The sequence below is a fragment of the Prunus mume genome, linkage group LG6, assembly GCF_029339155.1.
Source record: "Prunus mume cultivar Tortuosa linkage group LG6, ASM2933915v1, whole genome shotgun sequence".
In the NCBI taxonomy this organism is placed as follows: Eukaryota; Viridiplantae; Streptophyta; class Magnoliopsida; order Rosales; family Rosaceae; genus Prunus; species Prunus mume.
Window position 1 is genome coordinate 4,890,473 of NC_142703.1, and position 68,753 is coordinate 4,959,225.

The following is a 68,753-nucleotide window of genomic DNA, read 5'->3' on the forward strand; positions in this document are numbered from 1 at the left end:
AAGAAATTGAAAGAGAGAAAAATTTATAGAAAGCGGTTGAAGGAGCGAGAAGAATTATACCAAGCGGAGAGAAGGCAGTTGAGCAAAGTCATGACGTACGGAATGCCTGAGAACTGCTCTGTGCTTCTCTTCTGTATGATCCTCTTGAATGTGATGCTATTATAAAACCAAAATCACTCCATAAATTCCAGAGAAATTCAAGAAACACAGTAAAAATTCAAGCTTTTTGAACTATGCAGATTGTACGGAAAACCCATCTAAAGAAATGATCTTTAGACCCAAAAAGCAACTCCATTTGAGAGAGAGAGAGAGAGAGAGAGAGAGAGAGATACATGGGAGCCAAGAAGAGGAACAGAGCAGTGGCATTTCCTGTAGAAAAGAAGAGGAAACCATAAACAGAGCAACTAGACAAACATACCTCAAAAAGAATTTATATGAAAGAAACCCAGTTGAGAAAACTCACCAACGACTCCAAAGAAGACCTTGAGAATATGCATTGTTTTCCGATCTCTTTCACACCAAATCTTGAAAGGAAAGAAAGAAAAGAAGAGGAAGCACTTGGAGAACCAAAAACTGGACTGAAAAAGAAAAGAGAGAGAAGATTATCGAAAGAAGAGCAAGTTGTTTCTTCAGAAAATGGCAAATGGGGTTTTGAGAGAGAGGGACGAGAAGCGCTTGGGTTTTTATAGGAAAAAAAACAGAGAGACAGAAAATTGAAGTGTAACTAAATGGTATCTCCGTTGCAGTAAATACTGAAATGTACGAATTCTTAATTTTTTATTTGGCGAAGAGGCTCTTGTCTACATCTTTGAGCACTTCCAGCGGCAAGGGGAAGCCCGGGCAGGAAAGGGCCTAGGCCTGCGTGACGGTTCTAGCATGCAGGGGCAAGCCTGGGTAAGGCGTGGGGCCCACCAACACAGGATGGGGCCAATTAAAACAATAAAAATTTCAAAAGAAAAAAATTAGAATTTTTTATTTATAAATACCTAACCATATTTTTTTCTTCTCACCAAAACTCTAAATCCTATATAAAAAAATAATCGTTTATATATAAAAAATAAAAATAATTTAAAGTGAATAGTAATTACCATATGCCATGATAATAAGTGAAAACACACTTTGCCTTTTGTAAGGACTGACACTATTTATGTGAATAATAATAACTCTTGCCTCCCATTGCTCTTTGTCATGACAAATGGATAGAAGTGCTCTTACATTCGCATTAAGCTGACAATTTGAAACATATCCATATACATATTATTTAAATATCAATAATATTAGAAAATATCGATTGTTGATAATTTCTCTCATACTTTAACAATATTTGATTAAAATATCTGTATAATATCACTATAATATCAATAATATCGAGATAATAAAAACAGTGAAAAATTTAAATAGTTATTTACACTATCGTGAGGTTTCTTAGGCAGACGAGGGTTGGAGAGAAGATGACGACGTGCAGTTGAAACCCTGACGCTAGCGTGTGTCTGTCCTTGCTATAGAGAGAGTCCTTGGCATCAATATTATTGTTATTTGCTTTTTCTTATAAAATAGTGTGAAGTTGAAAGCAGTACCATGACATGCACTGCGGGCATATAAATGCTTAAAGTTTTTTTCGATTGGTTGCATTTTGGTTGTTTGCATGTTGACTAATAACCTCATAATTCTTGCGTAAAATACTTTGGATGAGTAATTCTTGTACACCTTTTTCCACTTCTTTGTCTCTTTATTTTGCCTTTTAAGGGGAGGAGGCTCCTTCTCTTCTCCTCCTCTCCTCCCTTTTCCTCCCAAGGGAGGAGACATGTACGACGTAGATTTATTCTTCAATAACCTATACGAGGTAGAACCAAAGTAAAAGGACTAAATTGCAACTTGACAATAAGACAAAAAAGGCTAAATATGAGGTTTTGATTTATTCACTTGCTTGCAACAAAATGCTCCACGGAATCGGCTGAATATTAGCGAGTCCTATATCAAATCAAATGTCCTTCCACAAAATTGTGACCTAAAGTCTTAAAGGAAGTCAAAGACAACATCAACTTTTAAGCAAAAGAATAGTTTTTAGCGACCACCAATACAAAATTTGTATTTGCATGCTCCATCATACAATATACTTGACAGATTGTGATGTGTAAAATGACCAATCAATATATTTCATAAGATTATATAACACATGCTTTCAATGCCAAATAATTGAACGTAGGATATTCACATTTACTAACCTCACTGCATGCGTTTCCGCTCTTATGAGAGGTTTTTTTTTTTTTTAAAATTTAAATTTATTTTGGAATTAAAAAATAATAATGGGTAGTTGTGTTCCATAAAAATATGACATATTATCTAATTTTGTTTTAATATGAAAAAATGTGAATTTATCATATTATCCTCATTTAATTAATAATTTCAATTCTTAATGTTTGAATTAACCAATGACATTTTTTGATATTTTGAATATTTCACTATTCTCTACCTTTTGCTTTATATATACTAGCCTCTCTGCACATGCGGAAGCGGGTCCGATAAGATTTTTTTTTTTCATTTTAAATTTATTTTAGAATTAAAAAAGATAATGGGTAATTGTGTTCCATAAAAATAGAATCCTTTATCTTATTTTTCTTTTAATTTTAATTTTTTCAAATTTGAAAAAATGTGAATTTATCATTTTATTCTTATTTAATTAATAATTTCAATTCTTAATGTTTGTATTAACTAAGGATATTTTCTAGTATTTTGAATGTTTCACCATTGTCTGCCTTTTGTTTTATATATATATATATATATATATATATAAACTCCACATCTAAAATAAGTTATTAAATGACCGCAAATCTCTTGGATCTCTGTAATTTAAGATATTAGAACTATGGGTTTTACTTTGGTTGTTTTTGGATGGACGGTGCCACTTCAAGGCAGGTTTGTTGTTTAGTCCATCCTATAGTTCCAAGAGTACGGTGCCCAATGTATGCCATCTCTAATGTATGCCATCTCTAACTGAACCCTGTTAGTTACTGTCACACGTCATGTCCCGCTGATCAGGACTTTTTGTTTTTGTTTTTTCTATCTTCTTTATAATAATAAAAAGATTATATTTATGGTATTTATCATTCCACCCGAAGTTCTAAGTTCGCTTTTTTCCTTTTTGATATCGTTTGTGTAAAAAAATATATATTACTAAACCATTTTTTAGTCCCCTTTTCGTTGATATTTTCTCTTGAGGAGAATGTATGATTAGCGGAGAATGTATTGATTAGCCATCATCCTTGAAGCAAAGATGTTAAGCTGAAACAGCTATATCCAGCTACATATATCTGGAGAATTAGACAAAAAAAAGGGCTTGTATATTACAACCATTTCATCTTGTGAATATGCACTCTCTTTATAATTTTAGCGGCTTATTAGAGAAAGGGTCGATAAGGCCAACAGATTTGGCTTTTAAATAGTACAGCAAGTTGTCCCATAGCACTTTGTCTTATGTGGGTTAGGGTTACGATCGTTTTCTTATTGACTGTCATCTATCACAACACAAAGTATCTTATCGACTGTCATCTATCACGAAGTATCGGAAGTCATCAATTTGGTGAAGTTTTCTTGGAAAATCATGAGTCGACAAAAAACCTGTGTTGTCTGAAATAATAATGTCATGATGGCTTAGTGGAATATAAATCAGCAGAACTGAATTTTGCTCTATGAGTTAGCAACTTGTGTAGGAGAGAGAGAGTAATGAGCTAGCAAGATATTTCTTACAATATATTCCAAAGTATATATATATATATATATATATATATGTATATATCAAAACTTGGTTGATTTTATTTAATGTGAAAATAAATAGTAAAAAAGTGATCAATTCAATGACTGAGAAGATTCTAAGATAGAAGATGATATCAAACACATTTGTAAGTAATTAATTAACTATTGTCCATGACGTGATTGATATTTTTGACTATTAGAATGAGGAAACATTCACTCATATGCGTGGATTAGTTATTCACATAATATCGTATTTAGGACCACACAATAATTACTCAACAACGAGAAAAAAAAGGGATAAAATCTTGTGTAGACATAATTATAGGTAGACAAATGATAGAACGGTGGCAAATGAGCAAGGGAATTCGAAAGAAGAATCCAAGCTTTGGCTAGGATAAGGATGTTAGGAATTGCTAATCCATCATGAACGAGGGAATTCGAAAGATGGAAGTTGCAAGCAATGTATATAACCAACTCACAATTTCAGCTTTTAACAAACGACAATTATAGGTGAGATTAGGCATGCAAGTTGCTACTTGGGTTTAGGCATGCAAGTTGCAACTTGAGATTAACAAGTGGTCTTGACCAAAAAAAAAAAAAAAGAGATTAACAAATGGCACGCAAGTTGCAACATGGGATTATGCATTAATTGGAATTAACTTTAGAATTAAGCAGTTTAGGTGAGATTACCAATTGAATTCACTAGACTTTTTCTATTCCTAAATAGTCTTTTTAAATCCCAATTGAATACATTCATATGGATTAGTTCTCCACTTGTAGTTCGAGTTAGAGATCGTCATTTGTGGCCCAAAGAAAAGTTATTTACAAAACCAATTACCTTCATTATATTTGTCAAATTTAATTCCCTAATTATGTGCTTAGGGTTTCTTTGTTGATTTTCGTTGGGTTCTCGCTTTGCTTAAATGACAGCGCAAAAGTGAGGAGCTCAAGAATTTTATCCTTTTCCATCTTGGGAGCCAGTAGGAAGACGATCAACAAGTATATGGCTTCAATTGCTGCTCCGATAGTGTTGATGGTCGACACCAAAATGTTCTTTGGAGACACAAGTGGCAGGTCGTACCTGTTGGATTGTTGCAAATACGAACTTGTTAATTCACTAAACTATGTATGTCATGAAAATTTATTGATGCATACACAAATACGGTAATTAATGTTCTCTTATCAAACTTATGCTTAGAATGTGACGTGCGAAAATGAACTTAATCAATGTCTCGTATTCATTTCATATGAATAAGTCACCTTCTGTATTATTTGGAAGAAGAGATGAAGCCAATGAATAAGAGATTCAACTTTGTATTGCTTAGAGACCAAAGTATTTAATAAAAGTACGATGCACTGATCAAAGCCCAAGAAACAAAAAGACATACCAAGCCGCTGAAAGGAGCAAAGTCATGAGGTAAGGAATGCCCGAGAGGTACTGCTCTGTGAACTTATTCTTCTTCATGATCCTCTTCAATGTAGTCCTATTAGTATTAAACCAAAATCCTTAATTCAAATTAAAACATGATTTTGCATAAATGATTTTAAGCTTTGACAATATCTGAGCGTACGTAGTGCATACATTGGCACCAAGAAGAGGAAGAAAGCGATCGCATTTCCTGCATCAAAGTAAAGAGGCATAAATCCATAAACAAAATCCGAGGAACAATCTAAGGTGGAAGAGAAGAAAAAAAAGGAACTGAAAACACCCCACCAAAGACTAGTCGGAACAAGAACTTGAAGATATTCATGAAGTCTTTAACACCAAACATTCTGAAAGACAGCATGCAGTTAAGAAAGGAGAGAAGAGATCAAGCCCTGAGCCTGAGAAGGAAAATCCATTGTGAAAGAGATTGCGAAGCCATTTATATGCTTAAATTAATAAGAGAATAAATAAAGAAAAATAACAAGAGCAAGCCAGCCAGCTTTTCCGGAGAGATTCCCCCATGCAAAACTAGTGCCTGCCTACCTACCGCTGACTAGCATAACTCCTACGCAACTCAACTCTTTACCGTTGAGGGATTGCCCAAATTGTGACACATTTCTGGTTGCAACAAAAGTGTGACTTGACCTAGTGTGAATCGTGTGAACTAGCTATAACATTCTTACCTAGCTTGTGGCATTTTAATTCCGAATTAACATGTCGTATCGTGTTTCATCCGGTTTATAAAAGTTTCTTAAATTTTTTTTTTTTTCCGCTCAAACAAATGATAACAAAATACCAGAAGCTATAAATTTTAGTATCTTACAAAACCATAAAAGCTTGACATTTAATATAATTAGATATAGGATTAAATTAATTAGATTTTCTGGTGCCAAGAGATTGAATATTGAATGATTGCTTTCAAGAACATTCCAGTTCTAGTAGTGTTTGGACAATATTCATAGTGGGATTTCTGTTTGGTGAAGAGCAAATCAAGGAAGCATATCCTCGACTCATCCAGGGTGTGTGGGGGTCCCTTCCCTACAAGCACCCAAATATATGGCCAAAAAATTAGATTTGTGCTTGGACTTGAAACATTGAATGATGGCTCTCTACTTATAAGAAGGTGCTGAGCAACTTACCTACATACTTAGGGACCAGTAGCTAGGTTTAAATTTCAAACTTGGAATGTTTGTTGAATGGCGGCGGCTCATGTTAGTGGTATTTATCTCTACTTCGTTGTATAAAGTTTAAGGTTCAAATTTCATGTGGACTAAATTTTGATACATGTGTGTATAGGGAGGGTTGCCTCTCTCTTGTGTATTGAGTTTGGCATGTCAGGCTGTTGTCAACTTGGTTTCAGGTGGATATATGTGTACATCATTCATTTCGCAAGCTAGATCACGCTATAACTCCTCCCACCCCCGAAACACAGATGAGATTGAATTCCAATTTTTTTTCGTTTTTAAAATTTGTAAAGTTGTACAGAACTTTCAGTTTTATTTTTATTTTTTATAACATGATTTTATTTTTCTGTAAACCCTAAACCCTAAACCCTTAATTATCATTTATGGTTCAAATTCCAGTAATGATATCAGAGGCAGACAAGGTCCAGGTCATTGAAGTTCTTGAAGGCTGCATTGCCCTAAAGGGGAAGGAAGCTTGCAAAAACTTTTACTGGTTTGAGAGTGCGCCACAGTGTGTTGTCGACGTATCTTAGCTATTACAGGATAGGAATGAATAAACTCCATGGCCGATACAATTCCAATTATTTTATCTGAACAACCACCTAGTAGGAAAATCAGAGTTAAATATGGACGAAACTACACGTTATTAATGAGGTGTTTCTTTATTTATGGCAAGTTCATATGAAATTTTAGCCGTTGTTGTGAGTGCCCTATGAGCTAGGTTAAGTGCTGCATGAAGGTTTCAAACATGGTAGTCAAATGCGATTTTTTTTTTCTTGTTTTCAGAAATTTATGTTCATAAATGCTAGCAACATGCTGGCAGTTAATTTTTCATAGTTGTATAAGTTTACTTTTTTGTTTATAAATGGAAGGCAATGATGAAATACTTGGAAGTTACCTGATGCTTATGTACATCTATAATATGGATATATAAATCAGAAACTCAATTTAGGGAAAGTGGTACGTGTTTTATACACTGAAATGAAAGATTCAATATGTTTGGCCATAAAAAAAAGGACTCAAAATGTCATTTAATTTTTGCAATTGCATTCTAATTACATTTAGATTAAATTGTGTATAATTAGTTGGGGATTTCTTTTTATTTTATACAATTGACTTATTCTTGTACAATTAGGTTTTATTACCTATCTTTATGTACACATATGTAACCCTATATATACCTCCTTAGAGCACTTTCATCCGTTATGCCATGACAACGGGCAAGTAAGGGTAGACACTATTCATGTCAATAGTGACTGCCTTAGCAATTTTTTTTTTTTATGCATTCTCACTCATTGCCATGGGAACCTAAGGACAACCACTATTCACATGAGATATGAGGAGAGGAATTTGTATGGATTTTGGTGTGGGAAGTGAAGAACATGGTTAGGTATTTATAGAAAAAAAAAATCTGAATTTTTTGGTATTTAAATTGGTCGCTGACATCACATTGACATCAACTTGCCCAGTTTCATGGCCCACTTCTTGCCATAACAATTTTTCTTAGGACCAAGGTTGTTTTTATTAGAGCCTAAGCCCCCTTTTGCCATGACAAAAGGAGATGGGGTGGAAGTGCTATGTGACCTTGAATTTGTGTTACAACCTTAGCCCTATCACTTAATGAAAATTAAATCTTTGTACAGCTGACTTATCCAAATTTCATATCATCAATCTTCTTATTTTTAGATATTTATACGCATTAATTTATAATCCCGCAAACTTAAAAAGGGAAAAAACAGAAGAAGAAGAAATTGAAGTACAAGAGCCATGCGACAAGATTGCCAACTTTTACCAGCAAAAACTTTTGCCTTGGCCGCATAATTTCATTATCACCGAAAGTGGTTTGTGCCTTATTACTAGTGGTGGCACAAGTGTCATGTAAATTTAAGTCCATGAAATGAAACAGCCTCACACTGTTATAATCACCCTTACCAAAACAAGTATTTTTTAGTGTTCTAGATTTTGGAGGGTTCCCACTATTAGACCTTTCCAATTGATTTGATCACTTTTCTCAACCGAACGTCCGTACGTTATTACTTTGCGAACACTATTATAAATAGGGAGTAATATATAAATAGATGGTAAAAAATATATGATGAGAAAATATATATATTTATAGGGTTTAGGGAAGGAAGATTGGGATATGGAAGGTGTTTTGCATGAAACAAACAAACAACCGAATTTATGCATCCAATTTGCAAGTCGCAATTTGATGGGTGAGAGTGACAAGCTGAGAACTTTTCCAATTCACATCACCAAAACAACAGATTATTACGTAACTGAATTTTACTATATAGAGAACTTGGTCACTACTGAACTAGGCTACCATATCATCACGTCACATACGTATTGGTATTACTCTCTCTCTCTCTCTCTCTCTCTCTCTCTCTCTCATGCCAATATTTTAACCCACACGACCCAATAACATATTATAGCCCATAAAGTTTGATCGGAAATTAGACTCTATCCAAATTCTTCGACTTTTCAATTCAATGTACCACTCCATGTATGGCTCAATGTCACTTTTCTACACAACAGTTGTTAGGCTTAACCAAAGAGAGTTATTAGTGGCACTCCAAACAAAATCATTACTCGCTCCTTTAGTATTTCTTAGAGTGCTAGTAAATTACATTTGTTGACGACTAAAGTACTACGTCAGAACATACGTCATATAAGGCTTCAAAAAAAAAAAAAATTATAAACCCGAAGCTCTTTAAGGATTGAAGTATGTCAAAAGGTACTTAACTTAAAAACCTCAGAGTAATATTAACCTTTAAAATCACAAACCATCCAAAAAACAAAAAGTGTAAATGAAATGGAGAAAAATGATTTGGGAGTCCTTATCATGTTAACATCAGGATTGATGGTCTTTACACAAGTTGTAGTTGGAGCTCTATCTCTTTCTACTTCATTTCCCTCTTCTAATAATTTTCTTCCATCGACTTCACTTGATGAACTTTCTGTTATATGTAATTTCCTCAAAAAACACAATATAGATGTCATTTGCTTCGCAGAGATTGTATCAAAATGTTCACAGAACGAATCATCAGATGAGGAGTTCATGAAATGTATCAAGTTTCATCTGAAAAAAGATTGTATAGAAAAGTCCAAAAGACTCTAGCTTTAGTGTGATTTTGGTAAGTGAGATGTTTCTTTCTTTTTAAGTTCATCTAAGCAAACAGTTGAGGCTTACAAACTAGGTTAACTATAAGAAAGTATAAAGATGGTAGTCAAAATAATTATTTATTATTTATTTTTTGTTCATTGCAAAAATGATGTTGATAAATGTTTTTTTCTTTCAACGAGCAGCCAATGTCCGTCAATTTGTCATCATTGTAATTTTTTTTTCTTTTTGGGTTCAAATGGCAGGAAAATGAGATATGTGGACCTTGACGATGCTCATGTATGGGTCTTTTTGGGGCCGATTCTATTGGAAACACTTTTGTTCATAAGCGCTTTTGTTAGAAACGCTTATTACAAGAATGTCGAAATGTTTGTTATAAATCTAAGTGCTTCCTGAAAAATAATTAATTGTAAGTGCTTCATATATAAGCATATGTGTGGTGCTTCTATGTAGAAAATATATTTGGCTTGAATAATATTTCATTAATAACATAGAGATATATATACACGAGTTTTCCTTGTACACTAAGGAATCCTACAATCTAGGAATTCCATCTAGGGAAGGATTGGGTATATGAATCAATTACAAATTCTTTCCTATCTAAAATACATTTACTTTCTAACACTCCCCCTCAAGTTGGAGAGTGGATGTCAAGAACGCCCAACTTGCGCAACATAGCTGAAAACTTCTCCTTGCCCAAAGGTTTCGTAAATGTGTCAGCTAGTTGCTGTGAAGAATTCACATGCCATGTAGAAACAGTACCATCAATTATTTTGTCACGAATAAAATGACAATCCATCTCAATATGTCGTGTTCTCTCATGAAAAACTGGATTTGCAGCTATATGTAATGCCGCCTGATTATCACAATACATACGAGATGCTTCTGAAGATGGCAAGTGCAAATCTTGCAACAGAAAACGTAACCAAGTAACCTCACAACAGGTGCTTGCCATGGCCCTATATTCGGCTTCTGCAGAGGACAGTGAAACCGTCCTTTGTCTCTTAGTTCGCCAGGAAATCAATGAATCACCCAAGAATACACAATATCCAGTAGTTGAACGACGGGTTATGGGGCAACCAGCCCAATCCGAATCACAATAAGCAATTAAATCTAACTTGTTATCAGACTGAAAAAGCAAACCTTGACCTGGAGTGGACTTGAGATATCGAACAACTCGAAGAGCAGCATCCATGTGAGGTAATCGTGGCTGGTGCATGAAGCGACTTAGGACATGTACCGAATAGGTGATGTCTGGTCGGGTAATAGTTAGATAGAGCAGTCGTCCCACCAATCGTCTGTATTTTTCGGGATCTTTGAGTAATTCGCCTTTGTCAGAAAGCTTGGCTTCCTCCATTGGAAAGTCAACTGGTCGAGCACCTAAGAACCCATAATCTTTGAGTATCTCAAGTGCATATTTTCTTTGTGAAACATAAATGCCTTTCTTGGATCGGGAGACTTCAATACCCAAAAAATATTTCAAATCACCTAAGTCTTTGATACGGAAACGGGTGTGTAGAAAACTCTTGAGAGAATTAATGGCATCAATATCATTTCCTGTAATCAGAATATCATCAACATAAATTAATAATGCTGTAAAAGACTTGCCAACTTTGCGGGTGAAGAGAGAATAATCGGCCTTTGATTGGATAAAACCAGCAGCAAGGATGGCTTCAGTAAACTTGGCAAACCACTGTCGAGAAGCTTGTTTAAGTCCATAGAGAGATTTGTGGAGGCGACACACAAGGTTCTCCCCTTGTCGCCGAAGACCAGGAGGAGGGGACATATAGATCTCCTCATGTAAATCACCATGAAGAAAGGCATTATGAACATCGAGTTGTTGGATAACCCAGTGCTGACTGGCGGCGACAACCAAAAGACAACGAACAGTGATCATCTTGGCAGTGGGAGAAAAGGTTTCATGATAATCCAGGCCCTCAGTTTGAGTAAAACCTTTGGCAACAAGGCGAGCTTTGTAGCGCTCAACAGAACCATCAGCACGGTGTTTGATCTTGTACACCCACTTGCAGGCAATGGGGAATTTGCCAGGAGGCAAAGGAGTAAGGGTCCAAGTGTGATTGTCAGCAAGAGCAGCAAGTTCGGAGTCCATAGCCTCACGCCAGCGAGGATCGCTGTTGGCCTCTGCAAAGAGGAAGGTTCTGCTGCGGTGATGGAGTTAACAAAAGAAAGATGTCGGCGAGTACCGATGGTAAGAAATAAAATTACAGAGGGGAAAACGAGTACGGGGAAGGACCGGTCGACGAAGACGAGGATTGATGTGGGGCAAAATCACTGCGAGCAAGCGAAGTCCTTGAGGCGTGTGGAGGGTTGCTTGGGACGGGAGGAGATACGGGTGGGCCGAGGCGTGTCGGGGCGGGCTGGGTGGCCGGGACGGCGGAGGGAGTGGGATCCGTGGGAAGAGGGAGGTCTGAGTGCAGGGGTAGGGTGGTGGCGGAAGGAGTGGGGTCCGTGGGTGGAGGGAGGAGGTCTGGGCACTGGGGCAGGGCGGTGGTGGACGGAGAAGGAGGAGAAGGGCGGAGGTGAAAGGGAATGGGTCCGGGTCAGTAAATGGCAATAAAGGAAGGGAGGGTCCGGTGGTATGTGGTGGTGTGGATGGGTCGGGGCTGGAGAAAGGGAACGTATCTTCCATGAAGAGAACGTCGCGGCTAGTGAAAGTTTTATGGGTTTCAAGGTCATAAAGTTTGTAAGCTTTCTGGCCAATGGGATAGCCAATGAAAACAGATTTGTGGGCTCGAGGAGCGAATTTGGAGCTTGGGTGAATAGAGGTGGCATAGGCAAGGCAACCAAAAACTCTCATATGGTTGTAAGAGGGTGCTTTGTGGTAGAGAATGTCAAAAGGGGTTTTGTTGTGGAGGAGAGATGTAGGGAAGCGATTGATAAGGTAAGCGGCAGTAAGAACACACTCCCCCCAAAATTTTATGGGCAAATTAGATAGAAAACGAAGGGCTCGTGCAGTTTCAAGGAGATGGCGGTGTTTGCGTTCAACAACTCCATTTTGTTGGGGTGTGTAAACGCAAGAGTGTTGATAAATTATCCCATGGTCAGAAAAGAAATTGCGCATGGAGAAGAATTCTCCCCCATTGTCAACACGGATTTGTTGAACTTTGAGATGAAATTGTGTGTCAACATAGGCAAAAAAGGTTTTGAGGAGGGCTTGTGTTTCATGTTTATGTTTCATAAGAAAAACCCAAGTAAAACGAGAAAAATCATCAACTATGGATAAAAAATAATAAGCCCCAGTAAGAGAGGGATGTTTATTAGGACCTCAAATGTCACAATGTAAAAGAGAGAAAGGTCTAGAAGTTGAAATAGAACTAAGGCCAAAAGGTTGGCGAGTTTGTTTTGCCAACGGACAAATATCACAAACATGACGCGAATCAAAAGAGCAATTTAAAGAGGTACTAGCTAAGAATTGCAAACGGGCTGGGGAAAGATGTCCTAGCCGGCGGTGCCAAAGGTTGGTGGAGGTGGTGAGAAGGTGACAGGAAGATGGACGGTCATTGGAGGTGGTGGAGGCGAGCGCCACTAGGTAGTAAAGATCTCCTCGTCGCTTACCCACACCAATCGTCGTCTTCGAAACCAAGTCCTGCAAAAGAACCCAAGAAGGAAAAAAAGTTACGGAACAGCGTAACCCATCTGTAATTTTACCAACGGATAAAAGATTAATATTAAAACTAGGCACACATAAAACATCTTTCAATTGTGTATGAGAATTTAATGAAATTGTTCCTGTCAAAGTGATCGGAGCCTTGTCTCCACTAGGCAGGAAACAGGAGATGAATGAGTGGTGGGGGTGCTATTTGTCAAGAAATGAGAAGAACATGTGATGTGATCTGTCGCGCCGCTGTCAATGATCCATGGACCATGAGAGGAAGCGATGGGTGACAAACCTTGAGAAAAGGAACTAGCAGAAGCAGCATGTGCTTGCGGGTTGGAAGAAGAGGAACTGCATGTATCAGCCATCACAGACATGATTTGTTGATATTGGCTGTCGGATAAGTGGGGCATGGCGGACTGAATATCTTGGAGAGTTGGAGCATGGGCGGTGACTTGGTGGGCAGCAGATGAGGCATGAGAACGGTGGCTGTTGCCGCTGGTGCTGTTGGTGTTGTGCCGATGCTGCTGCCATTGTTGGTGTGGTTGCGGCGTGGAACGGGCTTCGGCCATAGCGGGGGTGACCGGGTGGGTATCCATGAAGTTGGTAACAGGTATCTCGGGTATGGTGATCATAGTTGCAATAGGTGCAGTGGAGTGGAGGTCGATCTCCTCCTGGACGAGAGCGAGAATCATGACGAACGGCCATGGCTGCAGTCTGCGAATCTGGAGTACGTGTGGAGCCAAGTTCCCGCTGTTTCTCTTCCTGTGAGATGAATGAATATGCTTGTCGAGCCGACGGGAGAGGTTTCATCAACAAAATCTGGCCACGGATGGCACTGTAGGATTCGGGTAATCCCATGAGAAACTGCATAAGTCTATTGGTTTCGTTCTGTGCGCCGCATGTGCAAGATGTGGCCTCACTGAAGGATGCCAACTCGTCCCAAAACCCCTTCAATTTGGTGTAATATGCAGCAATAGAAAGCTGTCCTTGAGTGAGAGAAGCAATCTCACGGTTGATTTGAAAGAGACGAGGGACATTGTTTTGAGAAAAACGCTCGCGAAGGTCATCCCAAATGTTGTGAGCGGTGGATAAATAAATGACGCTGTCAGCCACATCTGGTTCCAGAGAAGTTAAGAGCCACGACACCACCATGTCGTTGCATCGCTGCCATGCCGCAGAATCGAGAGGGTGCTTGTCCGCCTTAGGTTTCTTGATGGATCCATCTATGAACCCAATTTTATTTTTAGCACTAAGAGAAATCTTCATCGAGCGAGACCAAGTGTTGTAGTTGTCGCCATTGAGTTTCTTTGAAACAAGGACCAAACCAGGGTGGTCTGAGTGGTTGAGAAAAAGAGGGTCATCGGCTTCATTGCTGCCCTTTGCGGAGGAGCCGTCGTCACCCATGTGTGGGAGACGAGAGAAGAAAAAAAGCTAGGTTTTTGAAACCTGCTCTGATACCATGTAGAAAATATATTTGGCTTGAATAATATTTCATTAATAACATAGAGATATATATACACGAGTTTTCCTTGTACACTAAGGAATCCTACAATCTAGGAATTCCATCTAGGGAAGGATTGGGTATATGAATCAATTACAAATTCTTTCCTATCTAAAATACATTTACTTTCTAACATTCTATGACCATACGCATTTTCAAATTATTCTGCATAACTCTGTAAGAAACACTTTTAGTTGCCAAAAAACACTTTTATCTCTTCTAGAAGCACTTGTCATATATATGTTTTTGGTTTAAAAATTAGAATTTATTGTTTTTATGCTTTTTAACAAGGAAAATGGTATTAAGCTTGGGTCATTTTCTCAATGACTACATAGGGGGTGCCGGCACATCTGCTTGAATTTTCTGCTATCTAAGCAACTATTTATTATAAGGGAGTTTCACTAAAACACCCAAAATGGAGGTTGAAATTATAAAAAAACCCAACACCCAAAACACTTTATAAACACACCAAAAACCCATCATTACACACACTTAAAACCCATTTATAAACACACCCAAAAAGTTGACTTTGGGGTTGATTTTGGGTGTGTTTCTATGTTTAAATAGTGCTTGGATTTTTTTATAAATACATGTCTAGGATTGGGTTTATTTATAAATTTGTATTATTGTAATTATTATTTTAATAATATACTAAACTCACACTACATTAGTGGGTCCTTTGCTAAGCTCCTTACTCAAGTTTTATTAGTGCGATCAGAAAATGCTCCATCTTCCTCACTTTCTGCTTCACTTGTTCTTGACCATTTTGTTTCATTCACTTCACTCAAGGAAGATTGTATGTAACGGCCCAAAACGCTTAAGCATTGGTGTAATTGCAAAATTCTATAGTAAGGGTGCAATCTAATATAAAAAAATTATTCTCACCCCACTCTGTTTTACTATTGACCCAAATTCAAAACACATAACTTACATGCATTTACATATAATAAATATCTATATAATTCTTAGAAACTATAGATTTTAAGGGGATCTTAAACTGTATTAAAAATTAATGTATGGAACCTGGCACCATGTTTCGATATTTTGGGGATCTGAAAATTACATGAGTAATTCTTCATGGACATGAACAAGGTGCGATAGATCGCCCTTTTGATTTCAACCATCACAATGGAAAGCTAGCATTAATATCAGACCCAGTAATGCTATCTCAAAGTACTTACAGCATCAGTAACTTCAAAATTTACCTCACTATGAACATGGCATGGTATCAAAATATTATCAATTCCTTGTTCTCGAGCTTTTTCGTTGAAGCTAAAGCCCAGACGTGGAAGCTTTCTAAAGGCGTTCCATGTTCTGCTATACCACCATAACAACATCCGGATCGGGGAGACTAGTTAGTGTAACAAGAAATGAATTCGAATAGAGGAGTAAGTAATGGTATCCAATCCTGCTGATGCTTGCTACATTACTGATTCCAGCATGTGCCTCTAAGAACCAATGGCATCAAACTGGAGACTCAAATAGCTTCACTGAAGTCTTCAACTCATACCACAAATCAGCTCACATGCTGCTTTGATCTATAAATAGTCAGAAGAAAAAAAAAATCAACTAAACCAAAAATGCAAGGATAACTAAACCAAGAGAGCTTGAGAACGTCCAGTTCTTGCGAACATATACAATAAGTGCCAATAATTTACTGATAATTTATTATTCCTCTTTACTGACTAATCGCTATGCTATCTAAAGTACTTCCTGACTAATCACCAGGAAATTGCATCATTGAATAGGAACTATACAATGTAAACCAGAAGAATATTCCTTTTGTTGGACATGATGAAACAGAAATGCTAACAGAAAACACCGATCAACTTCACTTCAAAAATTGTTAAACATAGGCAACCCAATATTGGAAACGTAATTTCCACATTACTATCATCAAGCTAGATGAAAGAATTTTAGACACAAAGGATCTAGAAACTTAAATGTTGTCAAGCCAAGGTTCTCTATTATCAACATTTTCAAGAAACACTCTGTAACGTTTATTTGCATCGTCTAAATAAAACACCAACCTCTGTACTAAAATAATAATTGAAATAATAGAATAAGAAGGCCATCTATCTAGACGGAAAACAGAGTTTCACCATCAGGAACAAAAGCGATTCCCCATATCAGTCTTGTATGACAACATTGTAACTTAAATGTTCTCAGTTGCAACGAGTTTTTCATTGTCATTTGTCCATTTTAAAACTATTGTGGTTCCACTATTCTCCCAAGCTATGGAGCCTGGACCATGGTATATGTCCCGTTGATAAGAGAACAAACTTCCTCTCAACTTCATTATCAATTAAAGAAAAGAGCCCAGCATGTACCTGTAACACCAGGAATCCCTTCATTCCCACAGACATTCTTTCCGTAGTCAATACCCAGAGTTTTTTTGTAAAAGAAAAACTTTACCTTTCAACCTTTCTTCACTAAACCCATGTTTGCCTAGTGCTTTCTCTTGCTACTTCTCACGAAGCAGATGTCTTCCAAAATGTGCTTTTCTGATTTTATCTTGGAATTTGAAGTACCCAAGACACAAAGTACCTCATCACCCTCAGCAGGTTGGACATAAATTCTTGGGACATCATATAAAAGGACTACTCATTTATCATTTCTTTTTTCTTCCCAAACACCACAATAATGGTGACCATAATGCAAAAGACCACTCATATATTCATAGTCCATTGCATACTGCTGCTAAGTGGTCATTTAAACCATTCAAAACAATGTAAAGTTCTTTTCTTTGCTTATGCCTTGTGTCATTGGCTAGGAACTCATGGATCTTGTTCCCCATTTGGATTGAGCTACAACCAGGAACCTTTTCTATTCCCTGCTGTCTCATGACTTGCCTATAGGTCAACACATCTTTCCATTGTCCCATTGATGCACTCAAATTCGAAATAAGAGTTAAATAGCTGGGATTTGCAGGCTCCTGCTCCATAATCCGTCTGGTTAGAGATTCCAACAGATCTCCATTTCCATGAATCTTACAGGAACCTAGTAGACTGGCCCAGATGACAGCATTTGGCTCCAAATGCATGTTTTCTAAGAACATGACTGCTTCTTCCAACTTCCCAGCCCGACCTAGAAGGTCAACCATGCAACCATAGTGCTCTATTCGGGGTTTGATGCCAAACTCTTGTTCCATCTGATCAAAAACTCTTTTACCCTCTTCCACAAACCCTCCATGAGTGCAAGCTGACAGAACAGCAATAAAAATGACATCATCTGGTTTAGTTCCCTCTGAACACATTGTATCAAAGAGAGCTATGGCTTCTCTGCACAACCCATTAACAGCTAGACCTGACACTATCGTTGTCCATGTAATTATACACCTTTTAGTCATCTTTTTAAAAACTGCTTTTGCATTTTCTACATGTCCACACTTTGCAAACATGTCTATTAGCGCATTGCCTAGGGGAACAGACAAGTCAAACTTGTTTCTCTCAATATAGGACTCAATCCATTTTCCATGTTCTAGAGACCCCAAGTGAGTGCATGCGGATAGTAAGCTAATCAAAGTACTCTGATCAGGCCTGCACTTGCCGTCTATTAACATCTTGCGAAACACACAAAGAGCTTGATCAAACATGTGGTTATGAACATAACCGGAAATCATGGCATTCCATGATACAACATTTTTAAAAGGCATCTGATTGAATATGTTCCATGCAGATTCAAGATCTCCAATCATGCAGTATCCCGAGACCATGGCCGTCCAAGAAACTACTGTTTTCTTGGGCATCTGCTCAAATAAACACTGCGCAGACTTGACATCACCCAACCGTATATATGCAGTTATTAATGAATTCCACGTAACTTCATTTCTTTCTGGCATCCTCTCAAAAACTGAATGAGCTAATTCCATGTTTCCAGCCTTGGAAAGACCAGAAACAACACAATTCCATGTCACAGTGCTCCTATCTGGCATTGAATAAAACAACCTCATCGCAGGTTCTATCTCACCGTGGGCCATGTAAGCAGCAATCATCGAATTCCAGGAAACCACATCTCTTTCGGGCATTTCACCAAACACCTGGAAAGCCAAATCCAAACGACCTCTGCATTTAGCATAGAAATCCAAAAGGGTATTCTGAACAAAGACACTAGAACCAAAACCCATTTTGACAACGTCACCGTGAACCATTGTCCCATCTTCAAGGGCCTCGAAAGATTCACAGCACCTAAGAAGAAAAGTGAAAGTGAAACTGTTGGGCCCAATCCTAAGCGCCTTCATTCGATCGTACACGCGCAATGCATCTATACGAGCCTTTCCTACAGAGCATTTTATCAATGTGTTGTAAGCGACAACATTGGGGCAACAAGAATTTCGAAAAACAGAATAAGCATAATGAAGAAAACCCAGTTCTGAGGAGAGAGTGAGGAGCTTGGGAAGCAAAAAGCTGTTATCTTGCAGCCCATGGACGAAAATCTGAAGGTGGGTCTGCTTCAGCTCTTTGAGAGACCTGCACTCTTGCAAGATTTTAAGCAACTTGTGATGCATTGCGATTGTTCTTCATTCGAAAGACAGTTATTCTCGTTACACGAACGGGAAAGTATATTAAGGCATTTTATTTGGTTTGGTAAATGTCACACTTTTTTTTTTATATTTATTATTATTTCATTTTTGTTTTTTGGTCCTCAGTGTGTAACATTATTATCACTTCTCCCAAATACTTTGTAGGGTTTGAAGATTAAGTAATCTAATGTTACTTCAAAATATTGTGTGTTTTTAAAAGGTTAAATGAGTCTTGGCTAAGAAGATAATGACATTACAATAACAATATGAAGTTCAAGAAAGTAATATAATTAAACTCACAGGTTTTCATTGAAAACAATCTGGTATTGCAGTAGTACATATTTCCTCTCATTCTTGCAAGAGCAGAGAACACACATTATATCTTGCAAGGACAGTTTTTTTCTTTATTAATATTGTTTACAAGTGCCAAGCATAAAAAATCATACATTAATCGCCTAAATTTTACAACTAGAGAGGAAATATCATCTGTGTGGTCATAGCCCGGCATCACCTTCCATATGGGATAATTGGAAGTTGGGCCAAGGAGAAGTCAATTGGGCATTAAATATTATATAGATAATATATAATATTGAATTATCAAAAAAATGGGTCTTTGGGCGCTTGGGCACTTTAGATTTAAATTGTAGAAGATGGATTACTCATCTTGAGCTGGAATTGGTGGAATTGGTAGAGGGAGGAATTGTCGTCGTTGTGGTGAGGTAAACATGTCGTTTAGGAGAGGGAGAAGAAAGAAGAGAATAAGGGGTGGGAGAGTAAAAGAGACTTAATGTGTGTGTGTGTGTGTGTGTATATATATATATATATACGCATATACTATACTTAAAAATAAAAATAAAAATAAAAATAAAGTATTAGTATACTATTTAAATGTTCGAATATATTTAAAACGCATAATTGCTTCACTATACTTAAAAATAAAAAATAAAAGAGTATAGCCATGCCGCTGAACTATTCTTAAAAATAAAACAATAGTATACTTAAATTTAAAAATAAAAAAATTAGTATAGCCAAGCGGCTATACTATTTGAATGTTTCAATATATTGAAAACGCATAGCGTCTCTACACTTCAAAAAAATAGTATCGCCGCGCGGCTATACTCTATTTAAAAATAAAACAATAGTATAACCGCGGCTGTACGTAAAAATAAAAAATAAAAAATAGTATAGCCGCCCGGCTATACTATTCGAATATTCGAAAATATTTGAAATTGAAACGCATAGCCGCACTGCTTTACTTAAAGATAAAAGTTAAAAAGCAGTATAGCCGCTTGGTTATACGTAAAAATAAAGATAAAATTAGTATAACCGCTCGGCTCTAATGGTTTTTTTTTATACATGTTTTTTTCTAACTTCAAAGATAACCCGATTCTTGCATCATTTGGCCTTTCTTGAGATGAAGTTGGTTCTATATTAAGGAAAATAAGATTGTTTCATAAAAATAATAGACTAGTTTAAAGGATTATTGTGGCTTTACTCATTAAGTAATACTAAGAGTAATTTATAAAACGTAATAATCTTTCAATTAGATTCTAGAAGTCGACATATAATAATCTTTCGATTCGATTCTAGAAGTCGACAAGAAAATTTGAATGCTGGAAGAAAAAAATGTCCAATTGAACTATATATGTAATTTGTTGAGGCTTAAACTAGCAGTTAGGTCTCGTTTGATGACTAGTATTGAATTGGATTGGATAACTCCTTATATTTAAATCTAGCAAAACTAAATTGACATATAAATCTAATAAACGCATCCTCACCTATAGAACATAAGCGTCCTCTAATTGGCAAGAACAATACAATTATATAAAATAAATGGTGCCTCCATTCCAATTGGCTCTGAGCGAGAAAGCATGCTGGTACAGAATCAGAACTTATTATCTAGTGCCAAAGGCAAATTGTACTAAACCAATACCAATCTGAAGAATAATATTTGAAATTGCTTACCAACACCAATATGGCATAACCAAAGCATGTTGAAGCAAAAATTCTCTTTGCTTTTAATTCCTGTAGAAGGAAAAAAATCGAAGCATGATCAAAATACGTGCGGTCCTCCTCACTGGCAATGAGCCATCGTGCTTGTTCTCCATCTTTCTCCATTTTCCTTCGTTCCTCTTAGGCCTAAATTCATCAGCATCAAAAACCAAATAAAAACAATGAAAATTGGAGAAAAGCAGAGGTTTAGAGCCACCAACGTCTTCTTTTATGGTGTATTTATTAATCAGGAATTTGAATTCTTATAAGGAATTGAATTCTACCTATGCAGAATTTCTATGTTTACTTTACATCAAGAAATTAAAAAGTAAGTGAGGCCCACATAAAATTAGGAATTGAATTCATGATTTTGGAGGAATTCAATTATATGGTAGGATGTGGTATTCTAATTCCTGAAGAACTAACTTATTAGGAATTCATCTTTTTTACTCATTATATCCTTACACAATTTAAATTTTTTCAAAATTGTCATTTACTTTAACCCAACAACGAGGACATTTTAGTAATTAGCACCACTCTTACCCCAATTCCATATGGTTTAATAAACAACTTCAATATGAATCAGGAATCTAACTCCCCTCAATCATATGGTTTAGTAAACAACTTAAATAGGAATTCAGAATCTAATTCTTCTCAATTTAATTCCTCATAATCTAATTACGGATTAATAAACATGTCATTATAGTCCATCTATCATTTCCAAAGAGGCCTTATCTTAGAACCCTTTCACCCCATTCACCTTCCTGGCTTGGGTTTCATGTCACAGTCATGCCCAAAAGAGGTGTTCTCACCTACCAACTGCTCCACATAACCAAGTGATATACAACATATACATATATGTTTATAATAGTAGTAGAAATATAGCAATAGTAGTCTTTGTCATTAGTATAAGACAATCTATAAGTTATGGCAAGTTTAAATCTTAATTATATATAAAGAGCCAACAATACACAAAATGTCTGAGCATTTCCTTGAATGCAGTAATGTATTTGGATGAAACTATTTTTTATTCTTACGAAAATGCAGTCATTGCAGCAAACATAAACAAATTGGCTGAAAAAGAAAATCAACTAACTTCCGACAACAGACTCAGTAAAGAAATAACTTGAGAACCAAACAACAAACTCAGTAAAGAAATAACGTAATAAAAAATACATAACACTTCAAAAATTCATGATGAAAAAATAACAAAACCCATCATTTCATAAAATGAACGACCAAAGAAAGAAAAATGAGACTTGTCGCAACATCTCTCTGTTTTCTCTTCAAAGTATTCTCTGCAAACGAGTGAAGAACAAAAAACGCCACCATGTCATTTGAATTCGTAGAACAAAACCTAATACATTTTATCAAACACCTACCCTGCGAGTTAACCGTGCGAGCAAACACCTTCCTTTTTCTCGGAGTTGCAGAGACTGTTGTTCTTGATAACCAATGAAAACAAGGAAATTATAATAGAGAACCCAAGAAAGATGGAGGGTATTCAATCCACATCTTTGACCTCATCAATTTGCAGCAACGTTGCCTGATTACAAGTTGGTGGAACCCAACACCCAATTGAGATGGACCAAAGTCGTTTGCCAGGGAGAAAAGGGAACTTGCAAACCAATACCCAATTCAATAACCCAAAGTTATAGCCAATCACAAATGGCTCAGACTCCATGAACAACTTCGACTCAAAGTTGGGTTTTTGGGGGTTAAACTTTTCTGGGTATCATGAAAGTTTGAGGATTTGGTGACAAAAAATCAATTTTTTCAATTATTTTTCTGGGGTGTTTTGTTTTGGGTTTTAGCTTGGTTTCATGGCCTTATCCATGTCTGGTGTCTCAAATCAAAAGCACGTCAAACAAAGACATGAGTTCTTCTGCAACACAAATTCAAATATAAGTCCTGCAAATTGGTCTTACCTTATACGAAATCACCTCTCTCAAGGATCACCTAGACAAGCGCTTCTGGTTTACACCCGAGTTCGGCATCAAGGAATCTACATTGTAGGCCTACTCCCTTTGATTCTCAAGGCTTGTGCTTCTCTTTCCTCCATAAATCATGGGAAGGCATTGCACGCAGAGTCTTTGAAGTCTGGTATGAATTGTGATGTGTTGGTTGGTACCTCGTTAGTTGACATGTATGCGAAATGCGGGGATGTTTTTGAGTCCCGGAAAGTGTTTGATTATATGCCTGAGAGAAATGTGGTGGCTTGGAATGCAATAATTGGAGGGTACTTGAGAAATGGGGATACAGCGTCTGCAGTTTTCTTGTTTGAGAAGATGGCAATGCGGACATCTGTGACTTGGATTGAGATGATCGCTGGGTTTGCGCGAAGTGGGGACACTGTGGCTGCTAGGCGGTTCTTTGATCAGGTTCCACCTGAGTTGAAGAATGTGGTTACGTGGACTGTGATGGTTGAGGGGTATTGTAGCAATGGGAAGATGGAGGCAGCAAGGGAGGTTTTTGAGGCAATGCCACAGCGCAATTTCTTTGTGTGGTCATCAATGATTTCCGGGTATTGCAAGAAAGGTGATGTTAGGGAGGCCAAGTTCATCTTTGATAGAATCCCAGTCCGGAACTTGGTGAACTGGAATTCTTTGATATCCGGGTATGCACAAAATGGGTTTTCTGAGGAGGCTTTGAAAGCATTTGGGAAGATGCAAGCTGAAGGCTTTGAGCCCGATGAAGTTACTGTTGTGAGCGTTTTATCTGCATGTGCTCAGTCTGGGCTTTTAGATGTTGGCAAGAATATACACGATATGTTAGGTCATAAAAGGATAAAGCTTAGTCAGATTGTTCTGAATGCACTTGTAGACATGTATGCAAAATGTGGCGATTTGGTCAATGCAAGGTTGATCTTTGAGGGGATGACTGAGAGGAACAGTGTCTGTTGGAATGCTATGATTTCAGGTCTGGCCATTCATGGACGGTGCAAGGAGGCTCTTGAACTATTTCACAGAATGGAAGATTCAAATGAAAGGCCTGATGACATAACCTTTATTTCTGTTCTGTCGGCTTGTGCGCATGGAGGTTTAGTGGATGAAGGCATAGAAATTTTCTCCAAGATGGAGAAATATGGTTTGGCAGCAGGGATTAAACATTATGGATGCCTGGTTGACCTTTTGGGACGGGCAGGAAGATTAAGAGAGGCTTATGCTTTAATCAAGAGAATGCCAATCAAACCCAATGGCATGGTTTGGGGGGCTATGCTGGGGGCTTGCCGGATTTATATGGATATGGAGATGACTGAACAGGTAGTAAAGGATATTAGCACCCTAGATTCAAATATTGGGTCGGGTGATAATTTACACTATGTGCTTCTGTCAAATATTTATGCTGCTTCCGATAGATGGGAGACGGCTGAAAGGACAAGGATTGCCATGGCAAATGAAGGCTTTCAAAAGACACCTGCTCACAGTGCATTTGTGGCCAGCGGCACATAGCATGTCTTTCGTGTGCCTCTTCTTGGTAAATCATTGCTTTGTGGCAGATCATGACCACTAAGCAATTACCAAAATTGATTCAAATCATAAGCGCAACTCAAACATACAAATTGTGCGGTGGCTTAAGACGAGAGGATTTTGCATGGTTGTAGCTCCCGTCCCATTAGTTCATGTCAGAGTAGAGTTGACTGAGTTAATTTTGGTGATAAAACAAGATGCTTAGTTTCAATGAAATTAGGCACCAGTTGCTCAAACAACCTGATATAATGTACAAAGAATTGATTGGCATCAGAATGTCAGGCTCAACCATTGTTAAAAACAAAAGTGGAGTCGTCAAATCTTGGATTATTTAGGCATTGAATAAAACAGGAGTGGCAGCAGCTTCTGGATACTTCTGAACATGAAATCACTGCAAGGGTTCTTAAAAAGCCTTTAGCAAAATGGATTTTGCACATTCAACACAATTGTGCTGGTTTTCAGTTACAAAGAACTCATTTACGCTGCAGAGACTTTCATTCTTTTCCCCTTGTTGTGTATATTACAAGTATGGAAATCAAAATGAAGAACTTTATCTTTATGCTACCTCAGGTGACAAAAAATCTCAGTTAGACGACACGAAAGGAGTCGGCTATTTTTTTCAAATCCTTGTAATGCCTCTTCCACTGAAGACCTACAAATACAAACCAAGTATACAGTTAATTTTGTCTTCAGTTATGGCTATTGAATATATATTTTTTTTTCATAGTTAAAAGCATGCTGAAAGAGTCTACGTATCCTTACCACTTCCGGTCACATTAAACAAGTACAGGCGATTCCCAGCTGCAGTTGCTGTGATCAGAACATGAGGCGGCTCCAACTCATACTGGTAATATGTTCTTCCAGAGTCTTGTACAACATTTATGCTCATAACCTTCCCTTCAACATTCTCCCCAATAACTTCCGGTCCAAATGCATTGATCACTGTCTCTGGACGTCCAATTTTTTCAATTGTGGCATCTCCATCAAGATCTGGGCATAACAAGCAGAGTTTAAAAATCAATATCTAGAGACTGACTTCGGGACATGCATCCAAGGGCACTTGCCCAATAGCAGAAAGAAAAGAGAAAAACTAGATTGTATCAAAACTCACTATCTGCAAATCTCAGGACAGGGGCAACAATGACAGAGAGGCGCCCCTCCTTGGAGCTACCGAATCTCAAATCGATCTCTGTACCTCCTAGATCTGCTATTGATACAGGAACCTGTTGCATGGTAAAGCAGACAGATAAGTAAACTTGAGGCAGTTTTCAGACAGAAGGTAAAGCATGTGCAAACTTAAGCTCATGTTTAAATCTTTCATTTTGTTTAGCAATACAAGTATCATGTACCAATTTAAGCTCCCAAGTTTGATGGATTAGATTGCTACCTCTTCCCAATCTTGAGGAACTGAAAAGAGATAAGGGATGATAGGGCTCCAACCAACGCCATGACCTCCAGACTTTTCATCCGGTCTGCGGTATGTCCTCCATCCTGTCTAAGCATATACTTCTCAGTGAATGAGACCATATACTTGAAAACAAAAACAGAGAAAAGCAACTGTAATTTGCAGGACCATTCTTTTTTCTGCTTTGTAAACTGTTCAGTTTTAGAAAGGGCAGTCTATGCATGATTTTTAACTCATTGTGGGCTCTGCATATTATAATTATGATGTCCAAATTTATGCAATATGCACAAAACACAATGCCATATTACAACTAGAAAGAATGTTAGAATTAGAAGAGGGTAAATCTTATAATCTTTTTTTTTCTTCTTGCTTTTATGATATTTGAACTCTTGTTTGTTGCTATCAGAAGTGTAAGATGAAGGATACCAACCTTGTTCATCTGGTTCAGACAGACCGGGAATCCTGCCTGCTAGAAGACCTTGTTTTACCACTGCCAAGCCTTCCCTTGGAAAACCCAATACTGCAGAAGAAAACAAAGAAACTCCTGCAGACAGCACTGATCTTCTCTTCAAAATCCCAGAAAAGTTCTCAGCTTCTTCATCAACCAAACCATTCTCTGCTTTTGTCCTACAAGTTTCCATGTTCCAATGAAGATTGAACAACCAAACTCTGGGAAGGGACTGCTTGCGGCTGATAAGTCCAGCAAAAGCTGCCACTGGTAAGTAAAGCTGTTCTCATTTCCTCAACCACTTCAGAAATGGAAGAGAAGTGAGATACTTCTAGACTTCCTGTAATTTTTTTAGTTTGTGTTCAGAAAATTTAAGACCAATAAGAGAATGTTGTAGAAGTTGAGGTTCCCAGTTGCTTCTGATTTTTTGTAGCATTTGTGGTGCAGAAATCCCTGCGATTTTTTCCTAATCGTTTTAAGACTGACACGTGGCACTCTATATCTCTTGTGTTGTTATTTATCTCTTTGGCGCTCACCTTTTACTTCTGGTCGTCAACTTTATGTCTCCAAGAAATTAAATTGAGTAGTTGATCCCTCACTTACGCAAGAAAAGTTATTAGTTTTGCAAGCGTTACATGTTATTTCTAACTCTTATCAATAAAATACTAATAAATAAATAAAAAAAAACAAATTTCCAACACTCAAGTAATCTTGAGAAGACAAATATCATAAGCATTTTTTAATGGCGGAAAGCTCTTTTCTTTTTCTTTTTTTAACAAAGAGAATTCATTTATAGAACCAAAGACATACAAAGAACGATATGATACAGTGGCATCATTAAAACCTTCCTAGGACAACCTCATGGGACAAACCCTATGGAAAGAAAGAGTACCACACACGCTGAACTAACAAGAGAGCTCGATTTAGGTCACTTTGAACCATTACAATAAAAGAACAAATTAAAAACAAAAACTAACACATAGACTTCCAACGAGAATCGCAATTATAGACCAACACAGTTGACCCACATGAGAGGACCACATAACATTCCAATTGTCAAAAGAAGCATTTTACTAGCAAAATTATAGCCTTTGACACCCACACAAACTGCAAGGCATACCATAGCAGAAACCGAGAGAGCACACGTAGGAGGAACACATAAACAATAGTAAAAGGACCCCTAAGAAGCACTCCACTTCGACTCAGAACTGGACAAAAAAAACCTCATATGACCAAGCATAGTTCTTTGATCGGCGCAGAGTAGAAAAGATCACCACATCCCAACAACTACCACTAGTGTGGCTGTTGCCACCGTCATTGAAATAGAGACAAAATATCAGCCATCAGGTATCATAACTCTCCCGAGGAAAGATACAATCCAACATCACCACATAAACAACAATTAAAAAAAATCTTGAGCGGGGGAACTTTCCAAATTTATTTATTTATTTATTTTCGGTCAAAAGGGGAATTCCAACATAGACCTCTTTCAATATTGATAAGTTAGTGACTTTTTAAGATAAGACTTGATAAATTTATCCCCGGGATCCTATATTTTAGAATAGTAGTTTTTTTTTTTTTTTTTAAAAAAAAAAAAAAAATACAAGCGACGATGGAGGAGGGGAGAATCGGACCTAGGACTTTAGGCAGAGGGATAAATGCTGTTACCTACAACCCTCTAATTTTTCAATTGGTCCCCTTCTTTTTTAATAGACTTTTTTTATTTTAATGAATTCTCTATTAAAAAGTTGAAATGCACCAAGAGCCACTTGATATATCCTTCTTTTTTGAACTTGTAAACAGACACTTGACTGAAGAACCATAATTGATTACCACAAGGTCAAATTTTCAGATGGCTCTCTGAATTTCAAGAATGCATGCATACGCGTTGTGTCACTTGAACCATAAGCTAAGATCAGTCACTTGACTATATTGATTTACTACTTTAATCAAAATAATCACCGAATGCTTTCCTGAAATTAAAAGTTTCTCATAATTAATTAAGAAATAATTAAGTACAAAAATGATTTTTCTTAATTTGTCTATAAAGGTAGTGTTCTTATTTTCGTGGAAGTAACGAATTGAGAGAATTGTTATGGGGGAACTCATGGTGATAATTATGATGGTGATGATAAGTGTTATTGTGCTTAGCTCGTCAGTATCACTAGAAGCTACTGATCATAACCCTCTTAATTTCTCTTCACTTGCTTCTAATTCTAGTGCAGACTTTAAAGTTAAAAAATTTCTCCAAAAGATAGAGGAAATTGCAAGAAAAGGTTCTAGGAAGAAAAATAAAGTCGAATTACGTAAAGAATATATCAGCGAAGCCTTCCTCTTCACTTTGCACCTAAATTGCATTCACCCTGAGGTGGTCTTAACTTGAGAAGCCTTTCTCTTCAAGGAAACCATTCTTCTAGCTAGGCAATTTGATTCTAAAACAATACTTGAAGACCTAGACCCCAAGACAAACAAAATCGATGATGAGCACAAATGCGTTTTCTAATTCAAAATTGGTATAAAGACCATTGGATCCAAAATCACATGAATCGTCAAAATTGACGCACAAGACTCATTTTAGTAGTAAGAAAAATTCATTTAACAAAGACGCAAATACCGAATATATCCGCGAATCTACAGCTGGTGGTAAGTATAAGGCTATTCTCATTTCCTCTACCACTAAAAACACCCAACAGCCACCCTCCCCCTCCCCACCTCTCTGGGCAGGCCGGAGGGATGGCTTTAACAGAAAAGCTTGGATGGGGGCTTTGAGAGAGAGAGAGAGAGAGAGAGAGAGAGAGAGAGAGAGAGAGAGATAATTAGTTATGAATAAAAAAAATTAGCATATGAACTTTAGAAAGACACAGAGACTATACAAAGAGGCCGTATAGATCAGCATTCCATGCATAATCTGATAATCAAGGCAAAGGCATTGGAGGTCTCCAATTGGAAAACTGTACCAAGTTTCTATTTACAACAGATCCATTGTGCAGCCAGAATGTTTCAGTTGACTGGTGAAACAGCCTGACTTTCCTCTGAAGTTCCCAAAGAATTGCACGCATTGCAGAACATGAAGCTGATTCAGAAGCATAGGCCCATAAACATCTTACTCGTCTGCCACGGCTTATCATCCCCTCTATATTTTCATCTGCAGGAGAGAAAAAACAAAGAATCAAAACATAAGAAATTGGACAGAAGTTTTTGCAATGATATGCTGAAATATAGATTGACCAGAGCAAGATGTAAATGGAGTGCTACATTTGACCTGGTATTGACTCTAGGTACTGCAAAAGCTTGGGACCTATTCGAGTGGACGGCCATTTAATTGATATCTGGGTGTAGTCAACAACATTCTGGAAAGGCAATTCAACTTGATCTGATAATATCACAGGTACACACTCCTGTAGCAGCAAGAAAAGCATTATTTCTACAGATCTAATATCTTATGTGCAGGCCTAGAAAAGAGAGAGAGAGAGAGAGAGAGAGACCACAAAGAAAGCCTCATAAAAACGAAGAGTCCAAGATGACTCCCCACGTGGAGCAAGGCAGAACTTGGCGTTGCGCAGATGTTCAAAATAATCTATCCTTCCCAATTTGTCAGGACCACTGAACTTCAGCTCTGGACATTCCAACTGTTTATAATATTAACAGACATATTTTGAATATCTCTCTCTAATAACAGTGTACAAGAATTAAAGTAATGTAATCATGTCCAATGAGACTTAATGATAATGATATGGCCATGGTAATCAGCCATTTTAACCCAAAAACAAACAGAAATTCCACCCAAAAAACAAAACAAAGCAAAAAACTCATAAAATAAAGGAAAAGGACCAAGTTGTTAACACAATGCAAATTCTAGTAAACTCACGACTAAAAGCCAAAGCCCATGGTCAACTGTTTAGTTTGAAGTTCAAAATCCAAGCATTAACAGGACTGACGGTTGGTGAATGAAGTTACTATTTGTGTGACTGTGCTAGCTCTTCAATTCCAGCATCAAAGATTATATAGAAAACATCCGTACTTAGTACTTACAAGTTCTAACTACTTATGTGCATTCATAATGCTTTTCAAGTAAATGCGCCAAATGGGCTTTCTGCTTTATTCCACAAAGTTTTAAAAAAGTGGATTACAGAGTATCTTTTCTACAGCAAATACCCATAGATACAACTCAATAAATATCTCAAACTTCAAACTTGAATTGAACTCGACATCAAAGGTGGAAACTAGATAAGATGCATGAAATTCCACAATTGAGATAATCTCATTCAGCCAATTCAGGTGTCATACCTTATCTGGAAATTGCTTTGAAAGCTCTATCAACTTAAGACGGCCAACCTTTCCTTGTGCACGGCCTAAATAGTTTGCTAAAAACTTCCGTTTTGACAATGGCAAAGGATGAACCAAGGTGGCCCCATTTGTAGTCATCCCGTCCTCAACATTCCCAGGAATAATGATATCTTTCCATGTATTGAAGGCACTTGTATCTTTCTTATCAGTGCGATCACCCTGCACTAACATATAAATTACGCATCTTTTATGTATTTTCCCTCTCATAAATAATCTTTTACGCCATAATAAAAGCTTGCAATAGACAAACTACAATAGATGTATCAATTCCATTACCAAAGTGCTTCAAATGTGGTAACATAGGCTAAAAAAACTTCTTGTCCTGTATAAGGAACATATATGATTTAGAATATAAAAATTAGGGGAGAAAATAGTGATGATGACACAAGTCCAAAATTTGTTTTCCAATTGATAAATCCTTTCAGGTGCGTTCGTCTATATAAAATAGTAAAACAAAGTGGGTGGATGTATCAACACCTCCTATCAATCGTCTCTCAAGAGTTATCAGTTTAAATATACGATCGTTTTCTCTGCATTTGCATTCCGAACATAAGTTCCATTTCTCAATTGTTTTTTTAACCTTTCCTTCTGCCCTTATTTAATTGGATTGGATAAATATACTAACAGTTTATGCTTATCGAGCATAACACTTTGTTCTGGTAACAAAAAACAAACACAAAAAAAAAAACTTTTTATATGTAGGAGTTGGAAATATTTTTATCAGACAAAAAATTGTTTGAGATGTAGAATATTATTGTCCCTAGACCTAGACCTGAACTAGAGTAACAATTGTTTATAACATTCTGCTAAAGCAACCTCCAAAGATTCTTCTTCTTGTACAATAGAAAAATTTATTCTTACATGATAATATTTATATCAAATTGTATAAATAATATGCAAGGCATGTGTTGACAATCCTATACATCATACAGGTTTCAGAATAATTTTAAAGTAGACTTTAAATCCAAAACCCATAAAAGTTCAAACCAGATTTCTCATGCACAATGTCACACGTAGAACTCCTATAGCAAACAATGTCACACGTAGAACTCCTATAGAAAAATATCAGAAGTAAAACAGGCCCACTCTGTGCCCCTTGCATGAACAGATTCTTAACATGGACATTTATGACCACTGTGTTTAAGGCCCAAATTGACTTGACACTAAATAGCTGAGTCCTTATAATGGGAATTTTAGTCAATCAGTAGCACTATTAAATTTGTAAAATAACTTAAGCATAAAGGATGGAATAAGTAAATACCTCAGGGGTAAGAATAATGGAACGATTTATGTATGTTGCCCAAGATCTAAATAGGTGAGCTCCAGCACCACTGTGAAAACAAGAAAGTCAGCATCATTGACACAACTTGAAATGTTTGGTACATTTTCTTTTTTGAGAAGAATAAAGGTTTGATAAGGAATAATTTTTTACAAGTCCATCGCAGTCATAGGATAGACTTTAAACATTTTTCTTCAACTTTAAATAACAAGAAAGATTATAAAATTATCACGTTTACCATGGCTACTCCATACAAATGAAAGTCCAACAACTTCCTTGCCATATAATTCCAAATAATGGATATTATCTAAAGCATCATTTTATTCTTTTATCCTAGGCCAGACATAATTCCTTGCAGGATATAAGCGTTTTTTGATGTAGAAAAAGTAATAAGACTTTGAAAACAGACAGGGATTTCAAAATTGAAACATCACTGGGTTCCTGAATAGGAGGAGCATCAATCACTGGGTTCCTGATGGGATGCTGTTCACCCTGGAAACGGTACTTATCTCCTTGGGGTACCAGCCCTTCAATGTTGTGACTTGATCGTTGGAAATGGGAACCTGGTGTTGTTCTGGGAGGATACCTGGTTGGAAGAGGGTTCTTTGAAGGAGTTGTTTCCTAGACTGTTTGCGCTCTCTAGGAATCAACAACATTGTGTTTCCAGTCTCGTGGATTGATGTGTTCATCCTTACAACTGGAACTTCAGTTTCAGGAGAAATCTTAACGAGGTGGAGGTGGGTGAGTTGTTGTGGATGTTGCAGATTTTGGATAGGGTTCGACTGTCCTAATATCGCAGTGATAGCAGAAGGTGGAAGCTTGATGGGTCCGGGTCGTTTTCCTGCAAATCCTATAGTTCTTTTCTCTGTAATAATGGCAACATGCAGATTTTTTCTCCCGCTTCCCAGATTTGGAAGTCTAAGGTCCCTCCTGAAGTTAAATTTCACGTGTGGTTGCTAGCTCTCAGGAAGCTCAATACCTGTGACCATCTTCAAAAGAAGAGGCCTTATATGTGTCTTTCTCCCCACAGGTGTGCTCTGTGCAATCTTTGCGAGGAAAGTGCTGATCACATGCTTCTTCACTGCCTTTTTTCTTTACAAGTTTGGTGGAAGTTGTTCAGGGAGATTGATGCTTGCTGGGTTATTCCTAAAGGCGGTTATGATTTTTTGAGTACTAAGTTTGAGGCTCTAGGCAAGGGGAAGAAAGCCAAAACTCTATGGGGTTGCCTGGTGTATGCGGTTCTGTGGAATATTTGGGTGGAGCGTAATAAAAGAATTTTTTAAAATTAAAAGGGAGAGGAGGTTGACAGAATTTGGAACAGAGCTAGATTCTGGGCAGCTTTATGGGCTTCAGTTTCTTCAGACTTTTTGGATTATTCCCCTACTATCATTTTGTTGAATTTGGTGGCAGCAGTGAAATAAGGATATGGTCCTCCTTTCCATTTGTTTCTTTTTCCTTTTCCTCTTTTATGTTCTTTGGTTTTTTTTTTTTTGGTTGTGTTCGTTGTTCTGGTTGGCTGTGGATGCCTTATCCACCTTTTTAATATATCGTTTCTCTTATATAAAAAATCACTGGTAGGACTGGCTCAAAAATAGGAAGATCTTGCTCAATCTTCAGTAGGATTGGATCTGTCAGGTCAAGAACAAGAGAAGCTTGGTCAAACATTGGTAAGATGGGGTCTTTCGGTTCAAGAATCAGATCCGTCGAAACAAAGAGAAGAGAATCTTGATGGATCATTGGACCATTAAAGACAGTAGCACCTTCGGGCTCCAATAGAGTGGTTGTTTTCCCTATCATGCAGTCATGTAAGCTTGACATGCTAAAAATTGGGCATCCAAAGTGTCACGAAATTCATGCTTGTTTTTTTTTTCTCTTCACTTTTTGTGGTTTTAGTAATGCATGTGTAGTGGCAGCAAGATGCTAGGTTGAAGGAGATGGCTTGTTAGAACCCAATATCCCACATTGGAAAAATAGCACATCTTGGGGTGGTTTAAGAACTCTTCCGGAACCTTCTCTTACAAGCTGATTTTTAGGGGCAAGTTCTACCCAGGGGCTCTCAATTGGTATCAAACCCTAATTTCACCACAAAACTGGATCAGACCCTGCAGAAGGGGTGACCCATAGGCTGGATTAAGATTATCAGTATTTTTATCGTCACGTTCTTATTACTTTCCAATTTCTAGTAGATCAAGGATTACTGTCCTGTTGTAGCAGGATTAGGTTGTCATAAATGTGTTTTGTAATTAGAATGAAATTATCTCTTCTTATATTTTCTCTTGTATCTCTATCATATAAACCCTAATATCTCTTCTCTTCTAGATTTCTCTTCCGTCTTTCTATATCTCTCTGCACCTGCTCTTCTATCATAAATGTGTTATAATTTTGTTTCTAATCCTCTGTTTTCTTCTTCTAATTTCCTTGTTCTGTCTTTCTATTTCTCTATTTTCTATTATCTTGAACCGTAATTCTCTTATCTTCTAAAATCCTTTCTAGTTTTTAAGCTCTTGTTACTTGCTTTACATCAGTTTTCCTTTCAAAATTACACACATATAGTGGAAGGCAAGAAACCGCTCAGTTAATTCATTTTAGGGACTGTTCTACAGCTAAAGATCCATCAGTTATTTTTTTACCCTTCTTCCAAGATGCGTGCTCAACATTGTGACCCAACCATTTCTCTGATATAGATATACAACAAAAGTATGGTTATTTTACCTAGTTATACGTGTTCCACATAGAAAACAATTAAGGGTGGAACAATGCATGATTTCTATTTTCAGGCCAAACCCAAAAGAAGAAAAAAAGTTACTGACCAAACCAAACTACCATACCTAGGGAAAACAAATATGTGGTCACGGCCGCCAGATCGCCTGAAATATGGCATTTGACTTAACACCTGTAAGAAACAATTTGACTGAATGAGCATAACATAACAAAATTTTAGACTTATCCCCATCAATTATAAAGCTCATCACCGAGCATAAGCACAGCTACAAGAAACACCTAGACTTTAGGTTTCTAAGTGAAATGAAAAGGAATTTACCTTCACATATGTCTGGTTAATCTCCTTATCATTAAGACCACCCATCATTCGAACGCATTTAGTATATGCAGGCACAAAAAATAGGTCTGCTTCCTCTTTCTTCTGTGTTCGGAACCTCGATTTTAGCAGCAGCCTGTGTATTTTAACCTACATTTGATAACAAAGCAAATTCAAAGCCCACATATATACTTTCTAATAACAATTTCATGATTTTCTTTCTTTTCTCCATTTAGAAAGTTTCTCATCAACAACAAAAGAATCTATAACCAATTATTCTACCCAAGTTTAAAGGCTTTGAAATTTAAGCACAGGCAGTAGTCAGGATTTCAAGCAAAGCACTGGTATAATGAGTACTAGCTTTCACATATTACATTCTGCAAAAACCTAGACTTGACTTCAATTGCTGCATAAACAAGGTTAGTTTATTTTCCTACACATTTTTCGGTTGCCAAACAGAGCATGAATTCAAATCTACCCAAATTTAAAACAATTTATAAAATCAAATAAAATCAATTTCATCATATTGAGAAAGGAAATTACCTGAGTGCCCCACTGACCTTTCAGGCAAGTGCTGGAGTCGATGGTGCCATCCCTCCCGTGCATCAAGGCCTTGAGGCCATCGATCTCGCGGTCATCGTAGACGTAGATTTTGAGGTCGAGGTGAGGCCCGTACCCCCGATGGGGCCACAAGAGATCTCGACCGTCGGAGACATGGACGGAGCTCCGTGAAGTGGGGATGAGATCGACGGTGGAGAAGTGAGAGGCGCAGGGGCGGAAGGAGCGGTCGAAGAGACTTGTGAAGAAGAAGGTGGCGGCGACCAAGAGGAGGGCTCCGATCTGGTGCGTGCGGGTGCATAGAGGCTGGTGGTGGTGGTGCTGCCCGCCGAAAGGTCGGGCTTTGTTGTTAACACTTCCCATTTTCGGACTCTGGGAATGAGTTTCAGACTGTCAGTGGCTGTAGTGGTTCTGCTTCCGGGGAAGAAGGCATTGGATGAAAACGACGTCGGCTGGCTCTGTGTTTATTTATTTATTTTTGTTAATGGAAAAGGGTAATTAGAATTTTTAAATATTTTGAACCTTATTTATGGACATATGTGTGGAAAGGCTCTTAAGATTTTGATGGAGGGCATAATTGGTAGTTTACAGGAAAGGAAATTAAAGAGGCGATTTCAGGAGACTGGGGAGGGGCGGCAATAATATTCCCCTCAAATAAAATACAAATTTATAAATAAAACACCCCCAATTTATTTATTTTTGGGTCGAAGAAAAAAACACCCCCATTCGCCCAACAGCTCACACCCCAAACAAATATAAACATCCCTTGGTTAAATTGTATTTGCTATTTGCTAAGCACCACTGCACTCTTTCTACCGAAAACCCTAGAACCTCAAATTTGATCCCATCAGCGGACAGACAGCCATGGCTCGTCACAGAGACGAAGATGATGATGAGATGGACCCAGAGGAAGAGGACGAGTACGAACCAGACCAAGTTATAGACGAGGATGAAGAAGAGGAAGAGGAGGAGGAGCGAGGAGGACGACGCTCCAGTCAGAAGCGGAGGAGATCGGATTTCATCGACGATGCTGCAGAGGAGGACGATGAAGAGGAGGAAGAGGACGACGAGGATGATGAGGCTTATGGTGGTGGTGCGAGTCGTAAGCGGAGGAATAAGAGGCCCAGTGGGTCGCAGTTTCTTGATATCGAGGCTGAGGTCGATACCGATGATGAGGAAGATGAAGATGAAGGCGAGGACGGTACGCTCTGCTGCGCCTCTACTAACCTCATTTTGCTTAATTTTTAGAATTTTGTTGCTTTTGTTTGGAGATTTAGGGTTATGAATATAGACTGCGTTGGAATGTAGGTTATAAGCGATTTGGGGGATTAATAAATGGTTTAGAATTTGTAGGTGGTGAATTCTGGTACTGAATTGTAATTAATTTGGGAATGGTAGTCTATTAGTATTGCGGGTATCCTTTGGTTACAATTTTACTTGGGCTCCTCCAAGGTTCAAGATTGAATTGTGTAAATATTTGTTTTCTCATATGCTTTCCAGGAGAAATGAGTTTGGCACAATTCGTTAGAACTTGTGCCCAGTTTTAGGCAAGGGTGCAGTATTCTGTTCACACCAATGCTATTTGCTGTGTTCCTCGTACTTTGGGAGGTTTTCGCATTGCATTACTGTTGCTATTTTTTATGAGTTATGTCTCATATTATGTTTGTTTTATGATTACTTTATCATATTGTTTGGGATGCTTTAAAATCAGGAATTAGGTTCAATCAAGATTGGATTTAGTAGTTTGGAACACTTGACCCTGTAGTCATAAGTGAAAAAAGTGTTACTTATTTAAAACAATAAAAGGGTAGGAAGTTTGATAAAAGAGGTCTGAGTACGGGAACAATTGACATTTTAGGAGGCAATAGAAATCCCGGTCCAATCTCCCTCCCATCTTTACTGGGAGCTGTAGTAAACACCAATGGCCCCGCAAATCTGTTTAGAAAATTCATGCTCTTGATCACGTTAGATTACAAGGCCTTCATTTCCCTGAGTGAATAACAAGAGATATCATTGATTTTGCAGCTTCAAAAATGGCCAAACATGTATGTAATCCTTGTTCTTTAGTTTTCTATTAACGGTGTTTGTGAGACTTGTGCCATGAGAAAGCAGACCCGTGCTTTGCTAGGAATAGGGTAAATAAGATTATGACCTGGAGGGGTGATGGCTTTCTCTTAAGTAATGGAGGACAATGAATAAAGCTTTACAACCAAGGATATGTTTATGTAAACTCTTTTTCCTTCAGTTGTTATTAATCACTTCCATGGAATTCAATCTTCCAAACTGGTTATGTAGATATCTGTTCAAATTTTCTTTAGTTAAATTGGTTCTGTTTAGGATTTGTTTTTAATTAGGGTGTAATCCTTGTTATCTTCAGAAGTGCATTATGATTATTTTCCGCTTTCTTTTGATGTGAATAATTATGTAAATTAGAATTCATGGTGGATGTCTAGTGGATTTGTTTAGTTGTTCCTTTCTTGTGTACTAGTGATGATGGTTAAAGAGTCTTTGTGCAGACTTCATTGTTGATAATGGAGCTGATCTACCTGAAGACGATGATGGTAGAAGGATGCATCGTCGTCCATTGCTGCCTCGAGAAGATGAGCAAGAAGATGTTGAAGCGCTTGAGAGAAGAATTCAAGCGCGGTATGCAAGGTCGAGTCATACAGAATACGATGAGGAGACTACTGATGTGGATCAGCAAGCTCTTTTACCTTCTGTTAGGGATCCAAAGTTGTGGATGGTGAAATGTGCGGTATGATTATTTATCGTAGCATGATATTAATGTTATAGTTCCCAATTTTGAGAGAATACTTATGATATCTGCACTGATGCCTGTCAGATTGGTCGTGAGCGAGAGGCTGCTGTTTGCTTAATGCAAAAGTATATTGATAAACCTGAACTGCAAATCAGGTCTGCTGTTGCTCTAGACCACCTTAAAAACTTTATATACATTGAAGCGGACAAAGAAGCCCATGTGAGGGAGGTATGCCTTTGTTGGTGTATGCATAATTTTTGATGATTTATGTATTTGCACTTTAGGCTATTTTTGGCATTTGTACATGCTTATCTCTTTGATTATTGTATTTTTTTGGTTTGTGCTTTGTTTTGGTTTTAGGCGTGCAAAGGTCTACGCAATATATTTGCCCAGAAGATAAATCTTGTTCCGATCAGAGAAATGACTGATGTTCTGTCAGTTGAAAGCAAGGCAATTGATCTTTCTAGGGATACGTGGGTCAGAATGAAGATTGGGACATATAAAGGAGACCTTGCCAAGGTATGGACAGTATGTTTGCTTACAATATCTTGTGATTCTTTGTCTAACCTCTAAGCTTATTGTTATAGGTTGTGGATGTCGATAATGTGCGGCAGAAAGTTACAGTAAAATTAATTCCAAGGATTGATTTACAAGCTATTGCAAATAAACTGGTAAAGTTTGTTACATATTTTCTATGTTTAGATGAGTCTCACCGTCTCAATCTTCAATGTGTATATGTGCAATCTTTTTCATTTATATTCCTATTATGTTCATTCATTGAGGTTGCATTCCTATTAAATTAATTCTTAGGATTGTCTTTGTTGTAATATTCCCACCTCTCCCGTAAGCACTTATTATCATAGCATAGTATTATCAATTTATTTGGGTAATTTTGAGATGACTTGTTTATGATACAGGAGGGCAGAGAAGTTGTGAAAAAGAAGGCATTTGTTCCTCCTCCACGTTTTATGAATATTGATGAAGCAAGGTAATGCTAAACACTTCCTATTACAATGCTGTCTCCACTCAATATATGGTTAGATTAATGTCTTACACTGTTTGCCCCATATGTACTCTTCTCAGGGAACTGCATATTCGTGTAGAGCGTAGACGAGATCCGATGACTGGTGATTACTTTGAGAATATTAATGGCATGCTGTTTAAAGATGGTTTCCTGTACAAAGCAGTATCAATGAAATCAATTAGCTCTCAAAACATACATCCCACTTTTGATGAACTTGAAAAATTCCGGAAACCCGGGGAGAATGGTGATGGAGATATTGCCGGTTTGTCAACTTTATTTTCAAACAGAAAGAAGGGACACTTTATGAAGGGTGATACAGTTATTGTTATCAAGGGAGATCTTAAAAATTTGAAAGGATGGGTTGAGAAAGTTGAGGAAGAGACTGTACATATCAGGCCCGAAATGAAAGAACTTCCAGTAAGAATTACTTTTTCGGGTGCTTTTTGGTTGTGATATCTAAATTTTTTGTTAAAAGATTCTTACTGCTTCACTGGTTTAGTGGTGTGACCACTTGTTCTTATTGGGGATTTCATTTTCCAGAAAACTCTTGCCATAAACGAAAAAGAGCTTTGCAAATACTTTGAACCTGGGAATCATGTGAAAGTTGTATCTGGTACTCAGGAAGGTTCAACTGGTATGGTTGTTAAGGTTGAGCAGCACGTGCTCATCATTTTATCTGATATAACGAAGGAACATGTGAGTGATTTATTTCTCCACTCTATTTAAAAATATATATATTTCTCTACTTCAATAGGATCACATAGGGGATTTCAGGAATAGTTTTCTACTAAATAGAATGTGAACATTTTATAATTATTTTTTGTTTGCAGATCCGTGTGTTTGCTGATGATGTTGTGGAGAGTACTGAGGTGACATCTGGTATTACCAGAATTGGTGCATATGAGCTTCACGATCTTGTTCTACTGGCGTGAGTTGCTATTCCATGGGCACCAGTCATCTGTTCTTCTTCATGTTTAATTATTTAACTTTGTTTTGTGCCTGATGTGGTGCAGTAATAATAGTTTCGGTGTAATCATTCGCGTGGAAAGGGAAGCATTTCAGGTGTGTAATCATAATTTACAATTGCCTCATCCTCCCTTTCTGTGTTTTCTTATTTTCACTGTTTCCAGGTTCTTAAGGGAGTGCCTGACAGACCCGAGGTTGCCCTTGTCAAGTTAGGAGAGATAAAGTGCAAGATTGAGAAAAGTTTTCCTGTTGAAGTGAAGTATAAACACAAAGTATCTGTGAAAGATGTTGTGAGGGTCATTGATGGCCCTTGCGAGGTGAGATGAGATATATATTTCCTGCTTGGTTTTCCTCATTGCAGTATTTCATAAATCTCAGGCTATTATTTTTTCACTGCTTTTCGTATGATAGGGGAAACAAGGTCCCGTGGAACACATATACAGGGGAGTCTTGTTCATTTATGATCGCCATCACCTAGAGCATGCAGGCTTTATCTGTGTTAAGTCCCATGCTTGTGCTCTTGTGGGAGGATCACGTGCGAATGGTGATAGAAATGTAAACCCTTTGTGCTCTTATTGTGTGGATCTGAACTCTTTATCTTTCATGGGTTTCATTTTTGTTGTTAGTTCTGATTGTTGATGCTTTTGTCCCACTCCTCTATCTAACGTACAGGGTGATACCAACTCAAGATATGACCATCTCAGAACTCCTCCTCGTATTCCCCAGTCACCAAAGAGGTTTTCTAGAGGAGGCCCTCCAAATAACTGTATGTTCCACATTTTTCAGTGCTCTCTTTTTTATTCATATTGTGACCAAATTCTCCTTTTTTCTCTTCTTCCATCATCTTTATTATTTTATTGAACAAGTTTATAAATTGTTCCTATTTCTATGGTTCAGATGGAGGAAGGAATAGAGGTGGACGAGGGCATGATGGCTTGGTTGGGACTACAGTAAAGGTTCGCCAGGGTGCCTATAAGGGCTATCGTGGACGTGTTGTTGAGGTTAAGGGACCCAATGTACGGGTTGAATTGGAGTCCCAAATGAAGGTTGTTACAGGCAAGTCTACGTGTTGGGTTTCTTGTCTCCTTGGTTATTTATGTATCTTATGGGCCATAACACTTCTGTCATGCTTGCAGTTGATCGTAATTGTGTTTCTGATAATGTGGCTATTACAACACCATATCGGTAATTATAAATTTCACTTCAGTTCTTTTTCCTCTTGGTTTTTAGCTTAGCTTATTCTTATTTCCAATTCTTATCTAAATGTGTTCCAGTGATACATCTCGCTATGGTATGGGAAGTGAGACCCCAATGCATCCTTCTCGAACTCCGCTTCATCCATATATGACTCCTATGAGGGATGCTGGAGGTTTGTTTCATTTTTTTTTCCTTTTAAGAAAACGTAGTGTTTTGTATGAGTTCTAGTACTTAATTATTATTTTGGACTGATCTTCTGGCAGTAATGTTGGAAAAATAATATTTCTGTTGACCAATATTTCTTTTGGATAACAGTCAAGATGATCTTATAAAAATGAAAATTTTCCGCATATGTTAGATGACTGATATATTTATTCATCTTTGGAACTCCTTGCAGCAACGCCTATTCATGATGGCATGAGGACTCCTATGCGTGACCGAGCATGGAATCCGTATGCACCTATGAGTCCAGCAAGGTTTGTGTTTCGATGGCATTAAAATTATTTATTTCTTTCAAAAGCGAGTGGTTGAAGAAATAATTCCTATCAAACATAGTTCATTAAACCAAGTAGAAGATTGTTTCAGCGTCAATAAAATGGAAACTCTTTCTTTATTCAGGGATGAATCGTATATCCAGTTTTCATGGCTTGCATGATTAACTGTGCTGATTTATTTTGCTTGTGCTATGCCAGTTCTCATGGCTTGCACCATTTCAGATAATCATTGTATCATCTACAATATTTGCAGGGACGTGTGTTATTAGTGTATTATGAAACAACTTAGGTATGTGATCAAAAACCGGGGAAAAAAAATATAGATCTGTAACAAAAGTTTGGAAAATGGACGATACGAAAAGTCAAATCAGACCTGTAAGAAAGGGATATCTAGATTGCACTCTTATTATAGAGAATGCTGGTGTGGAATGCAATGAATTAAGGGATCTTTTATATTCCAAAAACTAATCAGTAGGATTATTTCTTTTCTTGGTCTGACCTAGTCCATCAGATCTGTTATAATAAGTTCAGTAACATCCTTATAGACTTCAAAATGAAAGTCAAGCTAGATCCCAATTAAACACTGATAAAGTGCAAATACATAACGAAAATGCCACCTCTTACCAAAGTTGGACATTACTCCCCTCGTTTCTTTTTCAAATTCTTTCCAACTTTGGAATATGATAAATTTCATTCTATACGAAGGATACAAATTAAGTAAAAAGAAAGTATGTCTAACAAATACATTACCTGATGTAAAAATATTCATTTTTCACGTCATGATACCTTTACACAGATACATTGTCTTTGATGCGACATTTGCACTTTGTCACAACATTTATCTGTGTTCCAGATAGCATTATGATTATGCAACATAATTCACCTTTTTCATATCAGTATAAGTCTTGACCAGAACAAGTATAATACTTCTGTGTGCAAAATGGAGTGATGTAGGCATTTTGGGTAAAACCTGGGTGCTTTAATTCTGTAACCAATAGAAATGGCTTGGGGTAGCAAATAGGCATGACTAGTATGTTGGTGCAGATGTGATCAGAGTAGTGTGAATGTTAACAAGAAAAACAGAGAGGAGAATAAAGAAACCGTTGGCACTCAGTTTCATTAGCCCTCACTGGAGAAAAAGAGAAGCCATAATTATGGTCATTATCCTGCTGCTGAATTTCATTAATTAAACTTTAGTACTCCGTAGGGCTTTCTATTCCTCATAGGAAGCAGATTTAGTTTAGGACCCTAAAGGGATGCTACTTTACCACTCAACCACGCCCCGTTGCATAAGGGGCTCTCAAATTGTGATTTTACTGTTGTATCTTCAACTACAAAGATTATATAATTTAGTCAGATAACTGCTGCATAAAAAGCTAAGTCGGCTTGTTTTCACTGATGTTTCTTGGAACCTTGATTGTGAAAAAATCAGGGATAACTGGGAGGATGGGAACCCTGCTTCTTGGAGTGCGAGCCCACAGTATCAGGTGAGTAACTAATGCATAAATGTCCTCACAGATGTAGCTTTAGTCTTTTTTCTGTATTAAGCAGCTGTAATGTTTTGGGTTTCAGCCAGGAAGTCCACCATCACGAGCGTATGAAGCACCAACTCCTGGTTCTGGTTGGGCTAACACTCCTGGTGGAAATTATAGTGAAGCTGGCACACCAAGGGACAGTAGTTCTGCTTATGGTACAATTTTAGTTTTCATTCTTTTAAAAATTTGTGCGCTGACCTCTTTTTTTCATTTTTATGATCCCCTTGAGTTCCTATCTCTGTTGCAGCAAATGCTCCTAGCCCTTACTTGCCATCAACTCCGGGTGGGCAGCCTATGACACCAAATTCGGTATCCTATCTTCCTGGAACTCCTGGGGGGCAACCAATGACACCAGGCACTGGTGGTCTGGATATGATGTCTCCTGTTATAGGTATGAGACTCAGTTTTTCTATTTTAAACCAGTATGAAGTCACAGTGCTGATTAGAACTCTTATTTCCCCTGTTGTGAACTGGTAGTTAGAACTCTTATTTCCCCTGCTGTTTAGTTTTCTAATAATACCCTTTTATTTTATAGACAAAGCGGTATTTTTGACTTAATAAGGGAGGTAATTTATTCATACAAAACACAATAATGCTTTTTCAAGGCCAAAGAATTGCATACCCAAGCGGTGCCCAATGGTTTTATTTCCCAAGCCTCCGCAAACCAAACAAGGCCTAATAGTAAAAAATACTGACATTTACTTAAAACGTTAAGTTCAAATTTGACATGAATCAACTCTAATAAAGTGTCTGCATATAATCTTCAAATCATTTACTGTATTATGTGGTGCTTATGGAAGCAGGGGAAATGAATTACGTTTAAGAATTAAGAAATTACAGTCCAGTAGTTGTAGTCTGTTGTCCTCTTTCGCATGGGAATAGATTTGGCTTCCTATTATTTGCTCCTGTTATATAGTTTCTGATTTCTTTGGATCTTAATGCTAGTGTTTGTGCTTTCCTTTTCTTAAGTGGCCTCATTGTATATGCCTGTGTACTGGGGCACTTCTTTTTGGTTCATAGAATTGTTTACTTATCCAACAAGAGAAAATATGTTTTGATGAGACATGAGAGGAATATACCGTTACTTGAAATCTGATTTATTTATATGATATAATATCCCTGGTCATTGCTTTGCTAGAGCTCTATACCCCCGTTTGAGTTCTAATCTTAACATCTTGTATCAGGTGGGGACAGTGAGGGACCATGGTTCATGCCGGACATATTGGTCAATGTACGCAATTCTGGAGAGGAAACTACTGGAGTTGTCAGAGAAGTGCTCCCGGTATGTCATTATATCATGCTCCTTTTAAATTTCTCTATCGATATTTACCAAGTACAATGATATTTGGACCCGCAAAGGATATGAACATGACGGATTTGGTGATTTCTACTAAATGAAAATCTAGAAAAAAGGTCATTATACATTCACTTGTAACTCCTGTTGAGATATGGTGTAGTAGGACAAAAGATAAACGAACAAGCCTATAGAACTGTTTTGGATTGTAATTTGGAGGGCCTTTTTAAGTTATCTCTGAAGCGCCTGAGTTATTTCTGTCCAAGGTAACAAGGGTGGCTATGCGAATCATGAATGATGTGCCTTTGAAATTTCTTTACGTGTGCATGTGCTGCTATATGCATTGTATTGTAGTTGATGTTGCTGATTCTAGAATGATCTCGTTGCAATGTTTATCGCTTATCAAAATAGATACCAACTAATATTGTTTGAAGTACCTACCTGTGTGATTATTATTTGAGATACTAAGTATATACTGTTTGGTGGTTCAGGATGGCTCCTGTAGGGTAGTTATAGGGTCAAGTGGCAATGGGGAAACTATAACGGCGCTGCCTAATGAAATGGAGGCAGTCGTACCAAGGAAAAATGATAAGATCAAGATCATGGGTGGCTCATTACGCGGTGTCACTGGTAAGCTGATTGGTGTGGATGGCACGGATGGAATTGTCAAGGTGGATGACACCCTTGATGTTAAGATATTAGACTTAGCTATTTTGTCAAAACTAGGCCAATAGTAATTTGGTGGGAACAAATAAAATTTCAAAATGTAAATTATTATTGATTTTTCTAATATTTCTAATTTTTGGAAGCAAAGATCCAATTGATTGCTCACTCCCTCACTCTCTCTCTCTCTCTCTCTCCATGTGAAACTGATTAAAAGATCCACCCCAGGTCTATTGAGTGTGACAACTGTTATCTTTCAATGCAATGCTAAGCGCCCTTTTAATGAGACTTTTGTTTAACTTCTAGCCTATTCATCAATTAAGAAGGAAATATGAGAGGGCAGACAAATGGAAGGAGAAACAAAATGAAAACTAAGACACACAACCCCAAAAAAAAAAAAACTAAAACAATTTTAAATATGTTCTCTCTTTATCCTTCATCTTTCTTCCTACCTGTCTCCATCTTTTCTTTTTCTCATATGTTCTCATTATCACTCTCAAAACAACAAAAAAGGATTGATTTGCAAATAACAATTCTGGTTTTACCTGTACTTGGAAGTTGGAAGAACCTTTCTTGGTTTTAATTTGTTGTTTCACTGGTTTTAGCTAGACTTGATAGAGATTTCTTTCTCCTACACATTGATCAATATGGCTGCTCAAAATTGTCAACAGATGCTGTAAATTGAGCGCATGTTCAAGGCTGTACACATTAAGGGGCAAGGAGGTTGAATAAATTTATTTATTTATTTATTCATTGAATATATACACAGCCACTGTCCAACAGAAGCTCAGACATAAACAGTATGAAAACAAAAAAACAAAAAAAACAGATTCGCACACTCTTACATTACAGGCAGACCAAATTTGAACAATTTTTAAAAAGAAAAGAGGAGTAAAAAAAAATTGAAAATTAGAATGTGCGGGCACAAACATCAAGGATGAAGCTTTCATTCCTCCATGTGGATTATGCATCGAAGACCTTCCCCTTTAAGCATGTAATCAAATGCCTTGTTGATTTCTGAGAATGGGACTTTGTGGGTGATGAACTTTTCCAGCTCAAGTTCATGCAACATAGTGGAGTTTACAGTTCAATTGATGTGTGCATAAATAAAACTAAAACTAGTGTAGCACTTACACAGCAAATCATAACATAAAATTGGAAGAAGAGCATCAATGAAAATTAGCTTCAGCTTTAGCTAGCTTACATTATTCATGTACTTCTCCACAACAGAGGGAATGTCGGTTCGAGGCTTGTAATTTCCGAAGAAGGTACCCTTGAGAGTCCTCTCATTCAGAAAGTTCACGGGATGCGTCTTGAAGACCTCTTTGTGTGGTACTCCCACAAGAACAGCAACACCCCAACCCTGTAATAGAATTTTTGTGTTCATCATAACAAGATCACATCGAAACTTAAAAGAGATAAACATGGAGCCAAAGGATTAGGAACATACATCATGGACACATTCAAATGCAGATATCATGCCTTCAACATTTCCAGTACATTCAACGCTTCTGTCCACTCCTCCATTGGTCAGCTCGGCAATCACCTAATAAGCAATCCATAAGAAAAGCTCTTTAGAAACATGTTTAAGGAGGTACAAGGGAAACAATGTACAAAAAGAAATCCACGCCAGTAACAAACAAACCTCTTGAACTGGCTTTTTGTGGTCTTTCGGGTTCACAAATTCTGTTACGCCAAACTTTTTTGCTGCAAACAATCAAGTTAAAATTCAGAGACATATGGAGAACATTTTGCAGACATGAAAGTCAAAAAATAGAAGCAGAAAACACATCTACTTCTTATGCATTGATCTCTTTTCTGATAAAAGGAGGCTTATTGCAAGTCAAGTAATATCCTGAAATGCCAGATACTTTCCCAGAAATAAACAATTTACTTTTAGGAATTATATATCTCACCCTCTTCAAATCTGCTGGAATTCAAATCAACCCCAATAATTCTTGAAGCCCCAGAAATCCTGGCTCCTTCAGCAGCCTGAATCGGAAAACCATTTATAAAATCATACACATAAACATACACCTAAACAAGCAGTGTAAGTGTCATATATATATATATATATATATGGCAGATAGCAAGAAATAGGAAGACTCACTGCAAGGCCTACAGCTCCCAATCCAAAAACAGCAACTGTTGATCCCTTTTTCGGTTTCGCAACATTAAGAGTAGCTCCCAGACCTGAACATATATCCAGATAATTAAAAAATAAATTCCAATTAAACATTAAGCAAAATTCCAATCACACTTGTATATATGCATACCTGTGGAGATACCACAACTGAGGACACAGACTTTGTCCAGAGGAGCCAAGGGATTGATCTTGGCAAGGCAGCCAACATGAACAACAGTGTACTCACTGAAGGTGGAAGTCCCAACAAAGTGGTATATTGGCTTGCCTTTAATTGAAAATCTTGATTTCCCATCACTCAGCATCACTCCCCTGTCAGTGTTTATCCTGAGGAGATCACACATGTTGCTCTCTTCTGATTTACAGTGAGCACAGTCCTTGCATTCCCCTGTGAACACAGGCAGGACATGATCGCCGGCTTTAAGATCCGTCACGCCTTCACCAACACTCTCCACAATCCTAATTTGTAAACACCAAGAAATCCACATAAGTTAATGCTACACCATACTATATGTTTCCTAGCTTCTGATAAATTGAAAACAAGTTTGATAGAAATTTACATACCCTCCTGCCTCATGACCATAAATTCTAGGAAACAAGGGGTTTTGTCCCTGCAATATAGAAAACCCAATTCAGATTTTGTGTGCTATATTTGGTTCTTGGCTTTCATGATCATAAAGAAATCTTGCTTAGGAGAAAAATAATTATAAATAAATAATAATAATAAAGCACCTTGGCTTCCCAGAAGTAGACAGCAATAGCATGATTAGACCTTCCTCAACTTGTAAGCCATGCATATAATCTTCTTGACCAAAAAAAAAAAATGCATGTAATCTTCCATCAGACTGAACCAACAAGCCTGCCTCCGTTTGGGAATTAAAGCCTCCTTGTTACTCCATAAGTACATAAAGAATCAGCTTAATCCCCTAAGTAAAATTAGACAAACCCAAAATGCCAGATTGTCCCAAAAGGCAATTTTGTGTAAGAGCAAGCAATGTTAAATTTTCTCTGCCACTGAATTTATTCTTCAATATTTATCGGAATCTGCTGTTCTTCACAAAGCAGAGAATCTATATCATGGCGACACCCTTAGAGAGAGAGAGAGAGCCAACCACCCATTAACAACCAGAAAACAGACCCAATTTAGGACTTGATGAAGCAAAAACCAAGATCCATTCCTATGAAGTTTGAACTACCCCTGGAAAAACCAACTATTAATTGCATATCTAAGTAGGGTAGGTAACAGACAAGGGCAAGAAGAACTAACAAAATACAAACAATTGATAATTATATATATGCTGCTGCATAATAACTAGATATTCAAATGCATATATAAATTAACATTAAGTTGTTTGCAAAAGATCCCACAAATACATTCACTGATACTATAATATAATATAATATGAAGGTATCCAAGGTTTTTTTGAAGTTTCATTTAAACCCAACAACGAGGTGCCGGTTCACCCAAAATACACTCTTTCACGATGCCTGGCCCCAACCGTTCCATCCTGATGAGTGAGTATACTGTCTATGCATGCCTTCTTTCTGCAAAACCCAATTACATGAAATAAGGGGCCAATAAAAACACTCATGTAAAGAAAAAAATTGATTCTCTTGATTCATGGACATTAAATAAACAAAAGATTTCATGTAAACACAATTCTTTCACCTTTGCCTTTCTCCAATGTTCCACCATACATAAATTCTCATCAAGACTGATTTCTTCTTGGTTTGGCTGATTCACACACTCCTCATGTTCATAATCCCCGCACTCACTGAGTCATAATAAATACGAAAAATAACAGAATTCCAATGCACAAATTAATGTTATTGATGAAAACACAAGAAATGTGAAGGAAACTTACGGCGTGAAGCAGAAAGCAAGATTCAACCCAGTGTCCTCTACATCCCCAGAAAGAACAGTTGAATGTATGGTCTTGAGCATATTTTTCCCTCCTTCTCCAACAACAATTTGAAACATGGTGATACAAAAATATTGAGCCGGGAGATCGGCATCGCAGCACCCGGTGTTGACATGGAAAAATTCCAGGTTCCCCAAATGAACCAAATACTCACTCCTATCCATAGCAAATGGCAATGGTGGGCATGCAATCTCAAGGCCTTGCAATCTAAACTGTTGGCTTAGGTAATATACAAGACTACCGTCATCAGCTTTGTAAGTCTTAAAGGAGAATGCTATAAACTCCTCCCCATATAACGAATAGATAGTCTTGCCTATAACCACGGCCCTACCTAGGAAAGGAGGGAAATAAACAGAAGTATGAACTTTCACTCGCTTCCATTCGTTTCTACTGATGTGAAATGCAATGACATCGAAATTCCTTTCTTTCCGGCAACCAAATGAAAACAAAATAATGCCATAACAAACGGCATAACCAGTTATATCCATATGGGTGTCATAATCATTATAAAATGGAAAAGAAGTCATTTTCTCCCAGATGTTCTGATCAGGATCATAACTCTCGAAGGAGGGCTCCGGAACAAGTCGCAAGTTCGACGGAGTTTCAAGACAATACAGCTTGTCATATGCAGACACAACAATTGGTGTTGATTTAAAGCCTTGGGTAAGAGGAAGAGATGAACATCTTGACATAGTCTTCGTATCAATAATATATCCACCGTCCTGTGCAACGACGTATAATTTGGAACGGTTGAAAATCAGTGCCGCCTGAAAGCCAACAGGCTCATGCATCTCACTGAACCTGGCAACACGTCGAACAACTCGGGGTTCATGTGTGACTCCTCCTCCTTGTTTGAATTTCACTTCAAAGATTTCATTAGTTACTTCTCCGCTCCAATAAGAAAACCCAAATAAATATACAGATCTAATAGCTTCCCCCTGATTTAACGTCATTGATGCAGGCTCTAAATCCATGGGCAAGCTGATAACAGCGAAATATACAACAAGTCAAGTTAAGCTTTTCAAATAGATTACCTCCACTCAGAGAGAATATCATATACTTTAGGAATAAATACAAACATTAAAACAGTAAACATGCCATGCCCGTTTTCCTACAAACTGCGAATGGAATGGAACTAGATCATCATCATTAAATATTAAAGAGTAATTTGATACACGATAATTTCAATACAAATCCCAATTCGGAATAAAAAAACCCAAGCACTATTTAAATGATCAGAGTTGAAAAATATGACATCTGATTCCTCCGAAAATATCACGCCACAGTTTGCAAGAAAACACCTCAAAGAAAAAGATAGGAGCTGGTTATTATTTCAAGCAGAATCTATGCAGCAAGTAGAGCAAATTTAAACAAAATTTGAAAAAAAAAAAACTACAATTTTACAGAGAAGAAGATGAAATCCACGAAGCCATGCACTGACCTTGTGGAATTTGGAATCTCCGTCGTCTCGGGCCGACTGGTTTGTAATGAGCAAAGCTGCTCCGACATTGAATGCGTCAAATCGACCAGTTGGTTTTGCTGGGCGAAAAGCGCGGCTAGAGATTTCTTCATCTCCTTTCTCTCGCACAGTTCGGGCAAAGATTTTTCGATCTCCAATATTGTTTGCAGGACCTCGTTTTGGCGTGAAGCCATCATCAAGGCAGAGACCTGAACACCTTCAAGGGAGGTGAGCAGAGTGGCGGCGGCAGAAGGTTGAGATATATTCCGATCCCCCATTCTACGTACCGGATGATAGGGCCTTTGCAATTAAAATTCTTGAGGCACAAGGGAATTAGGGTTTGGGGATGGGAATTTGGGGTTTGGGCCGAAGGGAGTTTGGTTTAGGGTTTGGGTGAAGTCTGGGAAAATTGTAAAGTTCTCGTCATTGTATGCTACCCGTGCAAAATAATTTCGATTTGTTTTTTTGTTTTAATTTAAATAATATAATATTTAAAGACTTCTACTTTTAGGCCCAATACATGAGAAATTATACAATACTGCTGTAGTACCAGCTGGCATTGCCAATTACTACTAATAAAATTCGGACATGTGTACAACTTATACACATCAGCAACCAACTTAATGTATTGCCGTTAACATCCCGTAACTACTGGAAAGTAAAAACACTCGTTAACCACCATTGTTGCAAATGAGAAATACTCAACGCTACTACTTTCTCTGGGGCAGTGCCACCTGAGAGTGACGACGTCGCTATGGTGGCTTTAACCGATGCCCAAACTCGTCGTTGCCTATCAAAGACTCGCCGCCAAAAAGAAAAAGAAAGAACCATCGGCCAAAAAGGTTAGGATAGGTTACATCGGCCTCTGCCATCATCTCCGATAAGCTCTCACTAATTTTTTTCTCCACATTCTCCCATGAGCGGTGGCTGACAAATTAAAAAACAACAGTGATGTTGGCTACAATTATATCTTGCGATTGCATATTTCCCGTGAAAATTGATGGCTTGTTGGTGGTGAGGTACCCAACCAACCCCTTGTGCCTCTCACTGGCCATGAATCAGTGCCTGAAGCTTATTTATTTAGGGTTATGACCCAAAGTCAAATAATAAAATTGCACACAAATTTGTCGATCTAAGACTGAAGCACTGAAGCAATTATGATCTAAAGCTGCCGTCGGATGGCTTCAAGCTTTTGGCAAGGCCATCATAGAGTCTTAGTTGGTAATTAATCTCTGTGGTTTTTTTTTTAGGGGGTCTGATAATCTCTGTTTGGTTAACGTTGATGCTAACAACGGTTTTGTTGATGTGTATAAGTTGTACACATGTCCGAATTTTATTAGACTGTAGTACCAATTAGCAATGCCAACTAGTACTACAGTAGTATTGTATAATTTCTCCCACTGCAGGGCCTTCTCCAATCCACGAGCGGCTAAACCCAAATTTTCCCCCTCCAAAAATTAATTATTTGGGTTTTGCCCAGACTCAAATTGTTTTTTCTCTCAACCCTCCGGGTTCAAATTTTAAGTCCGCAACTTTATTAAATTGTTTAAGAATGGGTTAAGTCTTTTTTTTTTTTTTTATGGATAACTTTTCTTCATTCAATCTTTGTAAAAATAACTTCATAATTAAAAATTTTAAACAATTTGACCTAAAAAAATTAAAATTCCACAAATATAGTTTTATTTCCGAAAACAAAAACAGATTATTTGAATTCCAACGTCTCTTTGAGCTCGAAACAGCCAGCATGTGGGCCAGTGATACTATTTGGTTTTTTAAAAAAAAAGAGATAGCCAAATTGCCACGGCTCTCTCCGCTAGTGCCGACACGTGGCCCATGCCACATACAAGCCCATCAGAATTGGTCCCAGCGCGGGTCCCAATATTTTTCTTATATCCAAATGCTCTGCCACCTCATTGTGGGACCCATTGAATAGTGTTGGGTCCAGGCAATACTGGACCATATTTGGGTCCAAATTTGGGTTTTCCCAAATTTTGGGTCCTTCATTTTCTTTGGTTCGGAGAGGTTTTGGGGATATTTTGGGTTTGAGTCTTTGGGTTGGAGATGGCCTAAGGCCATCTCGTCATGAGTCAGGGCCAAATATAGCACTAAAATAATACAAAATTCATCTTCATCATGGGCTAAAAAAAATTTGGCCATATTTGGACAGCCACATTTGGCCATTTAGGCCGTCTCTAGTCATAAGGCTAAATGTAGTTCAGGGCTATAAATTTAGCCCTCCAAAATATTAATTTTTTTAAGCTTAGTATAAGGTTCAATTTTTCCATCTCCAACTATGCATGCTTATATTTTAGGGCCCTTCATATATTATTTTGAGAAAAGCTATGATACAACATTCATACATTCCACAACAATGTATTATTTAATTTAATTAAACTACTATTTAGAGACAATATTTCATATATGACACGTATACGTTTTATATATTTTTTAAACAAAACGAATTTAAAACATTTTAAAATGTTTAAAATATTTTTTAAAAAAGTAACTTTTCAATCAATGGTTCTAACCTCCAACGATCATAAACTATATATATATATATATATATATATAGAGAGCTTTATTGAGGATCCTCAAATAAGCTTATTTGAGGGACACCCCTTGTAGGGTCCACTCCAGATTGTATTTCACTAATCCAAACCGTCTATTTTGTAGAGACACATTCAAAGATCATCTCTATAAAAAAATCACTTGAATATGATATCATTTGACCATTCAATTGAGTTATTGAAATTTTAGTACTTTCTTGAAGCACCGTGTTCATTGATTTTGTAGAACACAATTGAATGTCGAAACGGTTTCCGATTTGTCTAATTTTTTGTAAGGATGATCTATGAATGATGACCTAAAAAATCGATGGTTTGGATCATTGGAAAAAAAATTGTAGGGTACCCTAAAGGGCGTCCCTCAAATAAAATTATTTGAGGGATCCCTCAATAGAAGGGGACTGTATATATACATATATATATTAAAAGCAAAACCAATTTGAGAACATTTAAAAATGTTATTATAACACACACAAAAAAACAAAAACAAAAATCTAATGACTATCTAACGACATCGATGACGTCAACGTGCCTTAAATATTAGATGTTGGATGTGCAGTTATACGAGATGTTTCGTGTTCTTACCCACGCGTGATACTTTCTCTTCTTGGAAAGCACATGAGTTGGTCCAAACAAAAAATAATTGGCCTTGGCCAAAGCTGGTATACAAGTAGCCTGGTTGGAGGATGTAGGGGCTTTTTCATTCCAGACTACAAATGAGCCTGGACTGCTGTAAAGAGCAAATTGATGAAAGTGCCCCTGTGCCTGAGTTCAATAATAAAGCCCCAAGAGTATTTCAAAAAGTTCATGGAGTCTTAGGAAACACTTTCACCAACAAGACAAATAGTTGCTTACAGATCAGTATTATGGTTTGGCCTGAGAAGATTGTGGCATGGGAGCTAAGCCTTCATGAGTTTAGCAATAGAGAGAAAGAGCTTGAAATTTTTTATGGAAAACAGAGGTTTAGAGCAAGGGGAGAGGGAAATTTGGGGAGATTTTGAAGAGGGAAGAGATGGAGAAATGGAAATAAATGATGGCTAGCTTGAGTGAATTTCCAGCCGCTTGACAAAGTTTGGTAGCGCTCTTAAATGGTTTGCCGGAAGAGAAAAGAAGAAGATGGGAGGACAGGGCTTAAGCATGAAAGTTCCAACAGTGAGTGAGGACAATCCCTCTCTTTGGATATTTTGTTCGGTTGGGTAGGAGATCCCCCTTTTATAGGCACTGGAAGCTCCTTCTTCCCAAGAAACCCTAGTTGTTTCTCCTCAATTTTGCCAAGTCTTCCCCTCAATTTCCCTTCATTTCCTTTGATTCAACCTTTTTTTTATGAAATTTCCTTAATCCAAACTGTAATATCTCGTTCCTAAATTAATATTTAATTCTTAAATTATTCAAATAAAAGACAATTTTACCCAGAGTGTATTTTAATAGGTTTAAAAAATTGACTTTTTGTTCAGGAAAGAATTTGGGGATTTTAGTAGCACATTGTGTAGAGTGCGTCGATACGAGTTCATAGACACGCAGTGGGCTCAAATCGGAGTTTTAACAAAGAAGTTATAATCAACGGAAGTGCAATGGCACAACTATAATTATTTCAAAGTCATATTTTTTGAAAACCTGGCAACTCTCTCCCCCTGCGACTTATCTCTCCTCTCTCTCTCTCTCTTTGGCGAAGACACCACAATTTTTGACAGTTATTCCGGCGCAGTCCGGCCACCAAACTTGACGTTGTAACTTGCAAAATGCTCATATCTACCTCCTCTACATGACCCACTAAATTTCGAACCGTGAAGCAACTGGAACGAGGGTAAAAATTGCGGTTTTTCCGTCTCTGTTTCCGGCAATTTCGGCAACTCCGGCAACATAATCCGACAAGTGAGGTATGCTTTTTCATCCATTTTTTCATGTTCTAGCTGTTTCGATAGTTGGTTTGGATCGATTTGGAGTCATGAGTGTTCGATTAGAAACCTTGATTTTGTCCGACTTTGGCAGCTTTTTCCGGCCACTTCCTGGCCAAATTAGAGGTCGGCTCAGTTATAAAAGTTACCCCCTAGTTGTCCTAATCACGTAGGTATAGGTATTGTCAAGTGTTTTGCGAATTTCCCGATCGTCGGAATTTTGTCAAGCCACCTACGTGCTGCCAGCGCGTGGGCCAAAATTGGGTGGTTCATTTGGTTTTAAAATATTTCTCATGTCGTTCCGAGCACAATGGTATGCTCATATTCAAATTTGGTGATCGATTGACGATCGAACGGATTTATGCATATTAGGCGATATCCGGGTTTGTTATGTTCGGACTATTGGATCGACTCCGTTTCCGAGTATGTGGATCCATGTACCTCTAGGATCGTGTAGAAACTCGTCGGAGTTCCGGACACTCCGAACCGATGATTCAAAATTTACGTAAAACGGTGACCATCTGATCGTGCGAGCGGGAGCAATCTGACCGCTCTTATCGAGACCAAACTCTTGGGACATGTTAAGTAGGCCTTGTCAAACTTATAGGAATGTTCGATCAGAAATCGGAGGCTCCAGGCCCCGTGGGCTCAATTGGTCAATTCCGCGATCAAGCTCAATCCAGCCATTGGATCGTGACGAGACTTTTAGAATGAGCTGAACTTATGGTTATGGACCAATATGAATTGAAAAATAACAGAATGAGGTCGTGAGCCCTATGAGTACAGTCAGTTTAGATTGTGGGCTCTGTCACTCAGTTGAGGCCATTATTAGTTGTAATTGTGATTGGAGGGTTGTGTTAGAATGATATCATACTATAAAAGATTATTTAAATGTTTATGAGTTACTATGTAGTCACTTTTACTTTTTAAATATATTATATTATGTTTAGTTGTGTAGAAGATAGAAGCATGTTTTTTTCAAACTGTTGATCGCGATATTAAGGTTTCATGATTAGTACCACTTTGCAAAACCCAAGGGAAGGTGTCGTATAGTAATGTAGTTCAGAAGTCCGAGTGTCGAATCCACAGAGAGTGGTGTAAAGAAAATAATAGAGTTGAAAAAGAACAATTGTGATTGAGAAGTAGTTTTATGCAAGATTTGATTTAAAGAAAATTTAATTGATTAAAACACTAAGGCATTGGGTTTCTCTTTTAACATAAGCATGCAACTCTTATTAATTTGATCCACAAAATATTTTCCGTTGTAGTTGTTCAAAATAATTAAAGCTTTTTTTAATTTCCTTTAGAAGTATTTTAAGCATAACTTGTACCATTGGCTACAAACTATCAAAAGAAAATCTTCGTCGAAATTCTATTAATCTTAGTAATTCTATCCTCTTTTAGAAGCATGAAATTTTTTACTACATAATGGGAAAAACATGATTGAACCCATGACATAGATTATCAAACATTCATCAGTTAATTAAAAAGAAAACTACAAATTTCATTTGAACAAAAACTACAAATTCACTTTAAAGCTTAAGTTTGGATCAAACTAATAAAATTACGCACTCATATTAAAAGCTTTCTCTATAGCCTTAGCTAGGGAGTTAGTTCCCCATAAAATAAAATTTAAAGAGGAGGAAGAGAGAGCTCAAGAGAAGATTGTGAGCTTGGTGTGTCCTCAATGCTTCGGAGGACTTCTCTATTTATAGGAATTGAGAGAAGCTCATGTTGAAATCGATTGCAACCAGCCTTGAATAAACTATTATCCCACCATGCCATTCTTTCCCATTCTTTTTCCTATTTATTTGGTTTGTGCCACACTAATTCTTCATCACTTATTTGTTTATTCCCAACTACAAATTGTTTAATGCTACCAAGTCTCCATTTGATAATTCTTCTTCAGCAAGTGCGGCACCTCATGCATTCTTTTCAATTCTTTTCTTCTTCTGCTTGTTGCACTTCTTGTCATGCAAATTGAGTTGGTTTTCACAGCACACATGCCTACACTAAAATAGGAAATCATTGATCAAAGTTAATAAAATAACATTAAACCAATTTGACCAATTTGACCAATTAAAAATATAATTACATAATATTATTTAATTACCTATTATATTTGTTTTGAAATTAAATGTTAAGGGCAATAAACATGTGTTATTGTGTTATTATCATTTACATGACCAAAGTTATTTTAGTAACTTCCTTATTTTCATACTCATCTGTAACAAACTATTATATATCTGTGTTGTATATGCTCTTATTCTCTTTGTCTTGCTGCTTGAATGTCACCTTCAACTGCTTCTCCATGGTACAGCATTTACAAAACTCAAGTTTACAATTGTGCACTCCCTTCAGAAGCTTCCGTTTGTGCAACTTTTGCATGGCTCGCTCACTCATATGCCCTAGCCTCAAGTGCCAAATGAGTATCATCTTCTGAGTCCTTCTTGGTAGATATAGCTGCTCCAAAAATCATTGTTGTACCACATAGTTGACACAGGCAGTTAGGTTAACGTTGTATCTCTCCCTTCATAATCACAAGTGAACCCTTTGAGATCTTGAGCTTCCCTCTATTGGCCTTGTAGGAATAGCCATTCTTGTCAAACGTACCGAGAGAGATGAGATTCTTCTTCAACTTTGGTATGTACTTCACCATACCCAATGTCCTAACCACGCTGTCATACATCTTCACCTTGATTGTACATGTTCCTTCAACTCTACAAACTGAGCCATCCTCCATCATAACTTCGCTGCCGTAGTCCACCTCATATGTGTCAAACCAAGACTTGTTTGAACACATATGATATGAGCACTCGTAATCCAAAATCCAATCAGAAGATGACACCGTGGAAGAGATAGCGAGTGCATCAGTATTAACAATACTATCAGTAAATAAAAGCTCACCATCGCTATCCTCCGCGACTCCGGCTTCATCCAGCTTCTTCACTTTGTTTCTCTTCTTTCTCCATGTAGGGCAATTCTTTTTCCAATGATCCTTTAACCCACATTCAAAACAACCCTCTTTAGCCTTGGATTTTGACCTTCCCCTATTGTTCTTCTTACCATCACGCTTGTTCGATCTACCTCGCTCTCTGGACTTTGCTACAAGACCTTCCCCTTAAGAGACTCCACCGGAACGTTGAACCATTCTGTCATGCATCAGGATCTCTTGCATGAAGTTTTTAAATATACGCAATTTAAATATCCACAACCGTTCAGCATGCACAATAATAGAATTCATGCAACCAAATTACAAATCTTTATGTCCTCGGGCCTCTTATAGCAAAATACGTTATCATATTTCAAAATAACTTAATTGGACAGCTTTTCAATCACTTGTTCTTGCGGCTGCACCTAGTAACTCAAGTTTGCCTACATACCCTTACTAAGAGATCAAGCCACACATAGTTTTTTCTCCTTGTTTTGTTGACAAGTTACCTTATGTTTTGCAAAATCAAAAGTGAAAAGGAATTGAAAAGGAAAAGAAAATAATGAGAGGAGAATAACTTTTTAATTGGAAAAGAAACACGAGGAGAAGAAAAACGGGTACATAAAATCAAGTATGACATAGTAAAATAAAACTTCACTTAAGAAAATAATCGTGAATTATACAAAATCCATAAAACTTAGAAAACTCTTAATCCTTGTCTCTTAAGTAAGAAAACATATATTAAAACCAAGCTCAAAAATACAAAGATAAAATCCTCAATTTTAGTTTAAAACATCTCAAAACTTAAATACCCTCCACCTAGGCGTACTGCCATTTGTGATCCGTCAATTCCATGATTTTATATTTATTTCCCACATTATACTGTCAATTCATTGTGTCACATAATAGGACACATCCTCGCAAGCCTCGGTAACACAAAGTCAACATGAGCCACATTCATCGCAGAACTCAGGGAACATGTAGTCAGCCCGAGAATGCACATCCTCACAGAACTCGATGGACATGTAGTCAACCCGAGAACGCATATCCTCGCTCCACACGGTTGAGGCGTCCCCGAAACCCATGGGACATTGTCATAAAGGACAAACTGTTTCAATGGCAATAGAGCCGGGGGGGGGGGGTGGTACTCACACGGTGGGTTTGAAAACCATATTCCGAAACCTATATCAACTTTCCCAAGATCAATTCTCAACTACATTTAATATATATATATATAATTTAAACATATAATAAGACATTTAATTAATTTCTCGTCCACACCAAAATCTAATTTAATAAACCGTTCCCAACTTTACACAACCAAACATAGTATAATGCCTTTAGAAAGTAAAAGCAATTACCTAAAACCTCATGAAAATTTGAATAAACCCATATCACCCAACCATATACTTTAATAATACTCATAATAATAAATACATAAATAACAAGATAAACTTCTAATATATGAATAACACCCAAGAATATTGTAAAGCACTATAACCTAACTCATAATCCAAATGTAATCAAAATAGTTCACAAACAATCAAGCCTCATTTACACAGTCGTTCTAGCACTTCTCGAAGGGTGAAACTATCTCGGAAGACTCATGGTCAACCGAGGGTAAAACTTTCTAAATTGGGTCAACTGGGCCTGCGGGTTCCTACAGGCTCAACAAGGTTTACTATACCTGTCCTGCAAGTTTGGTCTGAATCGAACGGTCGGATAGTTCACGATCGCACGATCAAACGAGTATTGTCTATCTAAACTTTGAATTATTGAATCGGAGTTTCCGGGACTCCGATTCTTGATTCGCGACTTTCTACACGATCGTAGAGGTGCCTAGATAAAAAATTTCAAATTTGAGTCGATCAAACGGTTTGATCATAACGAACTTGGATAACGCCTAACGTGCGATATCAAATCGACAATCAAACATTAACCAAATTGAAATCCAAGCATACTGTCGTGTTTGGGACGACATGAAGATCATTTTAAGACTAAGAGGGACACCAAACCACCAGTCAAGACCTATACCTACATGATCAGAAAAATGAATGGAGCAGCTTTTGTTCTTGGAGCAACCCCAAAACGTGACCGGAGGTTGCTGGAATCAAGGCCAAAACTTCTATCGCTTAATTGACACTCAAAACGCAGAAATTGAACCTAAACAACCCAACCATCATCTAGAACACATTGAGAGAATGAGAAAGCATACGTAGATCGAAGAAATTGGTGGCTGAAATTGCTGGAACGAGCGACGGATAGTTTTGGCAAAAAGATTTTTTTGTTAATTTTCACATCCAAAATCTGGAGAATTCTTAGGCTTTCAAGGGTAGATATCATATGGGTTTTGTAAAGGAGGAGGAGAACGACTTTCGTGAAGGAAGTGCTACCAACCGCTTGTCGGACGGCGCGAATTTGGCGAAGTGGCGGATGTGCGAGAGAAAATAAAAAAGAAAAAGTTATTTCGAGGAGAGAGAGTGTCATGAGGTAGGGGAGAGAGAGAGAGAGAGAGAGAGAGAGCTGCCATTTTTTTAAAAAAATATGACTTCGCAAAAATTACAATTGTGTCACTACCCTTCTTTTGATCGCAACTTATTTGTTACAACTCCGATTTGAGCTCCATTACGTGTCTACGAACTCATCTCGACGTGCTCTACGCAACGGTACTGCTAAAATCCTCATATTCATTCCCGAACAAAAAGTCAACTTTTAAACCCAGTAAAATATTCTCGGTTAAAATTGTCTTTTACTTGAATATTTTATTAATTAAATTAGGCTAGAAATAGCCAAAATAATAGGAAAACCAAGTCAGAACATGCCAAGGATCCGCGCTGGATTCGCATATGCTCCTCTAGCGCCTACACTTCCGCTCGAGCTCTAGAGTCCAGACTTGCTTCCTTTCTTCCTTCTTTAGACGAGCCAACATCAATAGCTTGACACAAAAGTATTTCTAGTTGCATCTACACTTGGGAAAAATGACAATCAATTATCCACAGTGAGTCTGGAATTTCTACCTTTTTGTTTCTTTCATCATATGGTTGCATTCCTTTTGATAGGTTTTGTTTTCTAGTAGCTCCCCTGTTCTGAAAATAACATTTGTAATCATTCGTTATAGACCAGTCCACCAACAACTAGATGATCAAGCATCCCTGGATATATATATATATATATATATATAATATAAGTGGGTTTCTGTTGCTAGAATGACTTGCTAGAGATGCAAGCCAGTAGCCATTCATCATACAGATTAATAGAGCCAAAATGACTTTCTAGAGATGCATCAAAAATTGATTATAATTCACTGTTTAATCACCCTAGATGAAGGTTAAAAAAAAAAAAAAAGTTGCGCCATTAGAGTTTGAATTTTCTGGTGGGAAAGTAAACATGTCCTTGAATTCACGAAATTTGAGCTTACCCTCTATGAATGGTCCTCAATTACAAAGGGAAGGAACTCAGAATGCGATTCCTGCAAGCAGTTTCAATAAAAATATGGAGTGGACTGTGGAGAGTTAAACGAACAATTGATCTATTTCTGTTTGGCAGCTAAGAAAATATATTGTATAACTTGCCAAGGTAAGCACATTCTGAGTTCCTTCCCTTTGGCGGGGTTTTTATTTTATTTTTAATATTCTTTTTTTTTTAAACTTTAAAGAAAACCTGAATTTTAAAGTCTTTATTCGCTGTGGCTAAACATTCGTTTTATTTTCATAATGGTTTTAAAAAAAAAATTAGGGTTCTCAGATCCTCGCTCATATAAAATTAGAACCTGATTGATTCTCACATCCTCACTCACCACAAGGTTTCGATCCTTCTTTTTAATTTTGGTTTTCTATGGTCTAGTTATGAATTTTTATGAATTGGGTTTTCGAATTTGAGGGATTTACTGTTGTGGGTTCATTTGGGTTTTGTATTTTAAACAAAATCTGAAGCTGGGATGTCTTCAGATTGATTATGTTAATATTTACTTATAATTTGGTTACTTTTGTTACACGAAGAGATGGAAATGGCCAAAGAGGCTGATGGGGATGGGGAAGGAGAGAGGGAAAAATCCAATACTTGCCAAGAATGCGGTGCTACTTTTAAGAAACCTGCATATCTCAAGCAACACATGCAAAGCCATTCCCTTGAGGTATTGTTTGCTATTAACTTTAAATTGTTAATAACCTTCACATGATCCCATACCATAGTATTGGTGTCTGAAGTAGTCTTAAGGAAACCAGCGGCAACTTGTATAGCTTGATATTGCTACCGATTAGTTTGATAGCTTCATCACAGCTGATTGTGTCTATAACTTTCCTTTTCGGGTGAAGGTCCCGTAATTTTCACATCAATTGAAGATAATTTTTTTTTTTTTTGCAGGATTTAACATTTTGGAATATTTGTTGAAATGTAACCTGAACTTATACTTTAGTTTCAATTTGTCACCTGAAAAAAAAAAAATTAAGAGAAATGTCACCTGAATTTTTCAAAATTTATAATTTGTCATCTGACTTTAACACCATCCAATTTTCCATCCATAAGTAAGAGTATTTTAGTCTTTTCATTTTTAGGATAGTTTAAAAATAAAAAAAATCATTATACAGCCCTTTCCTATCAAACATTAAAAAATTAAAAAGTGCATTTTTTTTTTCCATCCCCTGTCGTCTCTCTCTTATTCTCCCTCCCGCCTAATCACCTCCCCTCTCCTCTGTTTCTTTTCTCCCCCAAGACCTGAGCATGGAAGGGATGGGCTGCCATATCTGCCAAGCTGCAATCAAAACCACATTGACAGAAATTCCCACCATACCTCCAGTAAAGCAACTATACAGAGAAAACAAGTGCCATGTCAATTGAAAAAGAAATGCATTTACGAACCTTTAATTTTTATTGCCTAGTAGCTTACCTGGGAGATAAAATAAAGATTGGAGACAAGAGTGGATTGGAGAATAATGGGCATGTTAGAGGAGAATTAAAGGTGGGGAAGAGGTGCTCAGGTCTTGGGGGTAGAAAAAAGACAGAGGAGAGGGGAGGTGTGGTTGGGAAGGGAGAATAGAGAGAGACGACGGGGATGGAAAAAAAAATACAAATTTATAAATAAACCCAATCCTAAACATGTATTTATAAAAAAACCCAAACACTATTTAAACATAGAAACACACCTAAAATCAACCCCAAAATCAACAATTGTATATTTTTTTTGGGTGTGTTTATAAATGGGTTTTGAGTGTGTGTAATGATGGGTGTTTTAGTGAAACTCCCAAAAAAAATGCAGTTTTCAATTTTTTAATGTTTTTTTTTTGGTCGAAGTCAATTTTTTAATGTTTGGCTTGATTTTTAATGGTTTATTTTAAAATATATACAATTTTGTATAATTATTTTTTCATTTTTAAACCTCTTAAAAATAAAAAGACTAAAATACCCTTACTTATGGATGGAAAATTGGATGATGTTAAAGTCAGATGACAAATTATAGATTTTGAAAGATTTAGGTGACATTTCTCTTAAAAAAAATTTCAAGTGACAAATTGAAACTAAAGTATAAGTTCAAGTGACATTTCAACAAATATCCCTAACATTTTTAACAACTATCCTTCGGATATCATGAAGCATTGGATCCCACACAAAGAAATCCAAAATGCGAGAGGTTTTTGACTTTAATAGACCAGTATAAGGTGGGAGACCTCCTGTGAAGTCCATCAAGTGAACCTCAATCTCGTTCTGCTCAATTTGAGGTTTGAATCCTTGATCATGTGCACTTTGAAATTAGATGGTTATTCGTTCGTGAATTCCTTATAGCTTATTTTTTACTTTTTGGATGACGTTTCTGTAAAACTAGGGCAAAAGATAATACTTGACAGAATGAATTTTCCATAAAGCAATAGGTGAGATTTATACAAGAAAGTTTCCTAGAATCAGGAAGCTATCTCTACAATCTAGCAACATAAAAGAGGTCAGCTGGACCATTGAAAAAGAATATTATAAATGAGAATATGAAGGGTATATGCACATCCTAAGACACATTTCGATTCAGATAGTAACAAGGGAGGAAGCCCTTAATCTGAAAAAGACAAGAAAGTAAGCATCACACTCGAAGCACAATTTACAACATTCGTAAGGTCAGTTTCAACAAAATCCATCATTCCAGTCTAACATAATACATCTTTCGTGAAGTAGAGCTGAATCCTCTCATTTTGAAGAAGTCTGAAGCTAAAGAAAGAAGATACTCACAGCCACAACAGGAGACCATAGGCTAGCTACAGTCAATGCATTATTGTTATCTGCCAAAACACAAGTATACATCAATAACATGTGGCAACATTCTATTTCAAGCACTATCAATGAACCAAAGAAAGATAAATAACAAAAGAATTTAAAGAATTTTGTAGAAAAAATAAGTACATGGAAGGCTTCATACAAAGAGATCAAAGTTATGCTTTACCTTCCATCTAAGCACAAATAAACACAAATTTTCTGCTTTAAAAATTATTTTCTACTGAAAATCAACATGATAATTTTTTTAATATAAACACAACTAGAAGTAAAATAAAACCTCAAAAATACAATCGGATAACTTAGAACAGAATGTGGGGAGCAAAAGACAACTAGTACCAACAAATCCGCCCGAAGTGCAATTTTACTTCTAGTTGATGGCTTTACCATTTTTAAATTTATAGGAATACGCCTAAAGTGCAGTCTCTTGAAATACCAAGAGTTTCAAGCCATAGAACCTTCCATAAATGGATTTTCGGAGACCACTAGTGAAGATGCAGTGCAATGAGGGTGGTGAGCAAAAATAGGAAATGTGAGAAAGGTGGCTTAACATAATCTTAATGTGAATCAGACGATATATATAGAAGTCATCTTGAAGGTAAAGGTAATTTTCCAAAACACGCCATCCCCAATTAATGACAGACCAATTATTGTTGTGCCCTAAAGTTATGGGGCCTAAAGACAAGAATATCAGACTTCTTGTTCCTTTCAACCAGAATACATGGATTGACTGCCGATGTCAAGCATCCCAGTATTATTAACCATAAACAAGATCACACAGAGTAAATGAATGTTGACAAACTCACTCTTTGAGACCAAATCATGCCACCAGTATTCCAAAGATGGAAGGTTCACGATAATTCTTGTGGGTTCAACAAGAGGCTTAATCTGCAGTATACATGAATTCAGATTACACCCTCAAGCAAAAGGTTATATTACATCAAATTCAAACTTGCCTCAATCAAGAACAATTACACTTGAAAAGGAATATCTTTAGAATGTTTGGACCAGTATACCCAAAGAAAAACTAAAAATTTAATTCTACCCGACCACCATTTCCCCCTCCAACCCATACAAATTTCTTGCTCCAATCCAACAAACATATATCCCATAATTGAAACTTGAGATGAGTAGGGGTAGCCTTGCCTGGAGAAAGTAGGTAAAAGTGAACTTGCAGATGAAGATTACCAACCAAAAGAGCAGAGACCTGCGAAGTTAGGATTTTTTTAAATATAATGAAAATAAAAAGGATATTAGGAACTTTTTCATATATGTAGATCTCTGAGATAGAATAGAAGCGCATATCATGAAATCTTCTGGGATAATACTTAAAAACAAATAGGCAATCAACCATCATATATGTCAAAACAAGAGGTGACATGCATACATGTCAATGCACAAAGTGACGTGCATATATAGGCAAACATGAAAATCATATTTAACCAAGCTGTCAAAATCCACAGGCTGGAGTACTGAGAAATCTTCATCACTAAAATCTGTAAACAAGCAAAAAGCCATCTAAACTCCTGACATAATCTGGACACCTAAACCATGCTAAGTCCAATCTAATAATAAATATTCAATTATACAAGTTTCCTTTAACAGAAACAATACCTAGAAAGAGTATAGTCCAATTCTAATATGAAAGACACTCAGCATCAAAGAAAAAGAAAATGACAAGTGGCAAGAACATACAATTAAAATAAACTCTACTAAGCCCTTATCTTAAAGAATTGGTGTTTGCTGAATGAGCACCTTTTTCCCAAACTACGAGGAACACTCAAGAACTCAAATCACTTAAGACTTTATCCTAAAATAATTAAAGTCAGCTCAGCTCAACTACATCAGATTCTTAGTAGCAAGATCACATTGTCAATCATGAAACAAAAGAACTGAGCTCAAAACACCAACAGTCTTAAACAAATAGCCAGCAATACAAAGTTCCAGATTCCCACAAACCTGCAATAATCACTTATCTTTTCATAAAGGCCACGTCCAACAAAGTAACGCTCCTGGAATATGTAGAATTAAGAAAGCAGACAATACATGAATCACCATCATGGCCATAGCCATATAAAAAAATTTGGTCCCCATTTCAAACCGGACAAAATAGGACTTGCCTGATAATCCACTTGAAAAATTGGAAGAAGGATTGATCAGACATCTCAGAAAGTGAATGACATGCCGGAAACTTGAGTTAGTGCAAGGACAATGCGCAAAGCTGCATAAATGCCCAATACAATAACATATATCCGAAAGTAGAAAGAATCTGTGTTTTTGTCATTTCTTTCTTGCAGAACTTTCCTGCAAATGTTTAAATTGCAATAGAAATTTATAATATAACAAACAGTTATTCATTTAAAAATATAGTTTGAGTAAAAAATTATAAGAAAGAACACTCACAGATAAGTGTATGCCATACAGACAGAGGTCAAGCCAAACCAATAGACTTCATCTCTTCTGAATGGATTCCTACTTACTTGCAAAGATTCTGTTTTCATTTAAATACAATACCAAGTAGACTTCATCTCCCCATCAATCTCCTATTATTGACTTGACTATATATATTATTGGTTGAGATTTTCAATTTCATAAACAAATTAACCCGAGAGAGATGAAGATTGAGAGTCTCTTCTGTTGCTTCAAGGAAAGCAAGCTCAATGCAAAAAAGGAGGCAAGAGAGAGCAAAACAAAGAGTACAGAAGCCAAAGGACCAGTTGCTGCAATAATATGGGGCGGCAGACACTGCCTGACGATATCATGGAGATTATTTTAAAGCACTTGAATTTAAGAGAGCGTATGCGCTTAAGAATCATCTGCAAGTCTTGGAACTCTCTTGCTATGCGAAGAGACTTTTCTAATGCTCCACAATTACCTTGGTTACTGCTCCCTCAGGCCTCCAAGAAGTACTTGAGTTTTTCCAGTGTCTCAGATGTCAAGTTTCACACATTGAGGCTACCTAAGCCTGTTCGAGGAGGGCGGGTTTGTGGTTGTTCTAAAGGATGGTTGGTTATGAAGAAAAAGTATTAAACTCCAAACTGTATCTCGTAAACCCAATTTCAAGAGACCAACACCAACTTCCATCTTTGAGAACAATTCCATCTTTCCATAAGTTTGTAAACACAAACAAGTCGAAACGTGGTGGTGCCTTGCTTTTCTGTAATTCATTCGCGTTATCTACGTCGGATGTTAAATCAAAGAACTGTATTGTTGCAGCAGTTGTTGATGAGTTGACATTGGGTTTATGCAGACCTGGAGACAAAACATGGAGTGTCTTCCATGTATTAGATGAAAACGAAGATCTTACTAAAATATTGTTTTCTTCTTCCGGTATGCCATATGCCTTGGTTTTTTCGGGTAGTCTTAGTAAGCATGGCATCGTTGTTGCGTCTCACAGCTTAAACTTTGGAGATGATACAGTAAAAATTAAATTGGTCTATGACAAAAGAGAAAGCCCAAGGGATTTAAATGCAAGCATTGAGTATCGTGATGACTACCAGATCGTGGTAGTCTGCTAGAGCACATTTGCTGCTTTTCAAATTTTCATGTCTCAATGTCTACTTCTATTCAGTGTAACCATTGAGATTACCTGGGTGTGACTTTAACTTGATATCATCGTTTCCTCAAATTTTTATCCACTTGGTTCATTTCCTTTAACCTATAACAGCATCCATAGTATGGATTTATTTTTTGCAGGCTGTCCAGAAAGAAAGAGAAGAAAAGCTAGCAAAATTACTCGAAGATTTTCTTGATCGATATGTTCAAGGTGACAAATGTTAGTGTTTTGCTATTTCAGCTGGGTTTTGTGTAGGTTCTGTTAGAGAGAAAAGAAGAGAGATGAAGAATACGTTTTCTGAATAACAGCTCTGCTTGCTCACGAAATCAGTGAGCAAGCCTTTTGTATATTCTCTCTATGTAAGAAATCAGTGAGCTGGATTCACACAAGCATCAGTGAATCTCAGCCATCCATCTGTCTTAATTCTAGCTCTT

At 37.2% G+C, this 68,753-nt stretch overlaps 10 protein-coding genes and 1 long non-coding RNA gene across 15 annotated transcripts in view; 3 read left to right on the plus strand and 8 right to left on the minus strand.

The window, feature by feature from the left end:
* Positions 1–809, minus strand: part of LOC103336435 (bidirectional sugar transporter SWEET1) — a 2,097-nt gene extending 1,288 nt beyond the window's left edge. The window contains exons 1-3 of the mRNA XM_008239473.2: positions 464–809; positions 333–369; positions 61–156 (exon numbers count right to left, since the gene is read on the minus strand). Of these exons, the coding sequence (XP_008237695.1) occupies positions 61–156; positions 333–369; positions 464–497 (167 nt within the window). The 5' untranslated portion in view covers positions 498–809. The remainder of the gene's footprint in view (positions 1–60; positions 157–332; positions 370–463) is intronic.
* A 3,565-nt stretch (positions 810–4,374) lies between these two features.
* Positions 4,375–5,603, minus strand: LOC148915902 (bidirectional sugar transporter SWEET1-like). The gene is made up of 4 exons (XM_089053800.1): positions 5,468–5,603; positions 5,336–5,372; positions 5,142–5,237; positions 4,375–4,834 (listed from the first exon to the last, which is right to left on the minus strand). Exons 1-4 carry the CDS (start codon positions 5,538–5,540, stop codon positions 4,624–4,626), a joined length of 417 nt encoding a protein of 138 aa, XP_088909926.1. The 5' UTR covers positions 5,541–5,603; the 3' UTR covers positions 4,375–4,623.
* Positions 5,604–16,055: 10,452 nt separating this feature from the next.
* LOC103336434 (pentatricopeptide repeat-containing protein At3g29230-like) lies at positions 16,056–19,351 on the minus strand. 2 transcript variants are annotated; one of them, XR_016127649.1, is made up of 2 exons: positions 17,023–19,351; positions 16,056–16,145 (listed from the first exon to the last, which is right to left on the minus strand). XR_016127649.1 is itself a non-coding variant. In XM_008239472.3 (1 exon), the coding sequence occupies exon 1, from the start codon at positions 19,112–19,114 to the stop codon at positions 17,285–17,287; it is 1,830 nt and encodes a 609-aa protein (XP_008237694.2). In that variant the 5' UTR covers positions 19,115–19,351; the 3' UTR covers positions 16,438–17,284. The 2 variants fall into 2 exon arrangements, 1 of the variants encoding a protein (XP_008237694.2); XM_008239472.3 differs by lacking the exon at positions 16,056–16,145 and having other exon boundaries at positions 16,438–19,351.
* Positions 19,352–22,141: 2,790 nt separating this feature from the next.
* Positions 22,142–26,943, plus strand: LOC103336433 (Pentatricopeptide repeat (PPR-like) superfamily protein). 2 transcript variants are annotated; one of them, XM_089055345.1, is made up of 3 exons: positions 22,142–25,870; positions 25,971–26,068; positions 26,403–26,943. In XM_089055345.1, exon 1 carries the CDS (start codon positions 22,945–22,947, stop codon positions 24,571–24,573), a length of 1,629 nt encoding a protein of 542 aa, XP_088911471.1. In that variant the 5' UTR covers positions 22,142–22,944; the 3' UTR covers positions 24,574–25,870; positions 25,971–26,068; positions 26,403–26,943. The 2 variants fall into 2 exon arrangements, with proteins under 2 accessions (XP_088911471.1, XP_088911472.1); XM_089055346.1 differs by having other exon boundaries at positions 26,406–26,943.
* Positions 24,992–26,734, minus strand: LOC103336432 (thylakoid lumenal protein (Mog1/PsbP/DUF1795-like photosystem II reaction center PsbP family protein)). Its single transcript, XM_008239469.3, is given in 6 exon segments — positions 24,992–25,243; positions 25,354–25,581; positions 25,703–25,814; positions 25,979–26,082; positions 26,427–26,628; positions 26,630–26,734. Coding segments are annotated over 6 exon segments (816 nt in total). The 3' UTR covers positions 24,992–25,178.
* Positions 26,944–29,260: 2,317 nt separating the features above from the next.
* On the minus strand, positions 29,261–36,157 carry LOC103336431 (Exostosin family protein). The gene is made up of 8 exons (XM_089053752.1): positions 35,651–36,157; positions 35,111–35,257; positions 34,899–34,963; positions 32,053–32,122; positions 30,732–30,950; positions 29,930–30,073; positions 29,707–29,842; positions 29,261–29,589 (listed from the first exon to the last, which is right to left on the minus strand). The coding sequence occupies exons 1-8, from the start codon at positions 36,026–36,028 to the stop codon at positions 29,360–29,362; spliced, it is 1,389 nt and encodes a 462-aa protein (XP_088909878.1). The 5' UTR covers positions 36,029–36,157; the 3' UTR covers positions 29,261–29,359.
* LOC148915903 (uncharacterized) lies at positions 32,164–33,611 on the plus strand. Its single transcript, XM_089054152.1, is given in 3 exon segments — positions 32,164–32,170; positions 32,596–32,729; positions 32,958–33,611. Coding segments are annotated over 3 exon segments (675 nt in total). The 3' UTR covers positions 33,492–33,611.
* A 260-nt stretch (positions 36,158–36,417) lies between the features above and the next one.
* GTA2 (global transcription factor group A2) lies at positions 36,418–45,764 on the plus strand. The gene is made up of 22 exons (XM_008239466.3): positions 36,418–36,866; positions 38,182–38,420; positions 38,508–38,651; positions 38,784–38,942; positions 39,011–39,094; positions 39,341–39,411; positions 39,507–39,864; positions 39,988–40,143; positions 40,278–40,375; positions 40,461–40,509; positions 40,578–40,730; positions 40,825–40,968; positions 41,086–41,179; positions 41,311–41,469; positions 41,550–41,598; positions 41,688–41,782; positions 42,008–42,086; positions 43,537–43,591; positions 43,677–43,794; positions 43,887–44,030; positions 44,824–44,921; positions 45,425–45,764. Exons 1-22 carry the CDS (start codon positions 36,530–36,532, stop codon positions 45,665–45,667), a joined length of 3,126 nt encoding a protein of 1,041 aa, XP_008237688.2. The 5' UTR covers positions 36,418–36,529; the 3' UTR covers positions 45,668–45,764.
* A 556-nt stretch (positions 45,765–46,320) lies between these two features.
* On the minus strand, positions 46,321–48,611 carry LOC103336466 (alcohol dehydrogenase-like). 2 transcript variants are annotated; one of them, XM_089053754.1, is made up of 9 exons: positions 48,472–48,611; positions 48,304–48,350; positions 47,873–48,198; positions 47,707–47,789; positions 47,513–47,588; positions 47,242–47,303; positions 47,047–47,142; positions 46,801–46,959; positions 46,321–46,641 (listed from the first exon to the last, which is right to left on the minus strand). In XM_089053754.1, the coding sequence occupies exons 3-9, from the start codon at positions 48,081–48,083 to the stop codon at positions 46,543–46,545; spliced, it is 786 nt and encodes a 261-aa protein (XP_088909880.1). In that variant the 5' UTR covers positions 48,084–48,198; positions 48,304–48,350; positions 48,472–48,611; the 3' UTR covers positions 46,321–46,542. The 2 variants fall into 2 exon arrangements, with proteins under 2 accessions (XP_088909880.1, XP_088909879.1); XM_089053753.1 differs by having other exon boundaries at positions 46,321–46,658; positions 46,800–46,959.
* Positions 48,612–49,056: 445 nt separating this feature from the next.
* On the minus strand, positions 49,057–51,547 carry LOC103336429 (uncharacterized). Of its 2 annotated transcripts, none has more exons than XR_016127643.1 (4): positions 51,103–51,547; positions 49,605–50,642; positions 49,409–49,510; positions 49,057–49,284 (listed from the first exon to the last, which is right to left on the minus strand). XR_016127643.1 is itself a non-coding variant. In XM_008239465.3 (4 exons), the coding sequence occupies exons 1-4, from the start codon at positions 51,396–51,398 to the stop codon at positions 49,219–49,221; spliced, it is 1,506 nt and encodes a 501-aa protein (XP_008237687.1). In that variant the 5' UTR covers positions 51,399–51,545; the 3' UTR covers positions 49,057–49,218. The 2 variants fall into 2 exon arrangements, 1 of the variants encoding a protein (XP_008237687.1); XM_008239465.3 differs by having other exon boundaries at positions 49,409–49,514; positions 51,103–51,545.
* Positions 51,548–64,449: 12,902 nt separating this feature from the next.
* LOC148915904 (uncharacterized) lies at positions 64,450–65,818 on the minus strand. The gene is made up of 2 exons (XR_016127683.1): positions 65,570–65,818; positions 64,450–64,771 (listed from the first exon to the last, which is right to left on the minus strand). It is a non-coding gene; the product is annotated as an uncharacterized LOC148915904 (long non-coding RNA).
* Between the last annotated feature and the right edge of the window lie 2,935 nt (positions 65,819–68,753).

Bases quoted from the DNA above. Each gene is read 5' to 3' on its own strand.
- LOC103336429 (XM_008239465.3), bottom strand. From the start codon at position 51,398: ATGGGGGATCGGAATATATCTCAACCTTCTGCCGCCGCCACTCTGCTC. The intron at 50,643-51,102 runs GTCAGTGCATGG...CGCTGTTATCAG, and splicing joins GAGATTCCAAATTCCACAAG to CTTGCCCATGGATTTAGAGC. The intron at 49,285-49,408 runs GTGAAAGAATTG...TGGGTTTTGCAG, and splicing joins AACATTGGAGAAAGGCAAAG to AAAGAAGGCATGCATAGACA.
- LOC148915902 (XM_089053800.1), bottom strand. From the start codon at position 5,540: ATGCTGTCTTTCAGAATGTTTGGTGTTAAAGACTTCATGAATATCTTC. The intron at 5,373-5,467 runs GTGGGGTGTTTT...ACTTTGATGCAG, and splicing joins CTTGTTCCGACTAGTCTTTG to GAAATGCGATCGCTTTCTTC. The intron at 5,238-5,335 runs GTATGCACTACG...TAATACTAATAG, and splicing joins TTCCTCTTCTTGGTGCCAAT to GACTACATTGAAGAGGATCA.
- LOC103336434 (XM_008239472.3), bottom strand. From the start codon at position 19,114: ATGCATCACAAGTTGCTTAAAATCTTGCAAGAGTGCAGGTCTCTCAAA.
- LOC103336466 (XM_089053753.1), bottom strand. From the start codon at position 48,083: ATGTGTGATCTCCTCAGGATAAACACTGACAGGGGAGTGATGCTGAGT. The intron at 47,143-47,241 runs GTTTGTTTGTTA...ATTGCTTATTAG, and splicing joins ACAAAAAGCCAGTTCAAGAG to GTGATTGCCGAGCTGACCAA. The intron at 46,659-46,799 runs TAAGCTAGCTAA...CTATGTTGCATG, and splicing joins GGAGAAGTACATGAATAATG to AACTTGAGCTGGAAAAGTTC.
- LOC103336433 (XM_089055345.1), top strand. From the start codon at position 22,945: ATGGCCTTATCCATGTCTGGTGTCTCAAATCAAAAGCACGTCAAACAA.
- LOC103336431 (XM_089053752.1), bottom strand. From the start codon at position 36,028: ATGGGAAGTGTTAACAACAAAGCCCGACCTTTCGGCGGGCAGCACCAC. The intron at 30,074-30,731 runs GTATGACACCTG...TATTATAAACAG, and splicing joins CAAAGCAATTTCCAGATAAG to TTGGAATGTCCAGAGCTGAA. The intron at 29,590-29,706 runs GTCAAATGTAGC...TCTCTCCTGCAG, and splicing joins GTACCTAGAGTCAATACCAG to ATGAAAATATAGAGGGGATG.
- GTA2 (XM_008239466.3), top strand. From the start codon at position 36,530: ATGGCTCGTCACAGAGACGAAGATGATGATGAGATGGACCCAGAGGAA. The intron at 43,592-43,676 runs GTGAGTAACTAA...TTTGGGTTTCAG, and splicing joins GTGCGAGCCCACAGTATCAG to CCAGGAAGTCCACCATCACG. The intron at 44,031-44,823 runs GTATGAGACTCA...ATCTTGTATCAG, and splicing joins TATGATGTCTCCTGTTATAG to GTGGGGACAGTGAGGGACCA.